Raw genomic sequence first — 58,930 nt, forward strand, 5'->3', positions numbered from 1 at the left:
TGTGAACGGAAACAATCAATTTTCCATGAAGATTTTGCGCACACGTGCCATAAAGTGACCACAAGTGTCCGCGACCGGCGAAAAAAACGTAGACAAAACGTTTCACTTTGTATTTTTGTTTTTAAATGATTATTAAATGAAGCAAGTATTTTTTTGGTCACATTCAGTTTCTAATTTTAGAAGATTTTAAGGGGGATATGAAAAAATATAATGTTGTGTGAAAACGTTTATCAGGATCTCGAGGGAAAAAAACAAAAGTATTAAAAAATTGAGCATTTACACTTTCAATGAAGCGGCTGGCTTTTGCAGTGGGAAACGAAAGGAAGTTTTAAAGAATCAGTTTGTGCAGTGTGCCAATGTGGCTGGCTCACCCTCTGTAGCCAGCCAGAACGACAGTAAGTCCTGGCTGAAGCTACTCACTTTTGCGCCTAACGCTCTTCGGCTGCCTGCGAAAACCAAAACCGAGCGTGCTGGTTCCCTTGCAACTGTGTTGAAGAAGAACCTGGGGCTCTACGACCGCGACATTGAGATAACCCTTACGCCACCCCATAAACCAAAGGCAAAAAGGAAGAGCCAAGACGATTTCGTTCGGCAAGTTGGCCTAAAAATTGACGATGGGTCCGTTTCAGGTGCAATGCGGGTTATCGCGTCCACAGATTCTGTCGCACCTGTCAATCCAGACGTTCAGGAGGATCCTAGAAAGAAGCATCCTAAATGCTCACCCCCAGTCTTGGCTCGGCTCGACCCAGCGTCTGCAGCGCCACCTGTGTTCGCAGCTGATGTTTTTGCAGCGATCCACAGCTTTTCTCGGGGTTCTGCTGCTGCTCCAGATGGTCTACGCCCGCAACATCTCCTGGATCTTGTTGGCCCTAAAATGGACGAGCACAGCAGCCAATTTTGCGAAGCGCTGGCATCCGTCTTAAATGTAGTTCTGAACGGGAAGATACCCTCTGACATCCGTCCCACGTTTTTTGGTGGAAAATTGCTGGCACTGCGCAAGAAAGATGGTGGCCTGCGCCCGATAGCGGTTGGACTGACGCTACGGCGGGTATTAGCCAAAGTTGTTTGCAGTAAAATGGCCGACCGCGCTACGGCTACTCTCTGTCCACTGCAGCTTGGTTTCAACGTATGTGGAGGAGCTGAGGCCATTGTCCACAGCACTAGAAAATTCGTCGAGTCTGATCCGGAGACTGTAAAAGCACTTCTTAAAATCGACTTCAGGAATGTTTTTAACACCGTGTCCAGAGAATCTGTGTTAAACACTGCTCACACATACTTCCCGGAGTACAGCGCATTCCTGCAGTCAGTATACGGGTATCATTCGTGCTTGTTCCTGGAAGAATACGTTTTGTCGTCGGAATCGGGCGTGCAGCAGGGAGATCTTTGGGGCCTTTATTATTCTGCCTTGTCCTCCACATGTTAGTCATTAACTTGACAACTGAGCTCAATGCCTGGTTTCTGGATGACGGGACTTTAGGCGGTTCTCCTGCAAACGTGCTTGACAATTTTAACCGAATCGTAGACGAATCCAGTTCCATTGGGTTGGAAATTAACATTGCTAAATGTGAACTGTTCGTGTGCGGAGGAACCGAAAGCGCCCAGAAAGAAGCAGTTGCCGGCTTCGTTGCTGCCCATCCTCAGCTCCGCGTTGTATCAAGCTCTTCCCTAACACTGCTCGGTGCTCCCGTTCTTGACGATGCAATTAGTTCGTCACTCAGTGAAAAAGCGGCAACGTTGTCCACCATGTGCGAGCGTATGCAACTCCTGCCACGCCACCATGCTTTGTACCTCCTTAGACACTGCCTTGGTGCGCCGAAAGTCATTTACATGTTGAGATGCTGCAATGCCTGGAGGTATCCACAGAAACTTTACGAAATAGATGAAAAGTTACGGTCCTGCTTCCAATCACTGTGCAACGTCAAAACCGCAACCGATGATTACCCTTGTTGGCGTCAGGCTAGCCTGCCCGTTTGCAGAGGTTGATATTGGCATTCGTCGATCGGAGGAATTAGCACTCCCAGCCTTTCTGGCTTCGATTCACTCTGTTTCCGATTTGGTGTCTTTACTGCTTCCTGGCCATGCGGCGGTTGAAATTACAGGCGCACTTGAGCTGTGGAAAAAGAACGCTCGTCTACCTGAACTACCGGAAGCAAATTTCCGCAAGCAACAGAAGACTTGGGACTTGCCTTTGTGTAACGTGTCTTTGTCCACGCTCCCAGATGTTTTCCGCAATGATGACGTTAACAAAGCCCGCCTTCTTGCTCAGTCTAAACCGGAAGCCGACATTTGGTTAAACGCATTGCCCTCCGCTAATATTGGCAACCTTGTGGACGATGACACTCTTAAAATCTCAGTTGGCCTGAGATTGGGAGTGGCGATTTGTGAACCCCACGAATGTTTGAAGTTTCATAAGCACGTTGATAAGTACGGACACCACGGCCTTTCGTGCGCATTTTCCGCAGGCAGACACCCGCGTCATGGCGTACTGAACAGCATCGTGTGCCGATCTTTAGTGTCAGCTGGAATCCCTGCGAAGTTAGAGCCCCGCGGAACGTCACATACTTCCGAACGACGCCCTGACGGCTGCACAACCTTTGCCTGGCAGAGAGGGTTGTGTTTAGCATGGGAGGTCACTTGTGTGGATACTGTTGCGCCTTCCCACATTAAATCTACGGGGGTAAACGCAGGCGCAGCTGCGTTGGAAACGGAAGAAAAAAAGGCGCAGCTGTATGCGTACTTGTTCGGCAGGTATATCTTTGCTCCGATAGCTTTTGAAACAATGGGCCCTTGGGTTCCGGCCGCCATCGCCATTATCAAAGAACTGGGCAAACGACTAGAACAGCATACAGGGGAGAAGCGTTCCCATGAATTTCTACGTCAAAGATTGTCGTTGGCGATACAGCGGGGGAACGCTGCTTCAGTTTTGGGAACAATGGAAGGAACAGAAAAGTTAAACGAAGTTCTAATGTTGTAAAATTTGTGATGTTTTTTTGATTATGTACTAACACGTTGTACCACAGGTGAATAAGGACATTAATAGCTTTGAGTTTCAGGTCGGCTCCCGGCAAACTATGGCGGTCACGTGCTCTCTCTATATGTGTGACAAGATATTGTTGCGCTGATTTTGAACCTCGATTGCGTATCGCGTATTGCTTAAGATGCCTATCGCGGTTCCAGAAAAACCGGTGCATCGCTTTTCAATAGATTTACGTCAGTGTCATAGGGAAACTAGAGACAACAAAAAAAAGGGGAAGGGGGCTTTTCATGGCTCAACGTACAAGCCTGCCCGGATGATAAGCAACGATAAAGAACAGCGAAAGATGTGAATTCGTGGGCCCCGCCACGCCACGCTGTTTATACACATAACATGCGTTTGGCTGGCTGGTGGCTTGGTGCACGCCATATATTTTATTGAGTATAATCGTAATTGCCTGGTGGAAGGTGGCTAGAAAATGGCTCAAGGCTCGGGGCAGCTGCTTTCGTTTTAATGGAATTCTTTTTAATGGAACTGGATATTTTTAAAAATAAAATTTAATTATAATTTCAGTAAATTAAAAGGTAATTAAAATAAAAAACATATTTTTAATTTAAAACAATTTTTTAATTCAAATATAATTCTAATTATACTTAAAAATAAAACTTTAATTTTAATAGTTGTGCACTTTGTGGTCGATTTTCTGTGACAGTGTGACAGCTCCGCCCATCTGTGTGACGTCAAGATTAAATGCAACTTAATTAAAAAAATAGTTTTAATAGTTGTGCACCTTGTGGTGGATTTTTGGTGACAGTGTGACAGCTCCGCCCATCTGTGTGACGCCAAGATTAAATGCAAATTAATTTGAAAAAAATAATTTTAATAGTTGTGCGCCTTGTGGTGGATTTTTGGTGACAGTGTGACAGCTCCGCCCATCCGTGTGACGTCAAGATTAAATGCCAATTAATTTGAAAAAATAATTTTAGTAGTTGTGCACCTTGTGGGGGAATTTTGGTGACAGTGTGACAGCTCCGCCCATCCGTGTGACGTCAAGATTAAATGCCAATTAATTTGAAAAAATAATTTTAATAGTTGTGCACCTTGTGGTGGAATTTTGGTGACAGTGTGACAGCTCCGCCCATCTGGGTGACGTCAAGCTTCTTACTCAAAACCAGTTTAAAATTTTATTTTAATTAGCAGATCCCGCGCAAATTGCAGGATCTGCTAATTAAAATAAAAAATGACAGCTCCGCCCATCCGTGTGACGTCAAGATTAAATGCCAATTAATTTATTGCGATGGACAAATCATAACCCCGTGCAAAATTAAAGCGCACGAAGTTTTATGGAATAAGCAGAGAAGTTCTACAATTTACCGAAGTGCAAGTTGACAATATACGAGTATCCTAGTATTAATATGTACTGGAAAGTTTGCCTGCTCATTTAATTGACTGCTCAGATGACCTTAAACCTGAAATGCGAAATTTTTATCGCGAAAGCGGATGCATTTTCTCATTAGTTAGTTTCCGATCTATGTATTTCTTATTTCTAGATCAGTAACCAATCATTTACATTTTGTGCAGCTGCAGCACAGGGATTTTGTAATTTATTATAAGCGGTTATAAGCGGGCAACAGATTTATGCATGTACTTACTTACATACAATCCGGAACTGCCGTACAATACAAGATGCGCCATTCAAAAAACGTTTTTAAACAGAATTACTGCAAAGCCATGTACAGTGAAGAATAGAGTGCGCCAAGTTTGCCTTTTACAGCAGTATCTTTGTCGAAAATCCGTTTCACTTTAGATAGGCATTAAAAAGCCATTTTAAAAAGCCTTTGCATTAGAAACGCGAATTATCGTCCACACACTGCCGTTTCTAGAGTTTTTACGTTGTACTCTACTGTGCTGTACTGAGTGTACTCTGTCTAATTATGTCCTTGCTCATACATGTCTTGTGTCATAATTATACGAATTAGCAAAATTAAAATAATTAACTTTAAATACTGTATTTAATACAAGCCGAGCACGGATGAATACTGGCTTACGACCGCGAATGACGATAAAACTACTAATAAGAGCATGAAAATTACATTACATGCGGTGTATCGCCACTGTCTACATTTTTGTTTGGCAAATTTTTGTTTGCTTGTATCACCTATTAGTTATGCATGTATATCCACACATTTATATGCTTATCTTTGCTACGTAGGATCATCACCTTAATTTGCTGGCGAGTGAACGTTTGGGTTCTTCTTAAGACATCTATCTACAAATTCTTTCCCGAATCGTAGATTTTTTTAGAACAGCGTGAGACTTTGTAGATTGACGTTTGTCTATGATCGCCGAAGCTCAATGCTTGCCCTTGTGCTTATCAAAGAAACATACACTAAATGACTAAATAAACCCCTGGTAACAATAAACAAAAGTACCCATGTTAACCTTATGGCATCCATGGTAATAAACTTATGACTGACCACAGGGTCTCAGAAAATCAAGTTTGCAAAAGGTCAGTGGTGGTAGATTCCCGGCAACATTGAGGGTAATATTGGGCACATTATTTCAGCAAAAATGGGTGATTAGAAGCTGAGATCACTGGCCCGGGAGAATAGGGCCAAAATTCTGGCACATACAAGTCAGTATTCATATATGTAATTATTGTATACAAGGGGCAATTAGGCGTCTTTTACCGTTCCCCTGTACTGCTGCCGTCACCCGCCTGGAGTGTGACGTTACGGCAGTACATACGGGTGAATCAGGCGCGGTACATAAGCGCCATGTATAGCCACAACGTCAAACTCCAGTCGGGTGACGGCAGCAGTGCAGGGGAACGGTGGAAGATGCCTTGTTTTGCCCCCTATATAGGGGGAAAAATGAGTCTAGCCGAACCAGTCCCTTGTACTTCTGATGTCAGCCGGCTGGTGTTTTACGTTGTGGCTATACATGGCGCTTATGTACCGCCCCTGATTTAACCGCATGTACTGCCGTAACGTCACACTCCAGGCGGGCGACGGCAGCAGTACACGGAACCGGGCCTAGTAGACTGGTTTGTCCCCCTATATACTGTATGCGTACTCCACGTAAGTACAGTGTGCACGTTGTAGTATACGTTTATGTATACGTTGACGTAAGTAAAGACTGGGAACCTTTTTATTGATGAAAACCGATTTACATAGTTGTCAGTAAGAAAACCACTGAGAGCAAGCGAAAAAGCTATTTGCATTTTATAACATCCAGAATTCATTTAACTTTTCCGCTTCACCCATTGTACCCAAAAAGCAAAGACTTGTGTGTTCTCCTGCTTGTAGTAGGGTTTAGTATGTTTCTCCTCCTTGTTGTAGTTGTAGTAATAAGGTAGTAGTAGAATTAATACTGCACTAAAGCACTTAAAACTTAGGTTTTTTGCTGTACTCAGAAGTTTTCTCCTTGCCGCTAGTCAGCTGTCATTAAAATTCGAATTTAAGACACGTCAAATTCGTGAAACATTTTAAAACCTTGTTGTTTTCATCCTAATTCCCAGGCCACACAGAAGCTATTGGCAATATAACGTTGTATACTACAGCCCTGGGCAGCCAAGTTGGGGCATTTTTAGAAAACAATGGGCAAATATTTGTAGGCGTTGTTCTGTTCTTATATTTGGACTTATCCCGTGTAACTTTTTATCGCAAATCCAGAAATACTAAAATCGGAATGTTTTGATAGCTCGGTAACGAGCCGAGCATTGATTTATGGGGAGAGGTAGCAGTCCTTTTTGGGAAGCTTACATCTGCCGCTTTAATAAATTCCCAAAACCGTTTTTTTTACGTTAGCTTTTCTGCTGACTGTTGGGTGACCCAAAAGTATTTGTCACGGAAGAGAACAAAAAATCTTGCGTGATCAGTGGTCGGCATAGCGTTGCAACAAGGGGCATCTCCCATAGACTTGTATGTTAAAAACGGCCAACCGAGGATTGTGGTTGCCTAGCGCACAGATTGAAACAGCATAAAACAATTACTTTCAGTGAATAAGTTGCAAGTCCTGTTAGTTGATTTTGATGTGCAAAGGAATACCCACCTCATAGACGGGGAGGTGGGACTTCCAGAAGAATGGAAGAAAAAACAGCAAAGCTGTAACAACAAAAAGTTGTGGTGGCTGTTGAAAGTGGTTGAGCCGACTGCCTTCGGCTTGCTACATGGATTAAAAACCTGAAACTGACGCTTCATGCTTTGTGAGCGAGATTTTAACAAAAAAGGTCTTCTCTGGCATTCTGCGGGTGCGCGGCGAGCTTGCAAATAAGGTCATGCTTCATTTTAGCAGTGCTCGTCGAAGCACCGCAAAGGTCATAGCGGCTTGACTGAAATCGGCTGTTGTCAGGCACCTCCCTCAGAAGAATTGGATGGTTAACAACTAAGGTTTATTGACTTTACACTACGGCCTCAATGGAATTTTTAAAAAAATAATAAGTGCGAGGAGAACCGTCACTCCATACGGGTTTAGCGGTTTTTTTCAGCTGGTCTATCTTAGTTTTCAGCTCACTGCGATTTCCAGCACGTTCTAAACATAAAGACCTGCAGTTTAAAAGATGCCGGACACATTCGGCAGTAAAGTAAGAAATAAATATTTATTTATTGACAGCAGACGCGTAGTAATTTTTAGAAGAAACTGTCCCAACTTGGCTGGCCAGGGCTGTACATGCAGGCTTATAATACTATGTAGTTGAAGATTTGCGAAATCGTCCTTAATATGTTATGATGTCTTTTCTCGTGCTTTGCGGTATATAGGGGGCAAAACTAAACGTGTTCCACGGCTCCCCTGTATTGCTGCCGTCACCCGCCTGGAGTTTTACGTTGTGGCTAAACATGGCGCTTATGTACCGCGCCAGATTTAACCATATGTATTGCCGTAACGTCACACTCCAGGCGGGTGACGGCAGCAATACAGGGGAACCGTGGAACACGCTTAGTTTTGCCCCTTATATACTGTAGATAGGCCCTCGAAGAAAACGCTACCGGACTAAACGTTCATATGTAGTTTAGCCTTTGTCCTCACGGCAGGGACTACCAACTCTAGCTATGTTGTAGAAAAGCGAAATAAAAAACATCAAATTTCATGAAAACAATTCATTAAGTCTGCGCGCACGCGTGACCTTTATAACTCCTCTCGGCTGAAAAACGGGAAGTTCGGAATGATGTGAAAGAAAACTTTGCTTTTACTTTTACCCCTGACCTCTTCGAAATGTAATGTTACACAGTAATATCAAGATCAAATTTTTTAGTTGGCACTTCAAATTTTTCGTTGAAAACATGCCAGGTCGGAAGCGGCAATCAAAAGAATTATTATTTTTAAAACATTATGCTGAGAAAAGTGCAACAGTAGCGTTTGCCATTCTGTTTTGCATTTAGCAAGTTCTTCCTCAATTCTTTTGTTTCTTATTCCTTTAGATTGTTTGCATAATTATTCTGTTATCCAGCAAAAATTTTTGTAACTTGTTTATAACTTGAAATAGCAAGGAGACATAATGGGAAAACTTGCTTTCAGAATGCTCTTCGTATATTCAATATTTATCTGCGTATGTAGTAGATATGCAGTATGTATCATAAATAATTAGCATATAGACAGAATTTTTAAACGACTGTTTTAAATAGCAAACTAGGAAGTATTAGTTTTGGCGGAAACAGAGGTGAAACTGAAAAAAGCAAAATGAAAACTCGGCAGACCCGGAGAAACTCTAATAATATCCTGCTCTGTACTACAAGAATCACTGTAGCAATGAGATTCAACAAGGTCGTTTTTTTAGCTTTTAGATTGCCTGATCGGGATTGATTAATGCCCGATGCTGTTTTTCTTGGCAGATTTGCTGTGATTTTGTTATTATTGCAATAAAAGAGCGTCTTCTTAAAAAAATATTACCAACGCACAACATCAAAACTGGATGTGAAGCGTTCCAGTGTCCAAGCATTTCGAGAATATTCGACCTCTTGCTTGCTAACAAGCATCATGCTTTATCATTGTCATAAAATGTTACTGGCATTGCCACCTATCAAAGCATACTTTCGTACGCCTTGTACGAAGTTCCACAGGGAATTTTGAGACACAGCGAAACACTACAGTTGTTATCGAAATCACTCTACAATATGCAACGCAGTAAAATGCATAAAATATTAAAGAATGCACCTCTTCTGTTTATTTGCTCTTAATCATTTTTGCTATGTTGATTGTCTGAGCAAAAATTCTTACAGTAGCATCCTAGTAAAGTGCTCCAAGCGACCTAACTACTCGAGCTTCCAAAGTGCATTACGAATTTACGATGGAGCACGATCGTACCAGACATCTTCGTGGTAAATGTTATACTTTTGCAACAGCGAAATCGGACCAATTTAATTTATTTACTAATTTTGTTAATAATTTAAATTTTTACATAGAATAGCTAGCTAAAAAAAGCAGTTAGGAAGACACCCCCGGCCCCCAAGGGGCCTTTCATATTTCAGGAAGGGTAAAAAAAACATTAACCTTTTAAAATTTACCATTTTCGATATTTCGGTTTTATTTCTATAACTCCATTTCCAAGCAACAATTCCAGTATAAAGTATTGCAATTCCAGTAAAAACCGTTGCCCCGAGACACTTCGTAGAAAATGGTCGGCGCAGTAAGAGGCAATCTAACTGCGGAGCGCATTTACGCATTGTGGTAAACATAGTGCAGTAGCCATCGTGCTAAGCGCGATTAGTTAGCACGATTAGCTGTACCTTTACGTGCTCATTATCCGGACGGGCTTATTCACGCCGGTTCCTGAACCAAAAACACTCACTGAATCACAAACTCTCACTGAATCACAAACTTGCTTGACAGACTTGCTCACTGAATCAACTAGGCATTATGTGTCGTACTTCCGGAAACTCTTCGCATTCCTTACACTCAGGCAACGATTAACCTTGAAAACCGGGATTTTCTGGTGTATGTATGTACACAGATATGACTCCTATAGTTGCTCTCTTTATTCATCCATCACCCAGAATGCAGGGAAGCTGAACTGGAGCATGCTGAGCGCGTTAAGAAGACATTGGTACGCTTCTGTATTTACCATGCGTAAAAATAGCATATTTGCACAAGGATGAATGAATGAGTAACATAATATTGTCTGCAACATTAGGGAAGACAAAACAGATCATTAAAGTTTTCTTCTGAATTATCGGGATCGTGTCCTTCTCGATCACCAACAAACCCGTTATCGACATATGTGTTACACCGACTTTCTTATGCCGCATTATAGAAAAAAACATGTCACAGGACCTTGCAGAACTTTATTGCAGAACTTTGCATAACCACCGAGACTTCTAAACGAGGTATTGTTTGATTTCCGTTGCAAAGAGAAACGGTAAATGGGATTTGAATTATTCTAGAAGAACTGGAGCGTGTCGGAATTAAAATCTGGCCCCGACCCTAGCCATGCGCTGATAAGGGAAACGCCCGCAATGTTCATTATGGCGGTATATAACGCACCGTATTGTGGATAACTCCAACGGTTCCAATACAACCCGCTCTTCATTTTCGGATACGACACGGCAAAACGAATCTTGACACCGTTTGACCTATGAGAAAAAGCAGAAATATAGTGATAACTAAAAGAAATGACTGGCGGATGTTCTTCCGTTTTTAAGTGGTGCTGGCCAAACCCGGTAAACCCTTTAGTAATCCTATTTAGGTTATTGCTATGTGATTTACCATGGTGGTTCGCGTAAACTGTCGTTGCGTTCCGTCATGGTGATGGTTAGAGCGTTGCTATCCATGGTCACGGGGTTCGCGGCGGCAAAAGCTTGCTGTACTGCATCCAAGATTTTATCGGAGCTCTGCAAAGAAACGGTCCAAGCAATGATGGACCTACGCTTGATGATGGGCAAGCTTTATTACTACATCTGGTAATCAAAGTCGTTTTCAGTGTACAGTACATAACAGTTTGCAGCTGCTCTGTTTAGTGCTCGCTCAGTACAGATACTTTGGTAATGGCAGTATCAAAAACTAGTTCGTCACATAATCGGACGTGCGGCAAAACAGCTAACCAGCTGAAAACCAGCAATGTGCTGGCAAAATAGCCAATAGGCTTGCTGGAAGCACATGCTGCGGCAGAACAGCATAAGACTATTTAGGCGCAAAAGCTGCGGCAACATAGCCACTGCGCATTGGGCGCTATTAAATCACACAGGAGACCGAGCGATTCGGCAAACGAGGGAATCGCAGGCGCTTCATGAACTGTTCCAGCGCCGTAATTGTAAATTTTAAAGGCGGTCACACTCGTCACAGTTCATGATAACTCTGGTTTCCCTCACAACTGCGCTCTTCGAGATCCAGCAGAGCAATTTGCATACGAGCCACTAAATGTCAAATAATTGCCTAATGAATCACCCCAAAACGTTATCAAAACGCTTGGCGAAAAACAATCACATAGAGCAAACTATTCTATAGCTTACCGGCAGCTCGTTTACTGATCCATTCACCAAGTCACTTGATTGTAGACGTTCCGAATGCCATTCGATGTGCAATAAGAAGTCTTTCTTCAGGGGACACACCTGTACTTCGCCCGGTAAATGAAGCCAAACGCCAGTTCCTTCGCATTCCGTAGGATCGATGCTTCCATCGTATTCTTCGCGTCGTCTCCAACATTATCAGTCACCAGCCGGTAGACTTTACCAGTTGGTGGTGAGCGCAGCTCCAAGCCATTCAATTTCCGGTAGATGGTGGCAGTATACGGCAGTCTGGCATCCAGGACAAATCCCTTCCATATTGTGGGGCGTACGGGCTCATAGTACAGAATCACAAAAAAGTTGACAACCCAACCATCCGGATCAAAATTCCATAAACGCACCTCCGCTCGGTTATCAGTACCTTGAAGAACCCACCCTTGCGATCTGCATTCTCTACATCTCACTAGAGAGTTGCAGAGAAACCTACCGATGTTGAGATTATTAAGGTGCGATGTCATCAGAGCTTCCAGTTGCGGCAGCCACTGAACGTTTAGTGGCCGATCCAGATACATTCGGAACGAGCGCGCGGGATTCAGTGGTAGTTGATCCACCAGAATAAGGCCGGTGGTATTTATCTTTTTTCGATACACCGCTTCGGAGTAAAAAGAGTAACGATCGGTATGGTTGGGCAACGGGAACCAAGAAACCAGTTCTGAGATAAGGATCTTTTGTTGCAGTTTCACCACAAAAGGTATCGGCGTCACCGTAACGCTGTGTGAAACAGAAACCGGTGATTTAGGAACACATCTCGCAGAGATGACATAAACCTAAACCCATAGTGAAATGATCACCAGACTGCGCTTAGTGACGCTGAGCGATTCAGATTCTGTTGAAGAGTTTTGTCGAAAAGATTTGTTAATGGTAAACTCTTATTCAGTGATGTTCTTAATCGAACCTTAATCGTTTTGCTTGTGACGCTTAGCACACCTGCCTGTTTTAAACGGTCTAGTATTCTTTTCATAAAATTTCCTAAAACGCATGAGAATATATTCGGATTACGATATACGCCATATTAAGCGGACAGTTTGAGAAACCGTTCGCTATTCGTCGGACCCCTCACCAATACATAAGCTGAAAAAAACAGTAGTTAAGCTTTTTTCGGTGTCCACAAAACCGGTGTTCCAGTCTTAACTAGTAAAGCGTATCACTCGCTACTAGTTGCGTGAATTTTGTTTAAAAAAAAGTGCACTTACTCAGAAAATTTGCCGTTCGTCCGCGATGTCACAATTCCTGGCTCGAGCTTACCGAAATGCACTTCCACAGCGTCCATGCCCGCGCCGCTACAGTTCTGACTAATGCGCATTTGTTCAACAATTGCCAGCACATCCGCCTTCAACTGATCGGCATCGAAGAGGCCGTATGCCGAGTTTGCCCGCAGGTAAATATCGTCTAGTATACCGCCGCTCTGGTAAAACAGCGGACCATCGTATGCTGTCAAACCCTTCTCCTGCAATCGCTGAATGAATTCGTTGATAAATGATGAATTAGTTTCTGCTAAATCGTTCCAAGCGAACAACCAGGAATCCCGAGGCAGGTTACGGGAGGAACTCAACGGATACTCATCCGAGTCGGATGGTTCCTCTTCATCTGACGCGGGTAACATGTAGGTAATCAGGCTTAGTGGCGACCTGCAGAATACATAATTATCTGTTATTAATTATCGACAAACATATTTCAGTGTTTAATTTCAGTTATTGGCTACCCATTCGATGAAAAAATTGTTCCGTTCTCAATGCGCAGGATTTCAGCACGTACTGCTGTTCGGTTGCCCCGTTCTGAAATGCAAACAAGGACACAGTTCGTAGAGGAAAGCGAACCTGAGAGAATAGTCAATGGCGTTCACATAAGAGCCTCTAGGATATGCCAAGCTACGAAACGAGATAAAATCCACTGAAACTACTTAACATATTGTCTACGGAAAAATGACCGAATAAACCGAAAATTAAAATAAAATTTTTGTATTCAGACTGCTCAAATTTTTCTCAAGGCAACCAGAAATAATATAATAAAAATTGTGAATGAAATGCATGATTTACGACTGATTCAAAAAGACAATATTATCATGGAATGAACAGAATGTTTTCGGAATCGAGCTACATCGTTGTCGTGGTTTGTTTCTAAATGTTGTAGAATGTTGCGTCGGGTTTGCAACACCGTTTTTACCACTCTTACGCAACCCTTCCTTGTATGAAGAATTATCTAGGGAAATAAATTACAAAATCGATCTAAGGACACTGGTCAGTGTTTCCTTATAATTAGCAGAGCTGCTCTGGTTTTGTGGCATACTTGGATGGTCGTATCATGGCTTAGAATATTTTAGAGGCTTTAGTTTACGGCATTTTACCGAACATAGGTAACCAGGCGTAGATGAGGGCATCCTGCAGCTCAGCTACAGACCGGTTATTGAGCTGGAGGGCAGCTGTGTGCCGGCCCATTACTCCTTGCAATTCCAGGTAGCTTTGGAACTGCGACATGAAGTTGTTAAACGATAAATCCAAGTTTCTGTTCCACATCACACGTGAAAAGAGACGATTAGTGAAGTACGATAGATTCTTGAGAAGATCCGATTCCGACGCAGTGGGGCACACGCTGAAGGCTCCGGGAAATGTCTCCCTGGCTCCTAGAAAAGGCCACATGTGTCGACGTCATCGTCATGGAATGCTGCGTAAGTAGCGAAATTTATCGAAACAAAATTTTTATTTCTGAATTGCACCATCACAGACCGACTGCTCAGCAGCAACCGGATATAACCTTTACCGACAATGCTGTACTGTATGCGTTCATGAATTCCGTGGTTTGCACCGGGCAAAAATACTACGTTAGCGCCTGCAATGCTCTGCAAGGCGGCGTTCAGCTCATGAAGAGATGGATAACGCCAAAGATTCCAGTACAGTCCGCTCTTCATTTTGGGATACGATACGGCAAAATTAATCTTAGCCGAGTCTCGCCTGCAAGATAAAGCAAAAATAATTACTATAAGAAATTACTGGCGGAATATTCTCCCCTTTATAAATGGCGCTAGGAAAAGCTAAAACCCGGTGCACACATTTTAATAGTTTTACATAATTATGTCTTCCCTGTGTAAATGCATTTATAATATTTACTCAGTGGCTGTGTGTAAACTGTCGTTGCGCTCCGTCATGATTATGGTCAGAGTAATATTATCCATAGTCACGGGGTTCGCGGCGGCAAATGCTTGCTGTACTGCATCCAAGATTTTATCAGAATCCTGCGAAGAACAGAATCTATGGATGCAAGCCAGTACTCCGCGAAATGACATCATTTCCTGTGGCCACTAATTTAGATACTAACTAGCTAATTGCATATTAATTTTTTAGTAACTCCGGGTTTAACGAATCATCCATGGTACCGTTTCCAACAATGGAATTAACATAGTGCGGATATAATTCCCAGGGTATTTAATCAGGAAGTGCGAATTAATTCATAGCTTACCGGTAGCTCCATTGTGGACCCATTAACCAGGTCACGTGACTGCGGCCGTTCCGACTGCCATTCGACGTACAATGTAAAGTTTTTCTTCAGTGGACAGGCCGGCGCTTCGCTCGGTAAAGAAAGCCACTTATCATTTTCTTCGCATTCCCGCAGAATCGATGCTTTCATCGTATTCTTCGAGTATTCGTCAACACTAGCGGTCATCAGCCGATACACCGTACTGGTGGGTGGTAAGCGAAGCTCTAAGCCATTCAGTTTGCGGTAGATGGTGGCAGTATACGGTAGTCTGGCATCCAGGACAAATCCCTTCCACGGACTAAGGCGTTGGGGCTCATAATGTAGAACCACAAAAAAATTGACCACCCAACCATCCGGATCAAAATCCCAGATACGCACCTCCGCCCGGTTGTGGGCACCTTCAAGAACCAAAACGTGAGACACTCATTCTCCAAACTTTACCAGAAAGCTCCAAAAACAGGTTTTGTTGGTTTTTCTAATGTTTCGTTCACTCGAAGTGTATGTTCTGATATTTGATCACATAATGCTAAAATTTCCTGAGAAACAACAATGCCAGAAATGAATAGCGTTCATAGTGAAAACGTCGTTATAAATCTTAACGCATGAGCTAAAAAAATTTCCATAAAAACTCCAAAGGAAGAAGAGGAATTGGATCGCACGTAGTGTAAAAGTACCGCCTTTCCACGCTTACAATTTTCAGAAATTAAAAAATCTAACATTTTCAGTTTGGTTTTGACGAATGCAGACCTGTCTAAAACTTTTCAGCGTTGTGCGACCAGCAGCGTTTCAAGCCGTTTTTGTTGACTGGTGTAAGTGACCGGTGACCAAAACAGAAAACGGTATAATTAAAGTGACCGAAACATAAGGAAAACCGAGATATCGATGCTGCTAGAAAGTTGCAGAAAAACCTACCAATGCTGAGGTTATTAAGATGCGATGTCATCAGAGCTTCCAGCAACGGTAGCCGCTGTATATTCAGTGGGCGATCTAGATGCATCCGGAATGAGCGCGTGGGATTCAGTGGCGGTTGATCCACTAGATGAAGACCGGTGGTGTTTATCTTTCTCCCATACGCCGTTTCTGAGGAAACATAGTAGCGATGGGTATGGTTGGGTAACGTGAACCAATAGAGCGTATCGGAAATGAGGGTCTTCTCTTGCACTTTGACCACGAATGGTAGGGGCATTACCGTCACACTATGCGCAACAGAAACCGGGAAGTGAGAAACACATCTCGGAAACATGATAAAACTTAAGCTCTAAAAAACCGTAAGTACACACCAGAATGCGCAAAACAATGCTGAGTGATTAAAATTCTGATTAGAAAGTTCATAATCGTTCAACCTTAATATTCGGTCTGTCAGCTAATCGAGCCACTTTTGGTGGCATGATAATAAACTCTTAATCGGTAAAGTTATTAATTAGAATCTTCATCGCTTTGGTTTAGGCACTTACGGCACTTGCCTGATTTGAGCGTTTTAGTTTTCTTTTCATAAAATTAACCGAAGGTCACGGAAAGTGTATAGAGAGTACAAATATGCGTAGAATTAGAGAAACCGTTCCCTTTTCGTCAGAACGGCTGGCAGGTCCATAAAATGATAAAATGAATCGTAGTAAAGCTTTGCTCATAACACAGTAACGGTGTATTCAGTCCTGATTTAATAAAGCCCAGCTCTCGCTCTTAGTGCGTGCATTTTGTTTGAAAAAGTACACTTACTCGGAAAATTTGCCGTTCGTCCGCGATGGCACAATTGCTGGCTCGAGTTGACCGAAATGCACTTCCACATCGGTCATGCCCGTGTCGTTACAGTTCTGTCGAATGCGCTTTTGTTCAACAATTCCCAGCACATCCGCCTTCAACCCGTCGGTATCGAAGAGGCCGTATGTCAAGTTTGCCCGTAGGTAAATATCGTCCAGTATACCGCCGCTCTGGTAAAACAGCGGACCGTCGTATGCTGTCAAACCCTTCTCCTGCAATCGCTGAGTGATATCGCTGGTAAAAGATGAACCGGTTTCTGCGAAATCGTTCCAAGGATACAACCAGGGATCCCGAGGCAGGTTGCGGGAGGAATTCGACGGGTATACTTCATCCACATCTACGAGGAAAAAGTCATGCGACACATCCGACGAGTTGAATTCATCCGAGATTGGCAACATGTAGGTAATCAGGGCTACTGGTGATCTGCAGATTACATAATTCATCAATCATTCGATTATAAATAATATTATCGATGATAATATGGCATGTTATGTTCATGTGGCTACCCATTCGATGAAAACATGGTTCCGTTTTCAATGCGCAGGATTTCAGCACGTACGGCTGTGCGGTTGCTCCTTTCTGGAACGCACATAAAGACACAATAATATTATTAGAAGTGGAAAGTGAACATGAGAGGTTAGTCGACATTCGACAACGCTCTCTAGGGATACACTAAGCCATGAAACAACGTAAAATGAGGAGCGCTTAATGCACTAAACTAACACTAGAGGCTACGGACAAACGGCTGAAAATTGTCGAAAATAATTAGAAGTAATTAGGAATAATTTTGTGGTACAATGTTCGGTGCCTCGGCCGAATGAAACTTCTCACGCTGACCAGCGCCCTTTGAAAGAGATCCAGCAATTCGGGTCAGCAAAGCTAGGCGGGCCTAACGCAACCTTCTTGAACGTCGTTTCATAGCATGGTATACTCAGAGACTTTGATTGAGGGTATTTTACCGAACATAGGTAGCCAAGCGTAGGTCAGGGCATCCTGTAGCTCAGCAACTGATCGGTTATTGAGCTGGACGGCAGCTGTGTGCCGGCTCACTGATCCGCTCAGTTCAAGGTAGGTTTGGAACTGCCGCATGAACAAGTTCCACCACATATCCAAGCTTGCAGGCATAACCCCAATGAGGCTAAAAGTGTAATAATCTATTTCCATAAGGAGATCCGGAACCACGACAGGGGGTCGGGAGCATACGCTGAAGGTTCCTTGAAAGGCTTCAGGGGCCCCTAGAAATGGCTGGCATGCGTCGATGTTATTTATCTTGGAATGTTAAGTACCGCAAATTAACAAAACAAAATGTACGAGTGACTATGTTTCGTGATTTGCACCTGGCAAAAATACGAACCTAATTTGCTGACTTGGCCATTTATCCTGGACTTATTAAGCGATGGATTTGCAATCTCGTTGTCGGTTTGTATGGTTGCCGATGATATGATGGGCAAAACAATCATAACAGAAAGCAGAAAAAATGCCGTGGACTCTGGCACGCCACGAAAGCGGAGCCAATGCCCCAGTATACTATTCATGGTCGAAAAATCGATGCTGTTTCCTGTTTACCGGTATATTGCAGCATGACATGCTTTTTGCCTTAATATATAGGCATACATTAGCGTAAGACATTTACGCCAGAAGGAATGTCAGTTATAAGGTGAGTTCCGGTTATCCGGGCGCTAACTGATTAGAGTTTTCTTATAAGCGATGGTTCTGCAATGTGCCTTACTCTGTCTGCCATAAACATATACTATTCTGTCAAACGGCCTTTCCGGAACCGCTTGGAATCTTTTCAAGCGTTTGTTGAGGCCAAACACGTTTCCAAACCCGGATTTGTTGCTGAGTCAAAGTGTTGGTTCATATGCAGTTTGTCTGTCACATAATAACCGCAACGTGCGGTGTGCTTGAGGGATTCTACAATCCAGGCAAGCCTTATGGCGCACTACAAGAATGCTCACCTTGATTGATAAATATTCACCCTTGCCGAATCTGTCGGTGTTTTAGTTATCTTAGGCTAAAATTTAATGACTTCTATTTCAAAATATTTTGTGTCGTGCAAGGGGAAATGCCCTGCGGATTGCGGCGACGGTCAAACTATGACGAACCTAAAAATCTTGGCACTGCTCGAAAAAAGTTGCCAACGCGAGGTGTACACCTCTGCTTTGTACATCGCGTTTTACTGCGCTTGAAGCGTCTGTGCATTTTACCAAACGCCTTCAGTTTTTCAGCGCAATCACCAACTCAATTACAGTGTACCGACACGTACGGTGTATAATGCAGAAGTTCGAGAATATTCGCTCTTATTTCGACCTGGCATTTCTCAACATCCAGCGGCGCTCACTGCCTACTGGTCAACCATCATTAATGCATATTCATCCAAAGCGCGTCAGTCGATGTAGTGACCACGCTCGACGCTACTGGCGGTACCCAACACGCGATTAGTATAATTATCTCAGCCGTCCTTCAAAGGATCGGGAAGCAAAATAGTATTATACTGACAGACACCGTGCAAACTGAGTCTCGAAGCTGCCTCATATCTGTAGTACAGCGCCGCCGCGACTTTTTTTGCCCACCGCGTTACTGTTCAGAAACGACACCTCATACACAAACGCCTCCGCCCCGCTCACCGGGGTCACCGTGCGATTATACGCCCGGAAATCGAAGCCCACCCATTTCGGCGTCGGCCGGGAGAAGAACATCACAAAACCCATCTTCTCCACGCGGTGCACGATGCGCGCCATATTGCGCAGCACCCGCGCCCCATCAAAATCCTTGGGCGCCACCTGCCAACCGGGCGGCAACCAATGCAGCTCCAGCGCTAACTGCCCAACATTTGCCAATACCTCCCAAGCGTCGGGCGCGTCCAGAAAGGTCATCTCCGGGCTTTCGCAGTCCATCTTGAGGACGTCGAGTTTCCTGTGGGTGTGGTTAAGATCCCGGCGGATCTGGTTGACGGTCTTGAGGGTCCATTCGGCGGGCGGAGTGTTGCCGCTCATGTGTTCGGGGCTGGTGACCAGGCCCCATTTGTAGAAGAAGTGGTGGGCGGCGCGTTGCGAGGAGTTTTGATACAGGCTGGGGTCGAATGAGGCCACGCTGCAGCCGAGACTGTGCATTTGGTCATCGAAGCGCCAGTCGTCGCGAATGCCGAAGGAGTACACCAGACAGTCCTCCGGAGAGCGGTTGGGGAAGCGGTCCATACATAACGTGTATCTGTAAATACATTGCATCAATCCCATGAGCCGCTCAATTTTTTTATTTTTAAACAGTACTCAAGTAAAGCGAAATCATGCATGTATAAACATTATCAAGAAATAATCATTTTCCTAAGTTACAAATTTCATTGCTGTAGCTGTTATTCTTTCTTTTTTCTATGACCCTGAACAAATTTATTAAACCATAAAATTTTAATGAATCTGTTTTGAATAATTCAAGGCAGTACTACACGATCAATAAAAATCCCTTATTGTTTTATTGACAATTTTATTACTTGAAGTATGATCATTTCTAATTAAATAATAAAACTAATGATATCTGCAATTTAATTTAGAATATGCTCAAATTTTAATTCCAGAAATAATGAAAAAATTTATTTTTTGTGTTTTCAGTTTCTTATGTGGTTTTCTAAATAGTTAAGCTATCACTCACAGATTCTATATGTGTAACAAGCAAAACTTTTTAAATATAGCCAGGTTTTGTAATTCGGGTTTGTACCGGCCATCTATTTTGGACTGTGCCGTTTCATGATCGTATGTTCCACCAAAATGCTCGCGGCGATAACATGCTCCCGGGTCAGGATTGGAGAAGAAGCTGCTCAACCGCTCCACCTCATACGGCAATGTCCCGTCGGCCGCCGGCGGAAGGAACTCCAGTCTTTCCCCTTCCTTCCACTTCCGCCAGGCAATCCATATGCTGCAGTTAAAACGCGCCTGGCATGTCTGCTCGTTGGTTGCCAGCGGAATCCAGTCGTACTCGAAGTACATGACGTTGAGCCAGTCATAAAACATCGTGGCGTACCGGTCGTTGTTTATGTCGTCTTTCGGTTCTAAGCAAAAACAACCATGAGTACTTCCTTTAATAATCAATTTTTTATATAAATAAATCGTTTATTCCACTTTTAATAATTAACATCAGAAAGTGTTGTTGTGAGTGTCTGCTGCCTCGAATTGGGATCCTTCCCTGAATGTGTGCGGACGTTAAACCATTAAACTTAAACTTAAACCTAAACTGCTTACTCGTTTCATAAGGCCAACGTGTACCTGTGTATAGTGTAGTGAAGAGGAATTCAGCAGACGAGCACGTGATGATTTGCGTCATATCGTGCAAATCGTCAAGCGAGCCGGTTAGCGAAAGAACGTCGGACGTCGTCCGCAGCGGAAGGAAGGGTGCGGGAAGGCAGTTGGTGTCGTTGGTGCAGAAGGAACGCGGAATGACGGTGCGCTGAATCTGGGTTTGTGGGTCGCTAACCAGGGAAGTAATCCGCTCATCGATAACGGAAGCGTTCACTGGAGCAAAGCTACCGATGAGCCAATTGGTTAAAATTTAAGCAGATCATACCGCCAAAAAAAATAAAAACGTCGATTATTTTTTTTACTATAGAAAGTCTTTTCCATAACGCTTCGGAAATAAAAACGCATTTATTCGTATTTGCCGGTTAAACAAACTGAATATAAAAATATCTTAAAAAAGTAATTGGTTTAAATTATGTAGTTCCTTGAATTAAGTTAGTTTAGCGGACTACACAGATACCGCATATTATATACTGTATGTATCGTTTAAAAATTCACTACGTACGAAAAGTTAAAATAATGTGGGATTTATCTTCAAAAGAAATTCAAAATTTCAAAGTTTTCGAGTGGTTTTAAAAACGCATAAAAAGTGAACAATTTTTGCAGAGCGTACCGTAAGGATGCGATTTTTCTGCTGCTCAATGAGGACGCTAAATGCTGATTCGCCTGCAGCATCATCCGTTGCAGCAATCCCTCTTCCGTCGCATTGCGGCATCCCTCGCAAGCAGCCGCTAGGAACGTCTTCACCCAGCTCCACGCTTGGTGCTCATCCTTGATCACGTGATACGCCGGTGTGCCGTACCACGGCCATCTTTTGCGCGTCATTCGGGGACAATCCAGAACTTGTTCCAACGTATCCTTCTTTTCCACATTTACCGGCGTAATAACGGCTGCTGTGGCGGCGTTTGCCGTATCGTGAACGCTGCTTTTTATCCGCTCGTATTTGTCCAATAAATTCTGCAGACGGAAATTACTGTCGTATTTCATGGAAGAATCTGCCGGTGTTTTATCGAATTCGATGGAGTTTTCCTTGGAATATTCTTCGGACTGATCGATGATCTGATTTTGTGTAAAGAAGGTCACGCTTCCCAATGTAATTACTAAAATCGCCAAAATGAATAATAAATAATGAAAAGAATTCCATCTTCCGTTGAGAAATCGCCACATCTTGATGTATCACAACTTCCCGGAAAACTGCAGTAATCAACACAATTTATTCTTCCACGTTGCAATGTTGATGTGCGTAGATCAAGCCATTGAATTTTCTGGGCGTGGCGATGCCAGCGTGCACAAAATCATCATCAGATTCACTGAAGAAGGTAAAGCAGCGCAAAGCAAGCAGTACACGAAATAATTATGACGCCGGTATTTTTTTCATTTTTTTGCTTTCTGATGTAGGACACGTGTGGTAAGTAAACGTGTATAAGACGTCTGCAGCATGGAAAGCGATGTTGTTGACTTGTTGTTGTGTGTGGCGTTGCTCTGGTCATATTAAAGTAATATGCAGGCAAACGCAATCAATGCGAGTAAACAGTGCCGCGGGTACATGCATGTTTCACTTCCGCATGTACAAATATCTGTAGAACTATCGCGTCGCGCATATACATTGTATAATAATCATGTACACTTTGTATAGTGTTGCAAAATGCAGTATTTTGGTGAGCAAGTGAGTAAAAATAGTCAATTGTTCTCGCTAATTTCTTTTTCTGACATATTAATTTTTATTCGTGTTTGGCTACATGTACGAGTAAATCGCTGTATTACATAATCGCCGAAAAACATTTTATGGCAAATGACCATACCAACAAAAAATTTCAAATTAACCACAAACCAAAAAACGAGCAATAAGCTGTAAAAATTTACTATTCTAGACATTGAAGAAGGTACAAAACAGACATGAGTACAGAACGTTAAGAGACTCGTTCGGGAAACAGATTAACAATGTATTCCTGTACAAGTTGGGAAGCGTCCCGGTTACTGTAGGCGGGGTTAGCCAGCGCGCTGCTGGCCGCAGGACACTTTCTGGTTGGACTGGAATTTCTCCGACTCGGAGACCACTTGCAGTTGCTCGCCGGCCTGGGTGTTTGCCGCATGGGATTCCAAATTAACCTGTTCAACAAAAAAATGCCGGTTAGTATGAAGAACAAGAATGAATTGTTTGAACTTTGGACCATTGATTACTAATTCACAGACATATTAACATTCCATGCTGTAAAGGGTGAAGAAAAATTTTCACAGAATCACTGCTAATTGCGTGTTAAAAGTCATTCACAGACAGACAGCAAAAAAAATTTATTAAATTTTTTAAAAATTGGAAGGTTAAACAAAATTAAAGGTATCACATATAAAACGTTGTTACGAGTATATCTCAGCAAAAACTAATTAATTTCATAAAATTCGATAATATTTCTTGATATTTATTTATTGAACACTTAAATATTTATGAATTATTGAAAAACATCTTCAGATTGCATAGATAAATTTCATAAAGGTGAAGTTTATAAAGATCTAAGTTAAAATTTACCGAGATGTCGCTGTGGAATTTCTGCTTTTCCAGCATCATGCGGGCCTTGGCGCGTTCCCGTTCCAGTTCCTTCTTGGCGTAGCGCGATTCAATGTCGATCTGGCGCTTCTGGTTCTCAATGGCATGCTCCACCAGCTCTTTGCGGAATTCCACATCACGGATGTGCTGCTTCTCCAGCTCTTTGCGGATGATTTCCGCTTCAATCTCCTGCTGTTTCCGGTAGGCTTCGGTTTTCTTCTCCACTTCCTTCTCGAAGGCCAGCTGCAGCTGCTCCTGTTCACGCTGTTTGGCTTCGTAGTCGCGGCGGGTCTCTTCTTCTAGCTGGGCGTTCTCCACGATCTGGATTTCCTCCGAGACGCCGCTGATGCGCGAGATGGATGCCTGTTAAAACGATGTACCATTGTACAGATAGAGCAATTAATAAACCGCAATAAAATTCTGCAGCACAAATCAGAGTCGACAAAGCTATACCGAATAAAATTAAATCGTTAGATTTACTTATTGAATTAAAAAAGTCGTAAAACGCACTGAATTTTGTTATTTTTATGAATATTTAGTCTCTACAAACGCACATAACTTTTAAATAAATTTCAAATAATTTATCTTAAAAAAGAATAGCATATTTAGGTGGTTTTCGATTTTTCTGTATTAGCCGTTGCTCTTAAAAGTTGAGAAAACTACAGAAAAGATTATGTCAGAAATTTTAGGAAAGTTCATAGTGAAAATCGACAAAGAAAATTAAAATGAACTGAGAAATGATTTTAAAAATTCTCACAAAAACATTCGTTTTTCACAATTGAAGAACTAAAACAAAAATAATTTAAAATTAATAAATGATTGATAATAAATGATAAATCAATACTGATTCAGTAAATAACCGGAAAATAATTAAGCAAATATAAACGGTCAATAACTTCGTACCTGGAAGCCTTCGCCGACCAATTCCTGCGCCAACGGAACGGTGATGATGGAAGGAGTGGGGAGTTTCATGATGGGCACCTTGATCTGCGTCTGCATGTAGCTGGTCTGCTCCACCTCGGAATGCTGCACCTCGCGTTGCTCCCGTTGGTCACGTTGCTCGCGGCTGTACTGCTGCTTCGACTGCTGCTGTTCGCGTTGGACTTCCATGATAAAGTGTAAAACGTAATTCCGAATAAAAGGGAAAAAAGCACAAATGTTAAGTCAAACTCAATAAGCGCAATTAAAATCAGAGAATTATTTGGTAATGATGAACTGCACCACTGTAGTGGCTTTAAATAGCGCTGCGGTTGCGTGCAGCATTTACCGGCCGGGAAGTTTCCGCCTCGGTAAACGGGTAAACGGCAAATGACCTTTGCCGCTAGCTACAGCCGGCAACGTGGAACGTGGAGCAAAGAGCGCTTCATTCAGCACCAGACTGAAAGGCACGCACGGAGCAGACAGAGAGTGGTCAGTGCGGCTGCCCTTTGCACTTGTTTTCGCGAACCAGTGGAATGCGCTGTTGTGGCCCGCATATTACGCGCTACCTTGGGAAACTGCGGTAGCAAAGTCCAATTGAGTACGGCCTGTCTTTTACAGTGTATAGTAAACAGCTGGTTATGAGACGATAAACACGCTCATGAACTTGGACGGAGAAAGTACAGTCCATTCTATCAAAGGTCAGAGTTTCTGTTATATGTATGCTGCAGTAGTATGTAATATGCGCATTTAAATACGGTGATGCAGAATTTTCACGACACGAAGATTTCTTCTGAGCCGAAGGTTGCAACATCCATTCACCGAATAAATAATTCTCGGTAACTAACTAAATAATAGAAAAAAACAAGCAAATGACAATTATATAAAAACTGAAAAATAAACCAACAATTTCAAATTAAACCCTGTAGTCTACTCTTTTGTTATTCGACAATTCTTATCATAGTGCCGTCAAAAAATGACCTGACCCTATGATAACGTGCAAAGATAATATTTTATGAACAACATATCGCGAAAAAATCCATTTACGCAAAATGCTCCGTGCAACGATTTTCTAAAATTCATGTAAAATATGGTGACTGTTTAGTCATAATTCTAGACAAATTTCTCTGATAATTGTGAGATTCCCGAATCAAAAAAAAATTACATAAACTTCTTTACGGCACCTATGTACTTAGTACGTCAACTTTTACCTTTATAAGAGCAAATGTTTTCTCATCCGGGCCGAGAATGCTCAATTTGCCGGCGGAAGTAGTACTACATTATTTGCGGCCTACATTATTCGATAAACGGCTTGCTTCGTGCAATGCAACTGTAACGCTTGTGCTGTGATAAGTGTTAACCAACCGCTATAAAGAAATTTAATAATAAAATTAATCTAAATACCGGTATCACATAAATTTATAGTACTTACCTATTTCCAGTTAACTTGTCTGTTAAAATGATCGTTGTTCGGTATTTTGTAACTAATTAAGAAAACGGGAGAGGTGAACAGAACGCTCCGGTCGGCCAAGGCCGGTTTAATCGAATGTTTTCATTGATTTAAAAAGCAAGTTTCGTAATGTTTTCGAAACGAAGCATCACTACATCTCTTTACTAAACAGGAGTGGTAGGTCGGTATTCGATGTTTGTTAACGCTCATTGATACGCTATTTTTGCCAAGTCAGCTACAGTTGTTCGGAAAAAACGCCCGTCGGCTTTGAAGTCGGCCAAGATAACCTTTCCCTCCCATTGCCTTTTCACTTTCCCTTTTCACTTTGCCTTAACTTCACTTTTAGCTTTGCCTTTGCCCACGTCAAAATCTTACCGTCCCATCTAACCTTCCAATTAGTTACTAGCACTCTCCGGCATTGAAAGCAATCGAAGCATTTATTGTATCAGCGGATAACCATAATTTTTGACGTTTTTTCCATGGCAAACATAACGTGTCTTATCAAGACGCATGGCCAAGCTAGCACAAAGATACTCGTATTTCAATAAAAGCATATGAAGCGCGACACGAAACATTCCCTCACAAGGACAGTCGAATAAGTCTGCTTATTTTTTACCAGGCTTCGGCTTGGCTGGCGCCGCGGGGCGGTGGGACAGGACGCTGCCGTCAGGGTTGCGTGCGTAGGCTGCAGATTGCTTGACCGTTCGCAGGACGCCAATTGCAGCGGCATCGCGTGGGCGGGGTAGAGATGGCATGACCGAGGGCCGACGGTCCACGTCAGTGACAGCGGCAGGGCGTGTACGGCCGGTGCGGGTCAGAGACGGCATGGCCGTAGGCGGAGATTCTACGTCAGTGAAACCGCTAGGGCGTGTACGAATCCCAGAAGGCGTGGCCGTGGGCGTAGCGTCCGTTTCAGTGACAATGCTAGAGCTTGTGTGGGTCACCGATGGTGTGATTGTGGTTGGACGGTCCACGTGAGTTGTGAGTCTTGTGACAAGGATTGGGAAGAGGGTAGAGTGGCCGACCGGTTTTGCAGGCTTTGGTGGGTTAGTGTTCGCTATTGGGAACAGGTGCACTGGGGTGCTAGGGGTATCGCTACCTGGCGGTACGGATTGACTGATTATTCTTTGGCACGTTCCATTCTTTTGCTCACTTTGAAGGTCATCGTGCAAACATTCGCATTGTCCATTATTGCAGTCTGGGCCGCATGTTCCATCACACTGGTCGTTTCTTTCGCAAATCGTGTTAACGCAACGTTTGGGCATTAAAGCTGCACAAAAGACCAACGATGTACGACGTGTACTGACGCATAGCATCTTGGTCGACCGAAGCGAAGCGAAGGTCCTCTATGTTCAAGAAAACGGGACTTTCTGTCACGTCGGTCACGTCGGTCACGCACATATAAATTATTGCGCAATCGTGGCCACCCAGAATAACTTAAGGGGATCACTCCGTAAACAATCTTCATCTACCTTAATTTCACTCTGTACATTGCCTTTCTCCCTGTACATTGAAAAGACCAAGCGGCAACTTCAAATACAGAAAAAACCTGCGAAACTGGTCGAAATTTCGTTCGAAAACGAAAACGGCAACGTCGAAGATTTCAGATCCTGTGCGAAGAAAACTGGCATCCGGGAGCCGAGAGTTACTTACGTATAACTGGTGATGATGCGTGAAATTACGCGGCAATAGCGGTTGTTAAGGAAAAAACGGCAGATCCGGAAATAATTTTACATGAAGAAATTTAAAAAAATAAAAGGTCGCGCACGCAGATAAAGGCAGTGCCCAATGATAATGTTCGGGGTAAAAAATAAGGAAACTTAGGAAAGGCAGTGTACGGAGTGGTAATACCGTAGCTCATACACGTATACACTGTAATACATGTATACAGTACTTCCTCCAAGGCTCTTTATCCAGTAATTTATAATACAAATGGCTGTGCGCCCCGACCAACCGGCACACAGAATTCAGCTGTGCTCCCCGAGTGCTCGGGCGCACAGAATTTGGCTTTGCGCACCCGAATGTCCGGGCGCAGAAATATCGAAGTTTTTATCTTTTTCCGGCAGTTGACTGTTTTTTAACTAATTTTTTTTCACTCTGTTAACCCTTAAGGTTGCAGGAGAGCAGAATTTAGAGAGAACTGCAGAATCTGAGTACCCTTAATAGCTAAGTTATTTGTTTTGTTTTTCCCCTTTTTATCGCATGGTGTACTTAAAAGCATACTCACAACATTACGGAATCAGTCTGAAAATCCTGGTTTTCAGCAACTTTACACCAAGCTTATAACACTGATTATCCATGCACAAAAGAATTAGCAAAGCTAATTCCGGTTAACGCAGCGGAGGTAGTTGCAAGGCTGGACGACTTGGTTGACCAGTATCCAGCCGAGAAAGCAAAGCAAATAAATTTCAGGTTAAGGTACTGTCCTGTATATGTAAGCTGTCCTGTTTTTGACAACAAAACATACAACAAAAAAATTGAGTTGTTAAATAAGTAAAAGAAGCCAAATAAAACATGAAAAACCTTCAAAAAAACAGCAAATCGCCAATATACAGTATCTGCGCCCAGAAATTCGGGGCGCAAAGCCAAATTCTGTACGTCCAGATATCGGGGCGCAGAGCAGTCACCTTTATAATAATACAGAAATACAGTTCTTTACGCATATATAATATAGCTCGTCTCGCCGCTCACTTTAACCTACTAACGCCGGGTACCAGAAGGAGCGGGAATACCAATTTGAAAAATGGTATTGATCGACAAAAAATTAAATTAAGAAAAGTCACTATTTTTTGTGTAATTTTTCTGACCACAGGTCAAGCAGAACACCATGGAAATGACGCTCATGGGAACTGAGCCATAATTTGGCACTATACTCTGTGTAGTTTTTCTCAAATATGTAGTACTTAATAAAAAAATAAACTGGAATTGGACACTGGAGACATCATTTTAAGTTTTTGTTTCGTTGCTCTGTTGCGCTCTGCCTAGATTCAGCGCTACACCATTGGTAGGCTCACTTTTACAGAACTTACGGCACTTTAGGTTATAGAACGTATGTAAAGTGTGCGGCTAGAGGGGCGGATGTCGGCATTTCTACTTTTCCCGCACGAAAATTGGACGGGATTGGCGATATTTCAGCTGTCTATTTGAATCTTCTGCAGTCCATAAAACAGAAAAAATCTACCGCTCTGAAGTAAAGAGAACTGGAGTGCTAAAACAGACCGCCTGCGCCAGATTTCTTAATTAAGTATTTAGTATACATACATCGTTCGTAAATATTATGTATAAATGAATCTACTATTTAAAAGTGTCTGACATTACGCAGTCTTCTATCATTCACTATTACGAATATTAAAGTCAGTAAAAGAAAAATTGCTCAGTGCTTCAATACCCGTGCGCGCAATTCACTTCCCCAGTTGTAAATACTTCTCGAAATATTTTCTAGCTTCGCTTCGGTCTTTTAGTGCTAGCGAGCAGCGGTGCACTTCCCTAGTTTACTTACCATCGGCACCCTGGGCGTAAACGACGCACGCTGGAACAAGAACAGCAAAGCAGTAAACAAGACCGGTAATGCTCATTTTCACAAATGTTGACTGATATGGGTGCAATGAAAACCTCGCCTGTGGATAGTCTGTCTTATGTACCGGGCATCACTTGCTTACATCAGCATCGCCTGTCCATGGAAGTCTGAAACCTGGCAAATAACAGGAAATGGATGATGAGGTCTCTGAGAATTTATGTCGATTTATTCGCATGTCAGCGGCAATACCGCTTTATTACAAGAAGATTGAATACGCGGCATAGCCTTCTTACCACTGCAAAGTTCCTGCGGCGTGTCCAAAAGGGAGTTTTGCAATGCAGCTTCCAGGTAACGATCATGCCGCTCGTATCTGTGCACTCCAAATCACCCACTGCTGTTCTTGCGAAATACACCGAAATATGCTTCTGTCAGCATACTTCCAAGAGAATCGTCCTCTTCAGTCAGAGTAATCATACATATTCAGCAGGCTGCCATGAAACACGTTCCACTAAAGCAACTGGAACTGAGCATTAGAAGTATCCGTAATCGGCGGACCGAACAGATAATACGCGCGTAAATTTCTACCGAACAGATAGCAATAATTTAGGTTTACGTTTCATTTTTTTTGCATTGCCGGAACCGGGTACAGTAATGCCGTCAAATCAACGAGCGTTTCCGCTGTTCCAGTGCAGTTGCTCTTTCTTGTTCTAATGGACTGCTAATTCAGGCGTAACATTGTTCTGGAGCGGATAGATACAGCGTTCGTTTTAGTTTTGTAGTAAAATACTCGTACGCTTGGATATCCGATTCAGTGCAAACTGAAGCTTGGGCACAACGACGTGTTTAAGCTCACAATGGGCTCTTATAGGCTTATTATTGTTAACATTGCGACCAAAATAATCTTTTTTACGTGTGTAATTGATTTGGCTTCAAGGCTTTACTTGACATACTCGCTTATCACTTTATTATCATACTAAATCTTCACATACGTAGCACGGTAGCACTAACGATAAGTACTAAATATTACTATGCCAAGTATGAAACAAGTTAGGAGCACAATTTGTGGCACCAAAAAAAGCGGTACTGTAATCTAATAATGTAAGTTTCATTGGATTGATTAAGGCCATGGCTGGTTCGGCTTTTTAAAATAATCGTTGTCTTTGTGCTCCGAATCAGGATTTTTCCTTCTCGTGATACACATACAGTGCGGCGGTTTCTCGTCCTTGAAGTAGGCTTTAAGACTGCCAAGTTCAAGGTTATCAGGCGTACGAGCCTGTGCGTGGTGCTACGCCCACAAGTGGCGTACTAGCACTCACTTACATGCCGTATTTGCCTCTCTCATGTACGTATGTGTGCTGCTGCACTGCACTCATCCACTGAAGTGGATATACCGCGTGCGCACACACTGAGCATACTTGCTCTCTCGTCCCTCTCTCGCCGTATGACTCAGCGCTTATACGCTCGCGTTGGATAGAGTCCAGTCTGCGCACAGCACACAGCTGATATGGCCGCATCACGCACACTGTTGCCGCCAGCGTCACTCACGTTTGGACACGCTCGTGAACGCATCTAGCAACAGTTTTCTAGATTCAGCCATACAGGCTTTGTTCTTTCTTCCTGCTATTACGCAGCATTGTGTTCAGCCTTTATGTCAATAAAGACATCTGTGAGCTCCTCGCGCTTGCCTGTTACATGGTAAGCAGATCGTCTGGTTTTCGATCCCACGGACCGTCTGAGGAGACGGTAAAGGCTTGATTTTTTGGAGAACTTTCGGAGAACCCTGACAGTCTCTGCCAGATTGACTGCGAACGCAGCCTCTGCCTTGACTGTAGATCAACTTGATCTTGCCGTCTTACAGCTGCTGGACAACGGGTTGATCGCTGAAGCGATCCCTGCCACAGCTGGTGAGCGCAGTTTTTGTCTCTTCACAAAGAAGAGCATTCCCAAACGTACGGAATTTCGGACCCAACCGACGGCCACCAGGCTCGCTACGAGAGCCTGCAACGCGAAAGGATTACTCCATAATACGGGGACCTTCGCTTTGAACAACGACCCGCAACTTTACTCGCGGAATTCACCCGGGAAACAACGGATTTCCGACCTCGGACGGAGGCAACCGACCATAACCGACACCGACACCGACACCGGTAAAGTCGTGGTTTTAGGTCGGAATTAGCCGTAACTAGGTCGGCTTTTTACTTTCCAACAGTTGAAAGTAATTTATAAATACTAAATCTAAAATTTTAACGGTGAAAAAGTAATTTCTAACGGAGAAACCGACTTAGAATTTTACTTTTTGGTCGAGAACCGACCTGCTAGGTCAACGAACCTGTCTAGACAGTTAGACAAAGGCTAACCGACAACAGGTCGGAAATTCTCTCCTTTTTCATTTCTAACGGCGTTTCAACCGCCAGAAAAATTCCAAAAATCCAAAAACCTACTTCTAACGGATAAAAATTTCAAAATTCGACCAAATAAACTTTTTGGCCGACCAAAAATAATTTGTTTTTCTTACGGAAAATAGCGCGAAAATTCGCGGATTTCCTTGTGACGTCAGAACGACCGCTTTTCAGTACTTTGAGGGCAGCCAATCAGCGTGCAGGGGAAACTTCCCATAGCTTAACATAGGCGTGAACCATCATTTTTTTAACTTTTGCACGCGGCTCGCTATCTGTGACGTAGGCAGATAAGTGCAAGACCACTTAACTCTGTGACGTCATACTGGTCAGTTCAGTAGTATAGGACGTACTACACCGTACTACTATATTATACTGTACTGTACTATAGTACTGTAATATAACCTTGTGTACTGAGTCATCAACAGACACGACAACAACAACATCAACATCTCGTCGGACGTTCCTGACCCACGGAAGTTCCTGAACAAAGAGAAGTTCCTGAACTCATTGAACATCCTCACAAAGGGGATTGTTCAATTTTGTCGATAAAAACAACAAGTCCTTAAGGTTCTACAAGAACCGACCTGACCTGCTAGTGGTTCGATAACAATGTCGAAACCACGAGAGGATGAATACGCGCGGAAGTTCAACACGGACTACTCCCGGCGCGCGAACCTGGCCACGTCGTATTCACTGCGACACGCTGGTCAGGAACGAAATCAGCCGTCCTCAACGGACTCGACGAAGTCGGCTGAGGCAAGGGAGAAGCGAAACGAGCGGATCCTCCTCGCCGACTCCAACCCAACGTCGGACGACAGTTTCGAGGACGCCAGGGATAAAACATTCCTGGAACCCAACGCTGACTCGGCAGCCCCGTCCCACCCGACCGGGGGGGATGTGGTACAGCTGCAGGCTGAGATAACAACGTCTCATGCCGGTCAAGGGCGCCACCAAGGCGCACCGACCAACCCAAACCCAACCGAAGGAAACCAGTCGAGCTCACATGAAGCTCAGGACTCGGCAACGGCTACGACAGCCACCGAGGTCGGAAGGAAATCACCCAACAGGACGGATGAACCTCGGAAGTCGACCTTGCCCCACATGGGCACGGCGACCACAGAGGTAGGTCGGAAATCACCGACCACGGGGATCGGACGACTAAAGCCGACCTCCGAAGTCGACCAACAGAAGGTCGACCAACTTGCCAAGGACGTCGGTCAACAACAACCGACCCCAGGCGCTAGTCGGAAATCGCCGACTAAGGAGATCGGCCAACCGAAGCCGACCTCCGGAGCTACCCAACTCCAACCTTCTACGGAAGTCGGACAACCGAAGCCGACCTCCGAAGTCGACCAACAGAAGGTCGACCAACCATTAACCAATGAGGTCGGACAACAACATCCGACCAGGACCGGACAGGAAAAGCCGACAACAGAAGTCGGTAATGTCCAACCGACCACACAGGTCGGAAGGATCTCGCCAACCTCGAAGGTCGGTCAACAGAAGCCGACCATAGAGGCCGGTCAAAAGGAGGTCGGACATCCGAAGCCGACCAACCTAGAACAGCAACCAACCGTCAACAAGCCGGAAATCGGAGTCCAGCCGACCAAACCAACGGTCGGAACGGAGGATACCGAGGCACCACCACGAAGTGGCCCTCGTCCAGCTGGATCGCCGACCAACATACCGATACCCAACGAACGGGTCATTTCACCGCTAAGTCGACCTTCGCCAACAGAAGGCAAGTCGACTCGAGCCACAAAGGCTCAAGAGACGGAGAAGTCGACCAAGTCGCCAACTAGTCGACCTGTCGACCGGACATTACTACCGATGTTCGACGTCGGAGAGTCGGGTGGCGAAACACCGTCACCAACCGACGACGTATTTGACCCAACGGAATCACCCCCCAACAGTGCGGACGGATTCTTCCGAACGCCGATGTCCCACAAGGACAGGTACCAAGCCAGCACGCTTGAGTACACGGCACGGAAGTGGATCTCGGCAACACCGCCGGAGAAGATCGAAGATATAAACAAGCTTCGAGAACGATGTCACCAGCTGATCACACAGATCGTGCTGGCCGACAAGTTGGTCAATGCAGCAGAAGGCTCATGCACAAGGTCGGAAGAAACCCACCGCCTCGAACGGAAGAGGTGGGAAGCCGAAAACAACGGCCTCAGCAAAGTCGTTGCCGACCAACAGCGTGAAATGGATAAACTAAAAGCCTTCATAAAACGCGTTGAAGAACCATGTCGATATGACGCATTCGCCGAGGCAACCGACCTCAAGAGCAAGTTGGAACGGTCAACAGAAGCCGTCCTCCAACTAGGCAAACAACTGGAAACGGCCGAAAAGGACCTTGCCGACACACAGACGGCATTGGTCGCCTCAGAACAGGCAGCCGGACATTTCCACGAAATGCTGAATCGGGCTAACGAAGAAGCCGAAGTATACCGTGACGAAGTGGATCGGTACATTGTCGAACTGCGGAAGGCCGACAACGAGGTCGACCGGCTCCGACAATACACCGACCAACTCCAATCTGAACTGGAAATCCTAACGGCCAGAAGTCGACAACAAAGTCCGACTTACTCTGGTCGACAGCCAACCTCCACGGAACAGAGCAACCACATTGCCGACTTGCAAGAAGCTAACACACAGTTAGCCGACCAAGTCTTCGGATTGAACGACTACCTCAAAGAGGAGGAGAAGCTCCGAGCACAGCTAGAATACAGCCTAGCTGAAGCCCAAAAGGTGAACGAGGCGCAACGAAACCGCATCGTCTACCTGGAGGAGCGGGAAAACGAACTGTTCGACTACGGTTCAACCGCGGCCAACAAGATCAACGAGATGAACGGTCAAATGGACGAAATGGAGACCGAATTCCGGTGTCTCCAGGAGGAGAAGAAGCACCTGGAACAGACCAGGGCCGAACCTCCGTCCTACAAGACCTCTATGGCACAGGAGTACTATCCGTCACGTGCTATACACGACATCCTGTGGAGTACGGACCCGGAGAAGAAGGAAACAAATCCCTCTTACTTCGTGGGAGTGGTCACAACCGACCCGAACACCGGAATACCTCCACAACCGAACCCGATTCCGGCTCAACCTGAACCGGAACATAACACATCGACCGCGGCACCACATGTGCCAACGTCGAACGTGCCGACAACAACGGTAGCGACCGGTGCATACACTAGCACCTCGTTTTCGACGCGCACAACAATGTACGCGCCGATCCCCACCGCATCCCACCCGGACAACAGTGACGGAGGATTTCCCTTTAACCCCCGACCAGGACGGTTTATGGGACGAACAGGTTCCCACCCGGACATGGGAGATCCGAACCGTCTGGACCCACGAGGGTTCGACTTCGGACGAACAAGAGCTCGGTCGAACAACACGACCGACCAAGGTGGATATTTCGACCAACAAGAGTCGATGCGCCACCCGGCAGGCCAACCCGAACAACACGGTCGGGCGCCGCCGTTTCGGCCACCGGAAAGCCGACTGCCACCGAGGGGAACACAACCCGGCTTATATGGCAGAGTAACGGAACAACCGAGGGGATTTTACCAGCCCCCACTGAGGGCGGTGCCGGCGCCACAGATGCGACCGGACGCGTATGAAGGCTACTCGGAGCAACAACAGCGGCAACCGACGCCACATACCCGAACTCCCCCACCACAACAGAACCATGTCCGGACGCCACCCCCGCAACAGAACGGATACGGTGAACCGGCTTACCAACCAGCAGGTTATGCCGACCACCAAGGTCGGATACCATTGGCGAACCCACCGCCCGCCCTGGAAGCACAACAAGTTGCACCAGTGGCCGCCCCAGCGCCACCACAAAACCCAGCAGGCTTGGACCCTGCCCATGTGGCAATGGTACGCGCAATGGCCCGCGGACGTCGGCAACCCATGCCAGAATTTGACGGTGATTACACCAAGCTCAACGAGTGGCTTAAACAGATCCGCCAACTGCACCTACAGGCCCAGGAATGGTACGAAACCGACCAGACCTTTATGGCCGACCTCGCGGCCAAACTAAAAGGCCAGGCAGAAGAGTTTCACCGACTAACAAAAGTCGACGAACCCCTCGGCGGATGGCCAGTCAACTTATGGCTGACCAAGTTTGAGGCGCGATTCACGGACAAAAACAGGGAAATCAACACCGTGAAACGGATGGCCAAACGTACGTTCCGCTTCGGACAAGAAACGCCGGAACAGTACTACGACGCCGTGATGTACATGAAATCCCAGGTCCGTACAATCACCGACAACGTCACACTCTACTACCTGAAGGAAAATATCCACGAACCCAAACTGAGGGAAGCTCTGGATATCCGGATGCCGGCAACCCTACAGGAGTTCCGCGACTTCATCAGCGACTTTGTCAGCGGGAAGGAAATGTATGAGGTACGGAAGGAACTGCGTGACAACGATTACGTTCGGGTACGAGCAACAACGCCGGTACCGACGCAAACCCTACCACCTCCGACCCCGCAACAAACCGCGTACCAGCCGCACATGATGCCGGGATACCAAACCCCATCGGCACAGTACGGACAACCGACTCCGGCGGCGATACCACCAGTGCAACAAGCACCCGTCCAGCAACCGACCTGGGCCGGAACGGTGGCGAACTCAAACTTGCCCCCACCTAGGACAGCAACCCCGCCTAACAACTACGGAGGCGCTGGTTATGGCTCGGGAGGCAACCAAAACAACGGAAGTTTTAGTTACGACCAGAACCCAAACCAGGGATACTCCGCCTACGGCCAGGTTCCCACACAGGGATATGGCGGCGGAGGTTATGGTCGCGGAAAAGGACGCGGCTTCGGAAATCGCGGCCGTGGCAACTTCGCCAACCGCGGCGGAGGCGGAAGCCCACAAGGCAACCGACCCTCTCAAGCACAACAAAGTGCTCGGCAGGCGCTGACATACGTCGACAAGATGGAGGCGGCGTTCTTCCAGTGGACGAAGAACAAAACCTTCTCATGCAGACATTGCATGTTTAATAACCATGACGGAGCGCGCTGCGGATATGCCGGCAACCGACCGGCGGATAACCCGAATCTTCGTTGGTACAACGACTGGTGCCAACGATATACGACGGACGGTCCAATCGGTTCGGACAACCCGAACTATGCACAGATCGTGCCACCACCGCGGCCTCGCCAACAACAGGGCGGAGGCTCGGGCGGTTCCGGCAACGGAAACCGGTCGCCCGGCGGAGGAAATGGCGGGAACCGCAGGAATAGCGGCGGGAGCCAACAAGGGTCCCCGGGGTATCGAGAACCGCTACCGTCACGCCAGTCTTTGGACCTGACGCCGCCTAACAATGGGCCGGCTCGGGGAAACTCCTCGGGAAACGCCTAAGGTCGATGAGCTCCGGTGACTCATTCGACCTCCAACATCCCACCGAACCACCGGACAAGGATAACCCGACTAATCAACCGCATTTCTCACGGAACGAACCGACCTTAACTCCGCAACAGAACCGGATATTGACGGTCCTAAACGCACTGGGACTGAATGAAGACAGCACGGAAGACCAATTCCTTACGGCGCTGTCAGCTTCCACAAAGGAAGCCGAAGTCGCTCGAACTATGGCGGCAGAACTCGGTATATTCGTCAACAACGACGGAATCGAAATCCGATTCGGAACGCAAGAAATGCCCGACTTAACCGACCCACCGCATCAACTTGGCGCTGGAACGTCGGAGGTCGGAACGCATCGACTGCCCGGATTGGCCGACCTAGTGCCTCGATTTGGTACTGGAACGTCGGAGGTCGGAACGCAAGAATTGCCCGACCCACGCGGAGCTAACAATGCATCCGCGCCGCCAGCCGCAGAAAGTGACGCTGAGCGGACCGGCCATAGAACTTGGACCGGATTGCCGGTGAGCAGAACCTCAACCGAGCCGCCCAGACGTGGCCCAAGACGCGGAGGACCGGGACGCCGATTCGCGCAACGGGGCAACAGAAACTACCCCAATGTATCATCCGTATCCGGAACGGATAGATACGCTGCAACATTAGCAGCCATCGACCTCACCGAAGAACCGGGAGGATTCGAAGAGTGGGAAACCGTCCCACTGGAAGTACAAGTTCCTGTCTACTCTCGGCCGGAGGAAACAGGCTTCTCCCAACCCCAGCCACGAACAGTAACTGGCTCTCGAACGTTCCAAAACATCGACTACATGTTGTCGACTGTGAGACCGACGGACGTCTCCATAGAGGAACGAATACTCGAAACTGCACGACGGTTCGAAACTACCGACCCACGGAAGGACGGAGTAGCTAACCGACCTGAAGTACGGAAAGTGGTTACAGCCGAAGTGGAACCTCTAACCGACCACGGACCAGTGTCACTGATCCCCGTCAAACCGACAGTACGGGAAGTTACCTTCGAAAAAGGAACTCATAAGAAACCAAAGACGGTCAGAGCCTGGACACACGAAATCCAGATCGGACCCACGCCCACAATGGCGATGATTGACACTGGAGCGGAAACTTCGCTAATCGAGAAACGATTTTGCGAGAGGAATGGCCTGACGATGCAACCTCTCGGACACTACACCAAAATACTTTGTGTGGGCGGACAAGTCGCCTTTGTAGTGTCTCATTGCTGTACAGCACCTGTAACAATGCAGGGCTTTACTAGCCACCATACTTTCCACGTCCAGCCAACCGACGCGGACGTCCCTGTGCTTCTTGGATGCGACTACCTGCATTCCAAGTTCACATTTATCTTAACCCCGATTCCTACTCCGGAACAACCAGAAGGAACGGTAGTGCAGTCTATCCCGATACCAGAGGCATCGGACACGGTGGGAAACGAGGTTCGGATTAGTCGGATTGATCACCCGGCGAACTCCACACGTAACATCTGCCGCGATTGCCGGGATACGAACCGCACCTTGATGGAGGAACTAGCACTCCACAACGTAATAGAACATTACCAGGGACGGATACGCACCGGCACATTACGACCGGCAAAGCGGATACTGAAGTCTATCCCGACACCAGAGGCATCCGCAACGGAAGCGGATGCTCTGGACAAAAATCTGAGGGAAGTACAACAGAAGTACCGAACTTGGTTCACGGGAGTTCAGCACTTTCTCGACCGACGGACGTTGGAGTTAGTAGCGACTCTGCGACAGAACGGAGCAACAACACCCGACCAGATCCGGATAGCACAACAAGAATGCGAACCGGTCATGGCTTTAATACAAACTATAGATGACGAAGCGTGGGAATGGGAAGACGACAGAGTTCCAATCCATCGACAGTACATGGAGTACGGACTCCCCATACCGCGCCCCTTGGAGATGTGCAGCCAAGAACTAGGCAGCCAGCTCTTCTCCTACTTGGAACGTATACAACAATACGGATCCGCCGCAACAACGGCATTCTGGCAACGGTATGGCGAAGACACGGCCATAACTCGGAACGTACCCGACCCGTTACCACCGGTGGAGGAACATCGCCCAACCGGAGTAAAATTCATAACGAGTCCACCTCGACCAAAAGAGGACACGCAACTGGACGAAACAGATCGACCGTACCGATGTGCTATCTGTAAAGATAACATCGACGGCGTAATACGGGCGATACAAACCCGCCACAGCGTAACTTGGCTGGATGACAGACCGTCGTCACCGGCACCTCCGCAACCAGACCGGAAGGTAGACCGTTTTCGGAAGACTCAACCGACAGTCATCCGATGGCTGAGCAACACGAGCTCACAGCCAACCGACCTTGAGAATCAAGACGGAACAGATCGACCGACCCAACCGACGGATACGGCCGACCTGTCCGAACCGACCACAAAGGTCGGATACGGTAACATGCCGGAGGTCGACCTCGACGAAGAAGGATCGGCCATAGAATACGAAGACTATGAGTCGGACGGCTCGGATGTACAAAGCACGAGCGATTCAGCGGACACTGACTCCGACAACCGACCTTCGGGAGAATCCGAGGAGGACGACGACGAAGAATTCGACCCGTCGGTCCGACATTGTAGGTCGGATAAACCGCGGAAAAACGACTCTGACGACGAGTCGTCGGAGGACGAAGAACCGACCTTCGACGTAAGGCTAACAAAGGCTTTGCGGTCGATCGTCCATACAGAATTCATAGCCGAAGCCGAACCGGCTGAACAAACCAAACCAGCCGACCTCGAGCAACAAGCCGAACAGGATCAGCTGGCTGCCCTATTCGAATGGGCAGGAGGACAACCGGAGGAAACCGACCTCCGACCTCCAACAATAGTAGTCCAGCAGCTGTCAACCGAGCAGCCGACCCCGGCCAACTTGACCGACCAACAGAAGTTAGGACAGCCGAACTCACGGAAAGTCCGAATCGCAAAAGCAACGGTCGAAGAATTAAACCTGGATAACAAATGTCCGGAGGTTTACCATTTGAAGCTGGACGGAGGAGACTTCAGGCCATTAGACCGACAAGTGGTCTTTAACGGTGAACGGGTCTCACTCCCACCTCACTCCACGTGTGCTATCAAGGTACGGACGGCCAAACCAATGGACCCGAGGAGACGGATACACTTCGTAACGTTGCGAAGAAAAATCCGACCGATCCGGCCAATCGAAGCCGAGATCGACATCCGACCTCAGATAGACACGGCCTGGATAAACATCCAGAATACGACCTCCCAACCGAAGGTACTGAAGAAGGGCATAAAACTCGGTCACATGCAGTACAGCGATATCTACGTACCGGATATCAACAATGAGCATGTCATTTGGGAACTCCCACTTGGAGTAGCAAAGACATGGCCCGCCGGACCGGAACCGAGGCCATCTCCCAAATTTGACATCTTCGAGACAACAGGAGTCAGAGCCCAACGGAAGGTCCAACTCCAACCTCGAACGGTAACAGAAGTACAAGTCGTCCTAGACGTCCCAGTATCCCCATTACAGAAACTCATGTATTTGGGTGGATCCGACCCCAAACGCGACGGGATCGATAGGATGGACGGCGCAACAATGCACGACGGAAAAACATTTACCGTCTTGGTGGCAAACCACACCAACCATCCGGTCACCTTACGAAAGGGTGCACCGATGGGAAGAGTTGAACCGTTCAACATGATGACGGACGACCAGAAAATGGAAGAAGCACGAGTCAACACGAGCCAAGTAGAGGGAGAAGACGCGGAATCCCAGGAGGAGCGACGAAGAATCATCGACTCCATGAACTTCGGAAAAAACTTGACCGACGAGCAACTTGCCATACTGAAGGCAGTTGCATGGGACTACCGGACCGTCTTTCCGACCTCGAAAAAACCATACGGAGATGTCAAAGGCGTAACACACGTCATTGACGTCCAAGGAGCCCAGCCGATTAAGATGAACCCCACCAGAACAAGCTGGAAAGGACGGGAATTCATCCAAAAACATGTGCAGGAGATGCTCGAACAAGGAGTCATCGAACCTTCATCGGCTGCATGGAGCTTTCCTGTCGTTTTAGCCGCGAAACGGAACGGTGACGGCACAGTGGGGACTGGCTTCTGTATCAACTACATAAAGTTGAACTCAGTGACGAAGAAAAATAACTACCCACTACCGAACCCGGACGAACTACTAGACCGGTGCGCCGGAATGGAGTACTACGGCAAAGTAGATTGTCAGTCCGGCTTCTGGCAAATCCCAATGGACGAAAGTTCTAAGGATTACACCACCTTCGTAACACCGGAGGGGATGTACAGATTTAACCGCATGCCATTTGGAGTCTGCAACGGACCAGCAACTTTCCAAATGCATATGGATAAAATAACGGCATCAGCCCGGAAGAAAGGTGTCTTCGCTTACATTGACGACGTCATCTTCTTCGGCAAAACTTTCGAAGACTTCGTTGAGGCTTTCCGAGCGACTCTCGAATGCCTCAGGGATGCCGGATTTACGGTCAAACCCTCCAAATGTGAGGTCGGAACAGACAGACTGCTGTTCCTGGGACACGTCTTAAGTAAGGACGGAATCCAGACCGACGACGAAAAGGTAGCAGCCATAGCCGAACAGAGCTATCCAAGGACGGAATGCCAACTGAGGTCGTTCTTGGGACTGGCAAACTACTACCGGAAATTTATCCGAGGATACGCTCAGAAAACTTCGAAAATGTATGAGCTCCTACGGAAGGATAAAAACATTAAGCTCGATTGGACGGAAGCCCACACGGCTGAGTTCAACGACATTAAGAAGGCGCTAACAGAAGCGCCCGTACTGGCGAAGTTCGACCCGACAAAAGAGACCGTTATAGAATGCGACGCAAGCGGAGCCGGACTCGGCGCGGTGCTATCACAAGAATGCCACCCAATCGCCTATGCCAGTAGAGTATTACATGGACCGGAACTCAACTACGGAGTAACCGAATGGGAATGTTTGGCCGTGGTATGGGCGGTGCAGAAATTTAAACACTACATCGACCACGGACCATTTACGGTGCGAACGGACCACCGAGCATTGCAGAACCTGCTCCGATGCGAGTCAAACCGACCCGGCATCAACCCTCGACTGACACGTTGGGCACTGGCTTTACAAGGACGGGACATAACCATCCAATACAAGCCAGGAGTATTCTGTGACAATGCAGATGCTCTGTCAAGATGGCCACTCGAACGTAGTGACGACAAAGATCCACACGAAGAGTTGGACCAGGTCCCCAACTTCGAGGACTTTAAGGACGAAATTAAAACTTGCACCATTCGGACCATCCGACGTCTGAAGGACAATGCAAGGAAGAAGAAACGGAAAGACGAGGAGGAACCACCAGAAATTCCACCCCCACCGCTTCTTCCTGGATGCAACGTCATCACCGACTGGCATGACTTAAGTACCACAGAGGTACGGGTCATTAACATACCAGCACCGGAGACACCGGAACCGATCATTCGGACCGTCAACACGGCGGAGGAGTCGGACAACAACGACCCCAACGGTGAAACATTACCACCGCCGGCGAGACCGAACGAAGAACTTCGGAAAGCACAGTTGCGAGACCCGCGACTGCGCAAAATCATTGACGAACTGGAGAATCCGGAAAAACTCGACCACAAGTCGAAACATCTGGAACACTACCAGATGGCCCAAGGAGTCTTGTACCGACTCAAGACGATCAACCTGAAGTTGGAACGATGCTTCGTCGTACCGCTATTCATGCGGAATAACATTATCCGATCACTCCACGACGGAAAAACCGGAAACCATTTCGGAAGGGAGAAAACGATCGACGCGGTGAAGCTACGATACTTCTGGGAAAGGATGACGTCGGACATCATCACGCACATCGACAAATGCCGACAGTGCATTATGGCCAACAAGCCCCGATGTCCACCACCCGGTAAACTCCAGAAAATGGAGGTCGGTGAAGCTTGGTATCGCATCCACGCGGACTTCAAAGGTCCCCTTCCTCGAACGGAGTCGAAGGGATACCAGTATATCGCAGTGGTAACCGACCAACTGACGAAGTTCACCATAGCCCGGGCAACGAAAACCAACACTGCACGAGAATTCGAAAAGTTCTTCGTGGAAGATGTTCTCCTAAAATACGGAATGCCGACCTTCATCCATTCGGACAGAGGGACTCACTTTACGGCGAAAACATTCGCCAAGGTCGCACGGATCTTCGGCATCCAACACACGCTTGGAACTGCCTATCATCCGGAAGGACAAGGGCAAGTCGAACGGCAGATGCAGACGATATGGGACGGTATACGAAAGTTCTGCGACGTAAAGGACGGACACCGTTGGCACAAAGCCTTGCCCTACGTCGTCTGCGGGATGAACCGAGCAGTCCATGCCTCGACGAAGTTCTCACCATTTTACATGCTTTATGGGCGAGAAATGCCCATGCCACAGGACATAGTGGCCGGAACAAATACACCGGAAACTTTCACCGACAAGGAACATTACATCCGGCGGATCAAGGAACGACTTCAGCGATCACACGAAATCGCCCGCATCAACATCGACGATGCCTTCGAGCGCAATGCCGAACACTACAACAAGAAGAAGTCGACACCGACCTTCAAACCGAGGGACAAAGTAACGGTGGAATTTCCGACCAAGGATCCAGCCAGAATGGAACGCTACGACGGAGTTTGGACGGTCATCAACTACGTTGGCCCCAACAACCTGCTCCTTCGATGCGAGGACGGACGTGAAGACACGGTAGCCGTCGATCGAGTAAAACATTGCCGAGCCGAGACAAATCGACCGGTAACTCGGTCATCAGGCCCGGTAGCCGACCTCACAAAGGGGAAGGTGACTGGTACGCCGAAGAAGAAACCAGAAGAAACCGTCGAAAAATCATCGGATCCGACCAACATTGCGGATAAGACCGAGCCGACGGCGAAGAAGAAGCGAGGTCGACCACGGAAGAAACCGCCGACCGACTTCGAAACCCCAGCACTGCAAGAACTGCAGAAGCAAGACGTTATAGCCAGTGAACCAGCACCGACTACGGAAAAACCAACCGAAGACACGGTTCAACCGACCACGGAGAAACCGAAGGAGTCGGATAGTAAGTCGGAAACATTGGTTCAAACAGCTACCCAACCGACGGACGAAACAAAGAAGCCAGAAAAACCGGCTAGGAAAAAGAGGACGGTTAAACCAACCGACTCGTCGGCGTCGACCACGGAAGTCAAAACGACCGACCAGGAGATCGAATTCACCAAACCGAAAAGGAAATACATGAAGAGGACGGTTAAAACGACCGACCCGGCGGCACCAACCACAGATGTTACGGCAGCCGACCAGGTAGTCGAACCGACCAAACCCAAACGGAAATATGGAACGGTCAAGAAGCCGAAGTTGACGGCACAACAGATGCTGGAAGAAACCGAAGTCACTGAAGATGAAGCTCATAAGGAGATCCTCGAGAGAATCTCAGAAGGACGAGCTGACTCGTAGAAACCGACTAAACCAGTCAAACCAAAGACACCTAAAACATCAGTCACAACAGCACTGACTCAGTCATAGGGCCATAGGCGTAACTTATCATAGCTTATAGGTAGCTTAACAGTAGCTAGGAATAGATGGACCTTTGGTGTCGAAATTGGAACCTCTTCAGTTGACCGGAACATCTTCAGTTGAATGTACGGGAGTTAGTAGAATTCTAACTCGCCGTATTTCCTTTCCTTAACAGCGACAACAATGTCAGACCGACGTCGTAACGACCAACCTTCCAGCGGATCTAACAGCGGACGTAGCGGATCTAACAATAGATCGCACCCGTATCCGACACATCATCGCTCGACCTCGCGATCGGATAATTCGCGGTCGGCCACACAGACGCCGGCTCAGCAGGTAGAAAACCCTAGCGCTAACGTAACAGCTAATGTATTAGCAGGTCTTACGGTCGGGTCTGGACGCGGAACACAATTCCGACCAATACCCCCGCAGATCTTGCCACCAAACACAGCGGTCGACGACACCGGCTGCTTATGGAATCTCACTACCACGACGAGCCAGATGACTCCGGTAACGACGACAGACCCACATGGTCAATCGTACCGCTGGCCGGTTCCGACGACAATGGTCGGACCGACCTATCCGGCGCCGACAATGGCGACTGGAATGCCGAACACATTCGGATCAGTTTACCCGGCACCCACAATGGTGCCAGGGTTGGTCAACATAACAGGACCACCCTACATGACGCCGACGTTGGCGCCAGTCGGAACGACACTCATGGGACCACCACTGCAGTTCCCACCATTACCGTCACCACCGGGAATGATGTCACCGACCAGATTGGCATCAATCAGTATAATTGGCCCGGACGGTACTATATCGCCACCAAGGCCGATATTAGTGTCAACAGTACCTGGACCGTTCTCACCGCCGGTCTCGCCAACTCGACTCGGATACCCGAGACAACCGACTCTATGGGGAAATCCGACCATGGCGCCATACTTGACGAACCCGTCAAACCAGTATGGAAGTTTGGCAGGAGGGCAGCCCACACAGGGTTTTGCAACGACGACGACCACACAGGTCGTATCGTCAATGCCTCCACCGCCGATACCGCCCCCGGTAACATTGCCGGTAAGCGGCCAGCAGCGAACCGAGACGCCGCGAGAACTGCGACGTCAAGTGGAAATCGCCCAGTCCCAAATCAAAAACTTGGAGGATTCATTAGGGGCGACAACAGCGTCGAAACCCGACCACTCCGAGTACCGATTTGCACTGCTACGGCAGATCGGAGAACTACAAACCTTTATCAACGGTAACTACGATCTGATCCGGAAGAAGGACGGGACGTCAGCTCAACCGACGGCTACATCCCAGGGAACCGTGTTGACACCGACCACACAGGCCGGTACATCGACATCGGTACAACCGGACTCAACTTCGACGACCTCCGCTGTCCAACAGACGATCAGCCGAGCGCCGTCATTAGCGATCGGTAAACTGAGAATTCAACGGGAGGACGCCCTAAAACAAGTGGCGGAATACGATCAACTGATGAACGACCTCCCCCGAACAGTGGATAACTATGACCACGAAATGAGACGACTCAGCCGACAAGAGGCTTACCATCGCTCCCAGGTGACTAAATTGGAGGAGCAAATTAGAACCGAAGAATACGCTCTCAGGACTCGACAGGCACAACCGGGAACATCGGTGACGACCACACAGGCCGTCATCGACGAGGAAACGAGACTCGCTCGGTTGGAAGACCTAAGAGGGAAGCGCACCGACGCAATAGACACTATTGCTCGGTTACAACAACGACTGACTAACCTCCTACCCACGGATCAGCACTTCTCTCAACGGATGAGGGAATTGACGGATCAAATCCAGGAATGGAATGAATACGTCCAGGAAAGGGAGGACGAGATTCATGAAGCGGAAACTTCGGCAGCTCAACTGACAGCCGCTTCGCAAGAAGATACGTCGACGACGACCACACAGGTCGGAACGTCGACATCCATCCCCAGGGGAACATCCCAGCCGACCTCGGCAGGCCAACAGACGACTGCTCGAGTACCGTCGGTGGAGATAGGGAAACTCCGACTACAACTGGACGAGTCTCAAAGACAGGTTGCCCACTATACCACGAAGGCAGCCGACCTTCCACCCTCAACCCACGACTACGCCTACAAACGGTGGGTGTCGGAAGAACAGGTCCGAAGGTCGAACGCGAGAATCATTGTGCTGGAACGCCAAATCCGAACCCTGGAAGCGGCACAGGCTCAACCGGGAACGTCGGTGACGACCACACAGGCCGTCATCGACGAAGAAAAACGCCTCGCCCGGCTGGAAAACGCTAAATTCCTACGCGACGAGACGTATGACAATATACGTAAGCAGCAACAAACGCTGACTCGTCTTGCGCCAGGGCACCCGGACTACCAACATACGGTAGAAATAATACGTCGGCTAACCGACTACGCCATGTCGAAGGACAACGAGATCCGAGCGATGGAACTGGAGGCAACCCAACCAGTGGCGGCCCCCGACGTCGAAATGGACGTGAACCAACAGGTTCCGCAGGAAGCGCAAGGTGGACCACCTGTGACAGTACAGGAATTGGGACACTTCCTCCGAGTAGCTAACATAATGGCAACTCGAATTCAGGCGCGGTTGGACGACACACCACGTGGAACGGTCGAATCTCGCACACTCGAGACAGACCAGCTGGAACTCAACGTCATCATCGGACGCCTACCACGGTCCCCCCAAGAGATACCGACGGAACAACTACCGCTACGGACTCTACGGAGGGAACTCGACAAACTTCATCAGTTGATGAACAAACACCCCCACTTCGTCCAGAACTTGGACGCGGCCGAACGACGGTCGGATAACGTTAAGCCACCCTCAACAATAGAGGTGCAGGCCGTCGTCGCCGAAGGAGATCTTGCCCTAGACCGATGGACAGGAGCGCATGTCAACAGAGACATAGCGATAGCTAACGCCGGACGCATCAACAGTATGAGACGAAGCATCCGCATTATCGGCCTCCTATCAGGAAGAGGTGAACCGACCACGGACGATGTGGCTCAACGAATCATCAACCATGTCGGAACAATCCGACAACTGATTCAGAGTGACCCACCGGGTAACGAACAACAGGTTCCGTCCTACCACTTGATGGCACTCCGAGCTAGGGAAGACCCCCGGGCCGCAGAAATCTGGAGAACAATCCTTGACGGAAAGCGGACGATCATGGGAATCTACGAGGATATCACCGAGACAACGGTGTTCGGAGCCTTGCCGAAGATTAACACTCTGGTAACTGACATAAAGTTGGCAGAAGACTTCGTAAGGAACGGCATCCCTGCGACAGAACCGGGCAAAAGCCGGCTCGAGGCCGTTATGGGCCACATGAAACAGTTCATCCTCACGGAGAAACGTCCGACCTCGGAACTGGAAGAACAGACTTCCAGCACATCGACGACGACCACACAGGCCGTCATGATGAATACGTCGACTAACACTACGGTCGACCCGGAACGACTTCGGACAATTGAATCCCTTAAACGAAGAAAAAGCGGGATAATTAATCAGTCCAACAAGATACGGGAACGGATGAGAATTCTCCCAACAGGCGGAGCAAACCGTCCCCAGGAGTTCCAAGTTCTGTTGGATCAGTACAAACAATTGTACAACCAGCACAACGAACTTGACACACAAATCCGAACGGAGGAACAAGCACTCCAGACGGCAACCGCCTTATCGCAACCGACGACCACACAGGTCGTAACGGAGCCGACCGAAGAAGGCCTTAGGACGTACATTAATGCCAAAGTCGCACTGCGGGAGGCAGAACGAATCTCGAAGCAGATCAACGAACGATCAGCAAAGGGTCTCGAACCGAACGCCCGAGAGAAACTCAGCGAGATCTTAACTCGCATGAAAATGGTTCAAGACCTGATCCAACATGGACCGCCAATGACGGAAAACCACAGACGCTTGATACAACCCGGCGTCGACCTGCTGGTTAACTCCAATAGAGAGCAACGAAGCCTCTTGACGGCGGAACCGACGACGAGTTCAACTAGGTACTCGCCGATATCCTCACCGACGCCTGCTGTGTCACCAACGACACAGATGAAAAAGGACCGTAGACACAAGATTGAAACCACGATCTCTGACGGACGAGATCTATTGGGTGACCTCCAGCGAAAATATATCGACATAACTCCAGTCGATATAGTTAGTGTCAAGGAAGCTCGGCAGAAGATGGATCACTTGGCAGCCTACTTAAGACAAGCCGACGACCTTATCAACAAGGATAAGCCGACCGAAGCCGACGAACGGCAACTCAGGTCGACCATCGAGAGGATAACAGAAATCCTCGACGCCGAACCGAACTACAATCGGATTCCGACGCCACCACCACCTCGAAGACCGACACCGACCACAACGGCGGTGATGACCCTGGTACACTCGACGCCGATAACAGACCTGCTCGGCAACATCGAAGTAATTTACCAGGCCGGTCAGGACTTGGCAGAAATCTTCTTCCACCGACTCAAGGGAAACTTACCTCAACAGGGGGCATGTCGACTGTCACGAATCGATCGAGCTCTACGGAACGACCTGGACTGGGCCGACACACTTGGCTCATGGGGAATTCCGAGCGCAGGTCCGAACCAAGACCGACTAGCTGAAGCTCTTCAGTCGATAGTCGACCACATCCGACAATACTTGGCGGTGCCGACAGAAGCACCGACCAAGCCGGTCACCCCAGAAGATGAGGAAATGACCCCAACTAACTCGCCCGGACCGGACGTCGAACTTCCACTAGTCGAAGCCGCGACCGACCAACAAGAAGTCGATCTCGAGGTAGTGGAAGATCAATACCGAGAAGCGGTAGAGGTCATGGAAACCCTTAACAAACAACTCCGAGAACTGGACCCTAACAAACCTTTCGAGAGACGGCTACGAGAAGCGCTGGAACAACAGCATGTCATTTGCTCTCGACGGGTTCAGGACTTGTGGAAGATTCTCGAGGCAAACCCACAAAGGGCTCAGCCGAAGGCTCAGCCGAAGTCGACTCAACCGAAGCCGACCTCCACGGGACAATCTACCCAACCTACACTCGCGGAAAAACGGAAAATTCTGGATCAGAACTTGGCCCGGGCAAAACAGATTGCAGCCGGCCTGGAACGTCAGATAGCCGACATGAGCGATACTGACCCAACAATGATCAACGTAAAGCTGGCATTACACGACCAGCTCCAGATTTCCCAAATGCACGTCCATGACTTGGAAGCGGAAATTGACACCCAAAGACGACAAAGTCTTCGGGATAACCAAGCAGAAAGAGCGCGACGTGCAGCTACTAACAGTCAGCCGACGTCAACAGGGACGTCGGCTCAGCCGACGTCAACAACAGCGCCGGTCCAGCCGACACCAACAGTGGTGCCGACCCAGCCCAAACCGGCTTCGCCGAAACCAGTGGACATCAGCGACCGACCTATGTCTCCGGCTACAGAAGCACGGATAATGGCAGCGATTCCGGACACAGGAAGCTTGCCGGTCAGCGCACCGTCGTCGACCATCAAACTGATGAACCAGGTCGAGCAACTCATCACAGAGATGAGAGCTCGCCGAAACTTCTGCGAATCCGGCAGCCAACTGGCCCATGACTTGGATCGCGACATTCTGGCTTGGGGAAGCAACGCCAAACACTTGCGCCAAATGTACCACGCAGATGCCCCCAAGACGGCCAGTATCAGACGACATATAAACTCCATTACATCTTGGCTGGAAACGCAGGTCAGAAATTACGAGGACGACAAAGAGAGGACGGAGACGACTAATCAGGCACCACAAAGGGCCATAGTTACTAGTCGAACGTCACGGATAAGACAGGTCCAGTCGACACGAAACCCGACTGCCGACCTTGTCCGACCACCACCTCCTCCGGCACAACAACAGGCCAACCTTGACCAAGCTACGTTGGAACGGATAAACGGAATCCTCAAGTCGGCTGACGAAGTCATAGCCGAACTCCGACGTATAATGAATATAACCGACCAACAGAGTCCCCAGTACTTGCAGATCGATATCAACTTAGGCCACTTGGAGAACAACACCAAGGAGGTCCGGTTTATTTTGCGACCGACAACAAAACAGTCGGCGAAGAACCGTGAAAGGTTGCAAGTTTTACTGGCGAAGATTGAATCGTTCGTCGAAGACTTCCGAAAACGGAAGGAAGCCGAAGAACAACGGCGTAAGGCGAAACATCCGCCTTCGGCGAAGAAAGCAAAGGTGCGACAGTCACCATCGAAGACAATCAAACCGGTGGAAACAACTCCACCGATCGACCACGACGATCCTATGGATAATGCACCGGTACCACCGCTCGAACACGAAGTCGACGCGATGGATACATCGGAACCGGATAACGGCCAACCGAAGCCACTTGTCCGACCGACGACCTTACCCTTGCATAGGGAGCCGAAGACCAGTGAAAACATCGAAGAACGTGGCCCACGACGACGTCTCTTCTCACCTGGACCAGTCAGGACGAAGGAACAACTCCTCGAACTGATGAGGTCGGCCCCTACATTACCTCCAGCCGAAGAAAAGGAAAGTCGACCACAAAGGTCGGCTCCTTCGGACATCGAACTATTTACTCCCAGCATCCACAAGAGGCTGATGAGACAAGCAAAATCACTGGACCTGCAACGGATACTTTACGAAGCCCAACTGAAGGGAGGTATTTGGAAGCAGAACATGTCCGAAGACGAGCAGACAGAACTTGCTCAACGGATTTACGCCACCACCCAGGAGAGGGACACGGCCTTACGACGGCTGATGATACTGAGGTGTGGAAAGCAGGAACTACGACAGCTCCCGCTTGACGCGGCCATTATAAAGCCGGTCCAACAGCTCCGCAGGCCTCGTATCAACCCGGCCGCCTATACCCTGGAGGTACGACCTCAACCTGGACAGGACGTCACCGACAAGATTCCGATGACAATGTCGGATGACAGTGACGAATCCGACCAGGGATACCGGAAAGGTTCACGGACTGAAGATGATCCGACCTACGACGACGACCTAACATGGCAGGACGCGCTGCTACAAGATGCACGCACAGTCTCAGGTCGGTCATCGGTATCCAGAACGGAAACATCGACTCCACGAAGGAGCCGATCACCGGTGAAACAAATCTCGCCGAACCGGGCAGCATCCCAACCAGTACGGATGCCGAGTCAACCTGCAACGGAACAACCACGTAGGTTCACGCCCAAAACTACCCCGACTAAATCGAAGAAAACGCTGGAGGAGATGGACACCTTGTCTCCGTCGAAGGCCAAAACCGGAACGGGAGCTGAAACGGTACAACAAGAGGCCGAACCGACCTCTGTCCGCTCCGGCTTCGATCTAACCATAGATGAATCTCGGACAAACGAGCCGGCAACAGAGCCGGTCAGGTCCAGTAAGAAGAAGGAGAAACCTCCACAGGACTTCTCACGCGAGTTCCACAACGATTTGGCCTTACGGCACGTCCAAGACCTGACTCGGTCGGAACAGGACGTAAGCGTCGACATCGCGTTCCCCGAAGACAGGGATTTATGGAACGCGTTGAGAACTCGCCGAACTAACTTAACCGGAAACACTGACGCCGTCCGTCGAGAATACGACCGACTAACAGAAAGGATGGCTGAAGTAATGAAACGAATGGGAGAACGTTACCGGGAGGAAAAGAGTCAGCCGAAGGCACTACAAGATGCCACACCGGCTAAATCCACCGCTCCGACCTCCAAGACGACCTCACAATTGGTCGTCAAGATGAAAGTCCCTCAGCCGACCCGGCAACCGTCCGTGCAGATCGACGACGATCCACTGCTCAATTCGCAGGTCATCCACTCGGCCAACTCGGCTAAGCTGTCACGGAGGGAGAAGAAGAAGGCCAACAAGGAAGCCAAGAAAGAAGCGGCTAAACAGTCCGCCAAACCAGAAACCGAAAAGAAACCAACGAAGTCGGACACCAAGGAGTCGACCAAACAGAAGTCTGATCCTTCGGTGAAAACGCCGAAACCTAACCCGGCTAAACGACACAAGTCATCCGACGACCTGGATGTCTCCGACGCCGGCCCACAAAGGACCGAGCGGAAGGACAAACCCAATGAAAAATATGACAGCGAAGCCGCTGAACGACGATTCCAAGACCTGATGAAACAGGCCGGCACAAAGCCGACCAAAGCTACGGCTGAACGACCACAAACGTCGTCTAAGCCAGCGGAGCCGTCGGAACCTCAGCCTTCGACCTCGAAGCAACAGTCCGATGAAGAATCCGACCAGATCTCGGACATCGAGGCTAAGGATTCAATCTCCGACCATGGAGACGGCGACCCATACGAGGGATTTAAGGGAGATCGGAAGGAGATCTTCAGACATGCACTGGACACCGACGAATCACAGTGGCCGGCCCCGGACGATGTACGCGAACGACTTCCCGACCAACAAGAGGAGGCAGATACGGAGATAGTACTCCGTACTGCCCGGGTACATGTCGAAGTGGTACGCAGCATCAAAAACGCCAAAGACAATGGCTCGGACATTTACCAGTCCCTGGTGCGCGACCTCCTGACTAATGTCCAAGCCGACGGCGCCACATGGCTAACGCATCAACTCATGATGGCAATCGTGGCGTGGACTCTGGACTTCGGATTAGCGGTAGCCGTCCACCGACAATGGGGACGGATGGCCGAACTGCTTCCACCAGACGTCATTAAGGCACTCAAAAGCACCTCCGGTAAGAACTCGGACGACATACCGACGAGAATTGCCAGGTGCATCGGATACATCAGGAATCCCCGCGGATCGAACTTGGTCCAGATAGCCCGTGTATACAACGTGATGTACATGAACGGCCAGGGGAACATCGACGCAATCATTAACGATGTAATCGCCGACGAGATAGCGTCGATGGTCGAAGAATACACCCTTCAAACGACCAATGCGGAACGCGACTTACCGGTCCGGTATACCATACCAGGATTTATTCCGGAACCACAACGGCGGGAGTTCAAACTGCGGATATCCTATGTCAACAAAGACAAGCCACCGGAGGGTACGGAAACGATAGTCGAAGAATAATGCGAAACGGACGAACAACCGTCCGGCGCGGCAGCCGACATGCTGCACATCGCTAGATCGGCCGGACAGTCGTCCCAGAAGCGGATCCAACTCCGAACCCGACCTCGAGCACCTTTTGAACCGGCGACGTACATCAACACGGCACCGGCCCCAACAGGACGGGCCAGCGCAGCGAAACAGACGCGTAGTGCGAAAGGACGGTATAAACCGAAGGACACACAGTCACTTCCGCCGACCTCGCCGATGGAAACCTCGCCGGCCCCAGAAGAGAAGACTCAACGAAAGAGTCAGCCAAAGACAACAAAGTCTAAGAAGAAGCCGGCTAAGAAAGACGAGTCGACTACGTCTGAATCAGAAGACGATGATGAGGACGACGAAGACTTCCAAACACCTGGAAGTGGATCGGGAAAGGACGATGACGATGACGAAAACGGTAAACCACCACCGCCACCGCCTTCGGCGCCCCAACAGCAGGGCGAACCGGAAATATCCGACAAACAGGATAAGCCACCGGCCGACGGTAACAATGCCGACGAGCCGATGCAGGGAGATAGTGGCGACGTCTAGTCCCCCGTTACTACGGTCAACGGATGCCAGTAACTCCCGACTCTGAACCAGATCAACTCCTAACGGAATGGGATGAAGATACCAGGGAGGAATTACCAAACGACATCCCCCACTGGCTAATGTACGGGTAAAATACACCGGTATGATGCGAGCCCAACAGCCGAAACCTTCCGTCTCGGAATACGACCCCGGATGGATGTACACGTTTGCGGCTTTGAAGGCTCTCGCGACCCGTGGACCGAAGTTCGCTACGCCGAGGATCGCCTTTAAACTCCTCCAACACTGGAAGGTGAACGAAGGCGAGTGGCGACAATTGAGCTACAACAACGTCAAACGGTATTGCGAACTCGGCTACCAACGCGGAAAAATAATCCGGACACATGCCAGCAACAAGCGCATGTATTACGAATTTCCACCGGATAAACTGGACCCGGCCCCCGATACATATGAAGGATGGGTACACGCCATTGAAGCGTGTATGGAAATGACGTGGCATCCGGAAGGAATAACGCGCGGTGAACTCATGCACCAACTATTGGCGCGGTTCGACTTCGCTCGACTGGCGAAGAAACCTCAACTGTCCGACCCGAAATACAAGCCGAAGAAAGATCCCCGGAACAAGGGATATGACCTGGCCGACGAGCTGGAGTGGGTCCTGGAAAAGGGATTCTTCCAGAAACGTTTCGTCTCAAGCACGGATAATATCCAAGGCGGCCAGCGGTTTGTAGCTTGTAACCCGTCGACACACAGACATGGACATTTGCCGAAGGAACGACCGGCCACGGAGCAACAGAATGAGTCGACCGACTCTCTCCAAGTGGACCGGCCGGAACCAACCGACCCTCCTACTCGGGAATGAGGAGACGCAGAATGCGTCGGAGGAGTTGCAGAACCGACTACCTCCATAAAACACCACAAAGGTGTTATCGACCAACAGAAGTCGACCTACCTCACCGGCACCACAAAGGCGCCTTGCACCAGCTCGAGAACCGACCTGGCCCGACCGTAGTAATTATAGGGTGTAAAATCATAGGAATAACATAGAATGCATCCGACAAAGTGGATCGCTTAACTTTTGTTTTAACAGCCTCGAACGGAAGCCTACACCAGAGACTGCCAACGGTGCAGTGAGAATGCGACGCCGCAGGGTAACAGACTCCCGTGCGCGCAGTGCATCATCTCATTCACGAATGAACGGACTCCGGATACCGGAAGACAAATATACGCCCAGGCTCAAGCCCTTTACTTGAATGTCGTCGCTGGAAACCTCAGCGCGTATAGATACTTGGCTGGCCGAGAGAACCTCGTCAACCAGCTACGGGCGTACGAACAGGATAATTTGGCAGTCATCCAACGTCAGCGGACTGAGGACGAAGGTTGGAAAGGCACTCGACCTCCGGTGCTAACTGCCCGACTCTTCGAATGGCGCCAGCAACAGGACCTGGTACGTCAGGAAGAAGAGAAGAAGAAACTAGAAAAAGTCAACGAGAAGATCGCTAAAATGGGAGTTTACCCACCACCGACCCGCCACGAACCGGAAATAACGGTTCGGTTACCGGCACCCACACAGGGTCGGTCGGAACCAGAACAGTTGGTTAAAGAAATACGTGAAGTCTTCGTCGGAGATCCGCACCGACCACTTCAGAGTATTGAGATGAAAATGATGATGAACATGCCGGACGGAACCCGACAGCTGGTTACCCTGACTCCGGCTACATCCGAACAGTTGACGGCTATCCCACAAAGGGCTACGCCAGTCATTACGCAAGCTCAACCGGTAGTGTCCCAACAGATCCCACAACCCGGACCGGCAGCGCAACCAATGGCGCCGCCGCCGTCGACGACTCAACAGCAACGCCGACCGGCTAAAAATCTGGCAGAACATGACCTCCGACATCGAATCGGCCACGACGCTCGACACAGAATCGAGGAACAACGGGCCATTATTCGAGGAGCTGGAAAAGAACCGACCAGACCTCCACCCGGCAAACGAACCGGAGCTGAAGAAGTCGGCATCGGACTGGTCGTCGACTCAACCAGCAAGTCGAAACGGAGCATTATCCCGCCAGAACCGCAGCCGGACGCCGACATGGCGGAACCGGTAGTGCAACCCGAAGCACAACCCAATGAAATGGATGTGGATGTAGCCGACCAAATGGCAAATCTCCCACAAGTGGAGGTGCCGGCCCGAGAAGACCCTCGTTATGACGTCGCCCGCCAACAGGGAATTGAAATCGTCATGCCACATCCGAACGAACGGACGAACTACATCATGAACACCATGGAGTACGAGGAACGACATCGCCCACAAGTTTGGCGTATGGTCGAAAACTTACGACAGTTCCTCATCCGGTCCGGCTACCAGACGCTGATGGAACGACATCAGTGGTTGCCGACCTTCAACATGACCAGTCACACCAACCCGAATATGGAACACCCATACGACCGAGCGAACGCCTTGCCATCGATGACCGACCCGGCCTTGCTGAACATACCGCTGTACAGTCCGGACGGACCGCGATTGAGTCAGCTCGGCCCACGCGAATACCAACACGACGAGTTGGAAAGCGTAGCCCAGTTCGTCATAACCGACGCACACCCGGCTTTCGTCATCACCGCGGCTCAGGCAGCTCTGGACTTGCTGCAGTATCTCCCACAAGAGGAGATCGAGCTGGAACAGAACAGCACAGCAGCGGTACTACGCTACCTCCTTGCAGCACGACTCGGCAATTACCACTGCCACTTCACATTATACGGACTTTACCGGAATCAGAGGATCCCACCAGCACTGGAAACAATCGTAGCCCAACTTGGCTCGCCGATGAGAAGCATCATCCTCGCCGTCTGGTTACGGGATCTCCTCTTTGCCCACGAACGGCATGCCGGTCGATACGCAATCCGGACCCAAGAACAGATCGATACGTATGACGACGCACCTCGATTCGTAAGCTGGTATCGCCAACAGAAGCACTTACCGGCTGGATTCACTTCACACCCCTACGAAGAAGGAATGTCGGACGACTTGGCACCGGGCGCACGACCCTTAGCACGGAAGTTGCGAAAACAAGGAGCCAGGCAAAGAAGTCCCAAGCCGAACACCCTGGACAGGAGACGGAGGACGACAATACGTCCCAACGAAGTAGTTCCGTCAGCTGCAAACCAGGGGAGTCCACATTACGACCTCATCACCGACCAAAACCGGACGATGACGAAGAAGATTACTTCGGCGGCGACGCGCCGGTCGATGTGAATCTGGGATAGGGCAGGTTTCCACAAAGGAAACCTAGTCTCTAGGACTCCGAGCCGAGAACCGGCAAGGTCGAGAACCGACCTGGCTGAGAACCAGCCTAGCTGAGAAACAGCACCGTCGAGAAACGACATGGAATTACGAATGGACACTTTTTCTTATGTTTTTCCACAGATACACCATGGACGTAACAGACGTCGACCACGATCATGCTATTAAGCTGACCACAAAGGTCAGCCGGATTCTTCGGTCTGACCCGGAAACGCGTGGTTAGACCCAGTAAACTACCGACTGGTATTTTCACCGTACCGGCACGTCCCCCGAAGAATCCCCTGGAAAGAACTGAGCAACCGACCTCAGTTCCCCAGCATGGCATGCGCAGACCGCGAAAACCACACCTGCTAACATAGCATATCGCGAACCACATCTGCTACGGTCGGAACCGACAGACGTTCCGGCTAAAATCGTGGAAACCACACCCAACCGTCTGTTACATGGTGAGATTGAAGATTACTCCGGCCAACCGACTCTGGAGTGAAGACCGAGAGGATAACGCTAACATGGCGCGTAATACGTTGCTGCGTGTTCAGCGCCATGTTTGCCTGGCACCCGTGGCCGACTCGAGAACCGAGCAGCCGACCAGTAAACCTCGCCACCGAACAGTCGGACATTCGACTCGGATAAGCCGACCACCAAGGTCGGATTCCGAACGAACGGATTCCCAATGCCATAACGACAACAGATCGCGTCAACCACGATTGGCTACCTTATCCGACCACACAGGTCGGCGAAGTCATAAATCACACTCGACATGGGAAGCGTAAAAGCACCAGCCAGGATCTGCTACCTTAGCCGACCACAAAGGTCGTACATGCTATAGGTAGACGGAAAGACCGCAGACCGCGGTAATAACCACGATCGCAACCGTCAAAAGGTCGCACCGGATTCTCCGTTGAACCCAGAGCTACAGACTCTGTATCTGGAGTCCAACCGACGTCTCCCCCGGAGGATATCGGAACTAACCGACTCACCGGTGAACACGACTACGCGCGCCTCGAACGTGCTGCCATTCCCTGAAGAGGAACAGCGACGGTGATTTGGCTACCGGTGTACCAACGACTCCGCCGCGACCTGCTTCCCCATGACTCAAATGGAACATCCTAGGCAGATCGTACTAGCAGTTACGACCTGCATCCCTTA

The 58,930-nt window shown here is 48.2% G+C and overlaps 3 protein-coding genes and 1 long non-coding RNA gene across 4 annotated transcripts; all 4 read right to left on the reverse strand.

The window, feature by feature from the left end:
- Positions 1 to 10,217: 10,217 nt before the first annotated feature.
- LOC129592993 (uncharacterized) lies at positions 10,218 to 18,256 on the reverse strand. Its single transcript, XM_055489171.1, has 15 exons — positions 18,056 to 18,256; positions 17,661 to 17,936; positions 17,208 to 17,280; positions 16,660 to 17,124; positions 15,856 to 16,139; positions 14,926 to 15,341; positions 14,577 to 14,701; positions 14,230 to 14,420; positions 13,817 to 14,092; positions 13,175 to 13,247; positions 12,666 to 13,100; positions 11,900 to 12,183; positions 11,419 to 11,833; positions 10,676 to 10,800; positions 10,218 to 10,542 (listed from the first exon to the last, which is right to left on the reverse strand). The coding sequence occupies exons 1-13, from the start codon at positions 18,234 to 18,236 to the stop codon at positions 11,505 to 11,507; spliced, it is 3,408 nt and encodes a 1,135-aa protein (XP_055345146.1). The 5' UTR covers positions 18,237 to 18,256; the 3' UTR covers positions 10,218 to 10,542; positions 10,676 to 10,800; positions 11,419 to 11,504.
- A 743-nt stretch (positions 18,257 to 18,999) lies between these two features.
- LOC129592990 (uncharacterized) lies at positions 19,000 to 22,415 on the reverse strand. The gene is made up of 4 exons (XM_055489168.1): positions 21,601 to 22,415; positions 20,958 to 21,214; positions 20,413 to 20,743; positions 19,000 to 19,911 (listed from the first exon to the last, which is right to left on the reverse strand). Exons 1-4 carry the CDS (start codon positions 22,152 to 22,154, stop codon positions 19,233 to 19,235), a joined length of 1,821 nt encoding a protein of 606 aa, XP_055345143.1. The 5' UTR covers positions 22,155 to 22,415; the 3' UTR covers positions 19,000 to 19,232.
- Positions 22,416 to 22,684: 269 nt separating this feature from the next.
- Positions 22,685 to 24,743, reverse strand: LOC129592981 (cytosolic-abundant heat soluble protein 107838-like). The gene is made up of 3 exons (XM_055489156.1): positions 24,433 to 24,743; positions 23,512 to 23,892; positions 22,685 to 23,096 (listed from the first exon to the last, which is right to left on the reverse strand). Exons 1-3 carry the CDS (start codon positions 24,637 to 24,639, stop codon positions 22,977 to 22,979), a joined length of 708 nt encoding a protein of 235 aa, XP_055345131.1. The 5' UTR covers positions 24,640 to 24,743; the 3' UTR covers positions 22,685 to 22,976.
- A 2,255-nt stretch (positions 24,744 to 26,998) lies between these two features.
- On the reverse strand, positions 26,999 to 29,692 carry LOC129593043 (uncharacterized). The gene is made up of 3 exons (XR_008691040.1): positions 29,557 to 29,692; positions 29,397 to 29,426; positions 26,999 to 27,167 (listed from the first exon to the last, which is right to left on the reverse strand). It is a non-coding gene; the product is annotated as an uncharacterized LOC129593043 (long non-coding RNA).
- Positions 29,693 to 58,930: the final 29,238 nt, after the last annotated feature.

This window comes from Paramacrobiotus metropolitanus, unplaced genomic scaffold, assembly GCF_019649055.1.
Source record: "Paramacrobiotus metropolitanus isolate TYO unplaced genomic scaffold, Prichtersi_v1.0 Parri_scaffold0000058, whole genome shotgun sequence".
Taxonomy (NCBI): domain Eukaryota; kingdom Metazoa; phylum Tardigrada; class Eutardigrada; order Parachela; family Macrobiotidae; genus Paramacrobiotus; species Paramacrobiotus metropolitanus.

Bases quoted from the DNA above. Each gene is read 5' to 3' on its own strand.
- LOC129592990 (XM_055489168.1), bottom strand. From the start codon at position 22,154: ATGTGGCGATTTCTCAACGGAAGATGGAATTCTTTTCATTATTTATTA. The intron at 21,215-21,600 runs GTACGCTCTGCA...GCTCATCGGTAG, and splicing joins AGAAAAATCGCATCCTTACG to CTTTGCTCCAGTGAACGCTT. The intron at 20,744-20,957 runs GTACACGTTGGC...GTTTTTGCTTAG, and splicing joins CTTCACTACACTATACACAG to AACCGAAAGACGACATAAAC.
- LOC129592981 (XM_055489156.1), bottom strand. From the start codon at position 24,639: ATGGAAGTCCAACGCGAACAGCAGCAGTCGAAGCAGCAGTACAGCCGC. The intron at 23,893-24,432 runs GTACGAAGTTAT...TCGTTTTAACAG, and splicing joins TGGTCGGCGAAGGCTTCCAG to GCATCCATCTCGCGCATCAG. The intron at 23,097-23,511 runs GTAAATTTTAAC...TTTGTTGAACAG, and splicing joins AATTCCACAGCGACATCTCG to GTTAATTTGGAATCCCATGC.
- LOC129592993 (XM_055489171.1), bottom strand. From the start codon at position 18,236: ATGAATAGTATACTGGGGCATTGGCTCCGCTTTCGTGGCGTGCCAGAG. The intron at 16,140-16,659 runs GTAAGTGTACTT...TGTTGCGCATAG, and splicing joins ACGAACGGCAAATTTTCCGA to TGTGACGGTAATGCCCCTAC. The intron at 14,421-14,576 runs GTAAATATTATA...TTTATCTTGCAG, and splicing joins AGTTTACACACAGCCACTGA to GCGAGACTCGGCTAAGATTA.